Source organism: Bubalus kerabau, chromosome 4 (assembly GCF_029407905.1).
Source record: "Bubalus kerabau isolate K-KA32 ecotype Philippines breed swamp buffalo chromosome 4, PCC_UOA_SB_1v2, whole genome shotgun sequence".
Classification (NCBI taxonomy): domain Eukaryota; kingdom Metazoa; phylum Chordata; class Mammalia; order Artiodactyla; family Bovidae; genus Bubalus; species Bubalus kerabau.
The window spans coordinates 56,752,826-56,824,363 of NC_073627.1; the positions used below are offsets into that span (position 1 = coordinate 56,752,826).

The following is a 71,538-nucleotide window of genomic DNA, read 5'->3' on the forward strand; positions in this document are numbered from 1 at the left end:
AAAACTAGCATCAAATTGCAGAGAAGGCAATGGCACCCCACTCCAGTACTCTTGCCTGGAAAATCCCATGGACGGAGGAGCCTGGTAGGCTGCAGTCCATGGGGTCGCTAAGAGTCGGACATGACTGAGCGACTTCACTTTCACTTTTCACTTTCATGCATTGGAGAAGGAAACGACAACCCACTCCAGTGTTCTTGCCTGGAGAGTCCCAGGGACGGGGGAGCTGATGGGCTGCCATCTATGGGGTTGCACAGAGTCGGACACGACTGAAGTGACTTAGCGGCAGCAGCAGCATCAAATTGTATATACTTTTTGCAAGCTGCTTTGTCTTAAAAATGTTATCATGGTGTAAGCTATTACGTATAGGAAGGATGAACAATAAGGTCCTACTGTTGTTATATATAGCACAGGGAACTATATTCAATAACTGATAAGCCACAATGGAAAAGAGTATTAAAAAGGAATGTATATGTATGTGTGTGTGTATATTCAGTTCAGTTCAGTCACTCAGTCGTGTCCGACTCTTTGTGACCCCATGAACCGCAGCATGCCAGGCCTCCTTGTCCATCACCAACTCCCAGAGTTTACCCAAACTCATGTCCATTGAGTCGGTGATGCCATCCAGCCATCTCATCCTCTGTCACCCCCTTCTCCTCCTGTCTTCAATCTTTCCCAGCATCAGGGTCTTTTCAAATGAGTCAGCTCTTCTCATCAGGTGGCCAAAGTATTGGAGTTTCAGCTTCAACATCAGTCCCTCCAATGAACACTCAGGACTGATCTCCTTTAGGATGGACTGGTTGGATCTTCTTGCAGTCCAAGGGACTCTGTATATATCAGATCAGATCAGATCAGTCGCTCAGTTGTTTCCGACTCTTTGCGACCCCATGAATTGCAGCATGCCAGGCCTCCCTGTCCATTACCAACTCCCGGAGTTCACTGAGACTCACGTCCATCGAGTCAGTGATGCCATCCAGCCATCTCATCCTCTGTCTGTGTGTATATATATATATATATAGTCACTGCTGTACAGTAGAAATTAACACATTGTAAATCAACTGTATTGCAAAAAAGAAAGAAAAACATTAGTATCTAGAAATATAAAATCACTATGTACAAATAGCTGTTTAACCAATATTCCCAAATGATGTTGCTATATAATGGCTAAAAACTTCTAGAACAATGGATAGAACACAAAAAAGAATATAAGAAAATATAACAGAAATAAAATAATGGTGTGTCTTTGATGTTCCTCAACAGAAAAAAAAAAAAAAAGATGGGGAAACAAGGTTAAAAATATGTTTTCACCAAATGTTTTATAATTTTTAATAAAACATTTTAGTAAACTGTTTTCCTAAAGGAATTAAAGCTATAATAAAACACAATCATCTCAAAAAACAAACAAAAAATGTTATTTTGAAAGTATTAATCTTATTCTCCCATGTCCTTAAATATTTTACATCTTTATGAAGATCTGTAAACTATCACATCACTTGGATGTATTAATTTACTTAATTAAGCAGTCCTCTATAGACATTTTGTTTCTAAGTCCACAATGAATGGCTAACTAGATGTTAAGATGGTTTCCAAGGACACAATGAATATCCTTGGAAGTAAAATACATAGAAATACCACTGATTTTTTTTCAGGCAAGGCTTCATTGGGGCTCCTGCTGCAGCAGGAGAGAGTGAGAACAAGTCACAGGTTCCCTTGCTCGCTCCCCAAGCAGGGCTGAGCTGGTTCTATGCATGGGGTGAGGGTAGGGATGTATCCAGGCTGAAGGGGTGACTGGTCATATTGTGTGCAGAGGGCAAGAGCAGTACCCTGCTTTTACTCCAGGCACCGTGCTTTTGCTCCCAGCTCTTCAGAAGTGGAGTTGCGCCTTTGGCCTTTTTGTATTTTGTAGTCCATAATTTCCTCCAACTGCACACGCACACCGTTATTTTTAGTCCCTTATGAAAGTGAAAGTGTTAGTCACTCAGTCATGTCCAAATCTTTGTGACTCTGTGGACTGTAGCCTGTGGAATTCTCCTGGAAAGAAAACTGGAGTGGGTTGCCGTTCCCTTCTCCAGGGGATCTTTCCGACCCAGGGATCGAACCCGGGTCTCCTGCATTGCAGGCAGATTATTCACCATCTGAGTTACCAGGGAAACCCTTACAGAGTTTCTTTGTTTTCTGTTATTCTTACAGTTTCTTTGCATTCTGTTGCTCAAGAAGGGGATTTTTTCCAGGTACAAGCACTGCAGCAAAGGGTTGCCAGGTCCCAGCCTGTCTCATTTCTCCCCCAGAGGCGATCCACCTGACTTTCAAGAACAAAGGCTCCAGGCAAAAGGCAGTGAGTCTCAAAGCCCCACGTCCTGACTCTGGAGGAAAGTCATGGTCCTACAGAGGTCAACAGAGCAGATCTTTAGAGTTTGGGGGAAGTTCCATTTTCTTCCAGGCCCCAGAGGCTCCCAGGCTCTGACGGCCGGGGCTGGAATCCAGAACATATACAGGAAAGTCTCAGGGAGACTGGAACAGAGGTAGGGGGAGAGGACGCTGCCTCTTACAGCCCAGCTAGAGAGGAAGCCACCAGTAAACGACCCCTCTCAGCCTCAGGCCTGACTCCATTGGCCAAGTCACCCCCTTTCCTCTTGGATCCTACAGAGAAGAGGCCAAACCACTGGGGTGACCAACTCAACCGTTTGCCTGGGACTACTCCAGTGTTAGCAACAAGAGCCCTGTGACCTGGCTAGCCTGGGTGAGCTAGGATGGCTAATCAGCCTCCATAAATCCAAGTCACGGCAAATGCCTATGGCGCCCTGGATGCAAGGGCTCAGGTATTCCTGTGGGCAGGGGTCCCCCAAGACTCATTGGCTAAGTTCCCACAATCTGGTGCAGCAGGTTTCACTGCCTGTGAGTGCATTTTTCCTCCACGTTCACCAGGATTTTCCATCATTCACAGTCAGATCCAGTAAGCACGGCTAACTAATAGCTGTGGCTGTGGCCAGTGATCGGTAGAAACTGCTTTGGGTTTTTCTACCTGAAACGTCCTCATGCTCTGGGCAGTGGTCCCCATCTTTGGGGATACATTAGAATCCCCTGGGGGACTGGATTTCTGTGTTGTTCAAAGCTCCAAGGACATTCTGGTGCACAGCTAGGGTTAAAGACCCACAGCACTAAGACACAGAACACCAGGCACTTGATTTCCCCTTTATCTGAAACTGTTTTTCAGGAAAACTCCGCTCTGCTCAGGATCTCCAGCTCACCTTTCTGTAGCTGTGAACCGGCCTCCACTCAGGCATAAGTCCTGGTTAAAGCAATTTTCTTAAAACCAAAAAGATCAGCCCTAGATTACATTTTCTTTCTTTTTTAAAATTAATTTATTTCTGGCTGCGTTGCTGTACGCAGGATTTCCCTAGCTGCGGAAGGTGGGGGCTTCTCTAGATGCGGTGCACAGGCCTCGCATTATGGTGGCTTCTCTTGTTGTGGCTCGTGAAATACAACTAATTTATAAAATTAGTTTCAGGCAGACTACTGAGGATGATAAACCCCTGGCCTCCAAAATGGCCATCGTGTTTGTTTGTTGTTAAGCAATTATTTGAGGTTTTGAATTCTTAGAACCATTACTTCCTCTGAGAGTCCAATTAAGAGAATGCGCTAATGTGCTAGGTATATACAAGCTGTCTAGTTTTAGATAATCAATGCAAACCGCACACTCTACTGAAAGTTCCCCTAAGCCTGTTACAATTCCTTTAGTTGGCTTTCCCTCTCAGTTCAGTTCAGTTCAGTCACTCAGTCGTGTCCGACTCTTTGCGACCCCATGGACTGCAACACACCAGGCTCCCCTGTCTATCACCAACTCCCAGAACTTGCTCAAACTCATGTCCATCGACTCTGTGATGCCATCCAACCATCTCATCCTCTGTTGTCCCCTTCTCCTCCTGCCTTCAATCTTTCCCAGCATCAGGGTCTTTTCCAAGGAGTCAGTTCTTTGCATCAGGTGGCCAAAGTATTGGAGTTTCAGCTTCAACATCAGTCCTTCCAATGAATATTCAGGTATGATTTCCTTTAGGATTGACTGATTTGATCTCCTTGCAGTCCAAGGGACTCTCAAGTCTTTTCCAACACCATAGTTCAAAAGCATCAATTCTTTGGCACTCAGCTTTCTTTATGGTCCAACTCTCACATCCATACATGACTACTGGAAAAACCGTAGCTTTGACTACATGGACCTTTGTTGGCAAAGTAATGTCTCTGCTTTTTAATAAGCTGTCTAGGCTAGTCATCACTTTTCTTCCAAGAAGCAAGTGTCTTTTAATTTTATGTCTGTAGTCATCATCTGCAGTGATTTTAGAGCCTAGGAAAATAAAATCTGTCACTTTTTCCATTGTTTCCCCATCTATTCGCCATGAAGTGATGGGACCAGATGCCACGATCTTAGTATTTTGAATGTTGAGTTTTAAGCCAGGTTTTTCACTCTCCTCTTTCACTTTCATCAAGAGGCTCTTTAGTTCTTCTTCACTTTCTGCAATAAGGGTGGTGTCATCTGCATATCTGAGGTTATTGATATTTCTCCCGGCAATCTTGATTCCAGCTTGTGCTTCATCCAACCCAGCATTTCGCATGATGCACTCTGCGTATAAGTTAAATAAGCAGGGTGACAGAATACAGCCTTGATGTACTCCTCTCGCATTTGCTTAATCCAGCACCATTTTGACTCCTAATTAATTTATCAAAATAGACCATTAATGGTATCACAGACTAGTTTTGAAATATGAGAGAAGAGGGTAGGACATAACATTTGAAAGAATGAGATAGCCTTAGGACACATCATAAACTGATTAGAATCAAATGGGTCCAAGATGGCAGACAAGTCCACTTGACTAGCCCTTGATCTTCAGTATATGCTCACTGTAACACAGCAGCGAGCTACGTGACACACCCACAGGTACTGTGACTCTTCCAAGGCCGACTATCAAAGATCAAAAAAGTGGGTGGGGGCCCAATTCCTGGTAATCTCTGCTGCTGCTAAGTCTAAGTCACTTCAGTTGTGTCCGACTCTGTGCGACCCCACAGACGGCAGCCCACTAGGCTCCTCCATCCCTGGGATTCTCCAGGCAAGAACACTGGAGTGGGTTGCCATTTCCTTCTCCAATGCATGAAAGTGAAAGTGATGTCACTTAGTCGTGTCCGACTCTTAGTGACCCCATGGACCGCAGCTTACCAGGCTCCTCTGTCTATGGGATTTTCCAGGCAAGAGTACTAGAGTAGGGTGCCATTGCCCTCTCCAGGTAATCTTTACCCTTTCCCCAAAATAGTTGGAATAATTTTTCCACTTATTAGCCTATGAAATTACCCATCCCATAGAAACAAACCACACCACATTTCGAGGCCACTCTGATCTTCTGACATGGCCTACATTGTTTGGAGTGTGTTTCTTGCTAAATAAATCCACTTCTTACCGATCACTTTGTCTCTCACTGGATTCTTTCTGTGATGAGACATCAAGAACCTGAGCTTTGGACTAGCCATGTAGTACAGTGGACAGGAGTCTGCCTGCCAATGCAGAGGACATGAGTCCAATCCCCGGTCTGGGATGATTCTACATGCCACAGAGCAACTAACGCTCATGGGCCACAACTACTGAAGTCCAGCTCACAGACCGCCACTACTGTGAGCGGCCCTACTGAAGCTCGTGTGCCTAGAGCCTGTGCTCCACCAACAAGAGGATCCACTGCCACAGAAGCCTGCACACAGCAACAAAGAGTAGCCTGCTCAATGCAACTAGAGAATGCTCGCATTCGGCAATGGGTACCCTGCACAATCAGAACAAAAAAAGAACCTGAGTTTCATTAGGTCTTGAAACCAGGTGTATGATCTCAACTGGAAAACTATGGCTTTTGGCCAGGTTCAAGTCCCAGTCACATGGGTAAGAGTCCCAAACTGGGTTTTGGCTGGGTTTGAGTCCCAGCACATGGGTTTAAGTCCCAATATGAGGTGAACGGTTTCCATTTCACTGCCTTAAAAATCTTCTGGAAACCACTGATCTTGTTACTGTCTCCATATATTTGCCTGATCCAGAATGTCATGACACCAGGGACATATCCAGAATGTCCTTGGTAGCTCAGCTTGTAAAGAATCTGCCTGCAATGCAGGAGACCCTGGTTCGATTCCTGGGGCAAGAAGATCTGTTGAAGAAGGGATAGGCTACCCATTCCAGTATTCTTGGGGACTTCTCTGGTGGCTCAGCTGGTAAAGAATCTGCCTGCAATGTGGGAGACCTGAGTTCGGTCCCTGGCTTGGGAAGATCCCATGGAGAAGGGAATGGCTAACAACTCCAGTATTCTGGCCTAGAGAATTCCATGGACTGTATAGTCCATAGGGTCTCAAAGAGTCAGATATGACTGAGTGACTTTCACTTTCAGAATGTCATATAGTTGGAATCAAACAGTATTTAGCCTTTTCAGATTAACTTCTTTCATTTAATAATGTACATTTACGTTTCCTCCATGTCTTGACTTGACAGCTCATTTCTTTTTAGTACTGAATAATATTCCATAGTCTGGATGCACCAATGTTTATTTACCCATTTACCTACTGAAGGACATCTTGACCGTTTCCAAGTTGTGGCAATTATGAATAAAGTTGCCATAAATATCTGCATCCAGGTTTTTGTGTGGACACCGATTTTCAACCCCTTTGGGCAAATACCAATGAGCATGATTGCTGAATTGTGTACTGAGTATGTCACTTCTGTAAGAAACTGTCAAACCGATTTCTAAAATAGCTGTTCCATTTTTGTATTCCCATCAGCAATGACTGAGAGTTCCTGGAGGGTGTTGTGTTGTCAAAGTTTTAGATTTTGGCCTTTCTGATTGATGTAAACCAGTATCTCGTTGCTTTAATTTGCATTTCCTTGATGACATATCACGTGGAGCATCTTTTCATATACTTATTTGCCATCTATATATCTTCTTTGATAAAGTTCTTGTTCAGGTCTTTGGTCCATTTTTTAATTTGGGTTGTTTGTTTTCTTACTGTTGAGTTTTGTGAGTTCTTTGTATATTTTGAAAAATAGTCTTTCATCAGGTACATGTATTTTCTCACATCCTGTGGCTGTCTCCTTATTCTCTTGATCCTAATCCATTTTTAGGATTAGAAGATAGAGTGGGAAAAAAACAGGAGACAGGGTGGTGCTGGATTACTGAAATGGTGGACTAGGACTAAGCTTACGGCCCCAGTAGAAAACAGCATCAAAAACATCAGAAACAAAATGTTCTGAAAGAACCTGTTATTGAAAAAGACATAAGAAATGTCCACCTCTGGCTCCCTCCCACCTCCTCTTAGTCACGCAGTGGTGTCTGATTCTTTGCAGCCCCATTGACTGTAGCCCACCAGGCTCCTCTGTCCATGGAGTTTTCCAGGCAAGAGTACTGGAGTGGGGTGCCATTTCCTACTGCAGGGGATTGAACCCACATCCCATGTGTCTCCTGCATTGGCAAGCAAATTTGTTACCACCCGCACCACCTGGGACAGCAAGTCAAAGACTTCAGAGGAAAGGATTGGTAAACCCTGAAATCAGGTCAATAGAAACAATACTAGGTAAAGAAGAGGAAGAAAATGAGACTTACAATGAGTAACAAAGCCTCAGTAACCTATGGGACAATATCAAGCAAGCTAACATGTATTTAACTGCAGAGAGGAAATGAGGCCAAAAACTGGAAGAAACAGAAATTGAAAAAATTGCCCAAATTTGGAAGAAAAAAACAAGTTACAAATCCAAGAAGCCTGATGAGAGAGTCAATGCTTATGTAGGTTGATAAGGAGTCCAGGGCCCTCGAGGAGGAGAAAGTGATCTTGGGCCCTCAAGGAGAAAAGGGATAAACTTTTTTTCTACATTCCTTGTCTTAGTTTCATAAGACTTTTTTTTTTTTTAAAGCTCTGAGTTATTAGTTGCAACAATCTATTTCTTCTAAGACTAACTTTCTTTAAGCCCAGAGCTAATGATTATACAACAAAACAATTCATCTTGCACAAGGGCATGTTTTTCCTTAAATTTTGTACTAATGATTATAAAACAACAATTTTATCTTGCTCGAGGACATATTTCTCCTTCTTAACAAGAACCTTCTAACTAATCCTATTATCTTAAAATGTATGTTGTGGGAGTGGGTCTGGCAAGACCTTTCTTTTGTTAGTAACCAACTGAAAAAAGTATATAAGGTCTTGATAAGACTAGTGAGTGGGGCGCTCTCTGCCCCTTTCTGAATTCTATGGCAGAAGCTTTCTCTCTTTTTCACTGTAATAAAACTTTTTCCGAAGTTCTGAGTGCCTGAAGCTGTGTCTCTGGTCCCAAAGCTAAATTCTCTACTTCAGAGATGACGAATCTGACATCATTCACCAGAAGCTATAAATAGCAAACCCCAAGCAAGATATTTTTTAAAAAAGACACTTAGGCACATCATCATTAAAACGCTGAAAATCATAAAGAGATAATCTCAAAACTCACCAGAGGAAGTAAAAAACATTCAACAAACTGTGGAAAATTCTTAAAGAGGTTTGAATACCAGACCACCTTATCTGCCTCCTGAGCAACCAGTATGCAGGTCAAAAAGCAACAGTTAGAACTGGACATGGAACAACAGACTGGTTCAAAATTGGGAAAGGAGTACATCAAGGCTGTATATTGTCACCCTCCTTATTTAACTTCTATGCAGAGTACATCATGAGAAACACTGGGCTGGAAGAAGCACAGGCTGGAATCTAGATTGCTGGGAGAAATATCAATAACTTCAGATATGCAGATGACACCACCCTTATGGCAGAAAGTGAAGAGGAACTAAGAAGCCTCTTGATGAAAGTGAAAGAGGAGAGTGAAAAAGTTGGCTTAAAATTCAACACTCAAAAAAATAAGATCATGGCATCCAGTCTCATCACTTCATGGCAAATAGATGAGGGGAAAATGAAAACAGTGACAAGTTTAATTTTCTTGGGCTCCAAACCCACTGTGGACAGTGACTGCAGCCATGAAATTGAAAGACGCTTGCTCCTTGGAAGAAAAGCTATGTCAAACCTAGAGAGCATATTAAAAAGCAGAGACTTCATTTTGATGACAAAAGCCTGTCTAGTCAAAGCCATGGTTTTTCCAGTAGTCATGTATGGATGTGAGAGTTGGACTATAAAGAAAGCTGAGTGCCGAAGAATTGATGCTTTTGAACTGTGGTGTTGGAGAAGACTCTTGAGAGTCCCTTGGACTGCAAGGAGATCCAACCAGTCTATCCTAAAGGAAATCAGTCCTGCACATTCATTGGAAGGACTGATGCTGAAGCTGAAACTCCAATACTTTGGCCACCTGATGCAAAGAGCAGACTCACTGGAAAAGACCTTAAGGCGGGAGGAGAAGGGGGTGACAGAGAATGAGTTGGTTGGATGGCATCACTGACTCAATGGACATGAGCCTAAGCAAACTCCGGGAGACAGTGAAGGACAGGGAAGCCTGGTGTGCTGCAGTCCATTGGGTCACAAAGAGTCAGACATAAGTCAGCAACTGAACAAGAACAGCATGGAAGCCCCAGTACAAATGAACGTTGATGTCTCATCAGAAACAACAGAGGCCGAAGAGAACAGGATGACATCTTTAAAGCGTTGAAAGGAAAGTCAACCAACAATTATATATTCTGTGAAACGACCCATTAAAAATGAAGATGAAAAAAAGACACTTTCAGATCAATAAAAGATGAAAGAATTGCCAGCAGTTCTGCACTACAGGATATGCAGCAGTAAACTTGCCATCGGAAGGAGGAAGAGTATGGAAATAGTGAATTTGTGGAGAATAGATCTATCTTTTATGTATAACTGTATTTTCCTTTGAGAGGTGATTGCTTAAAGTAAATGTAATAATATAATACTGTTAAAAGATTAACTGAGGAACATTAAACTTGTGAAGAGTTCGTTGGAGAAAACGATTTAAATCAGGCAGTGCCAAACTGAAAGTGGTTAGAGGGCACGCACTCTACCAGCAGGGACGAAGGGAAAGGCTCCCACAGGGCAGACACAGGAGCAAAGCAAGGGGGTCGCTTAACTGGTTTTAGTTTGGGCAGTTGCATTATTTGGGAAAAGTCTAGTTAGTGGAGTTTGTGATTGGTTGCTTTCAAGTGTTGATTTCTTAACCTTGAGGTATTTACAGAAATTGACTCTGGCTTAGGTTGTGGCTTGCTTACGTTGGCTGCCAAAGCATGGGAGTCACCCTAGTCTAATGACTTCCTTGTTTAATGACTTTCACAGTACTGTGCAGTTATTAGGTATGTATATGTAAAATGCATGTGTACTCGGTCGATAAGTCATGTCAGGCTCTTACATGACAATAGCATAAGAAGTGGTAAATAAAATTTTAATGTAATAAGACTGTAACATTTTATATATTTATTCATTTTAATATATTCATTATAAACAGACTGTGATAAATTAGGGCTGCATATTAAAATCCTTAGAATAACCATGAGAAATATAATAAAAAGAAGGGATAGTTAGGGAGTCTGGGATTGACATGTACACACTGTTATATTTAAAATGGATAACCAACAAGGACCTACAGTATATAGCACAGGGAATGTGCTATGTTATGTCTGGTCAATGTTATGCAACAACCTAAATGGGAAAATAACTTGAAAAATGATAGATACATGTATAAATGAATCACTTTGCTGTACACTGAAACTAACACAACTGTCAACCAGTTATACTTGAATATAAAATAAAAAGTACAAAAAAAAAGTATAAGCAAAAGGCCAAAAGAGAAACGAAAAAGAAATGTACAGCATCTTTGATTAGTCCAAAAGAAGACTAGAAAAGAGGAAAAACAGAGAAAACCCAAAGAAACAACCAAATACAAGTAACATTTTGGTACATTTCAAGTCAATAAGCACGTTAAATTCAAATGGACTAAACACTCTAATTAAAAGGCTGAGATTGTCAGACTCGATGTAAAAGGAAGACTCAACTATGTTCAATCTACAGGACATACTTGAAACATAAAGACAGAGAGAAACAGAAATTAACAGGTTAGAAATCTATACCACGCAGGTAGGAAGATAAGAAAACTATTTGCCTATACTGACATTGGACAAAGTGGACTTTTTTTGTTTTTTAAATGATGTATCATCTATTTATTTATTTGGTTGCACTGGGTCTTCGTTGTGGCATGCAAGATCTTGGTTGCATCATGCAGATCTTCTGTTGTGGCGCATGGATGCTCCAGCGGTGGCGTGTGGACTGGAGTTGTGGTGCCTGGGCTTAGTTGCTCTACCGTATGTGGGATCTAAATTTCCCGACCAGGAATTGAACCCACATCCCCAGCAGAGAAGTCCCAATAAAGTAGATTTTAAGAGAAAGATTATTATGAGACATAAATGTGGACTTTCAAGGGGTTAAATACCACGAAACATATAAAAACCTTAATGTGTATGTACTCGTATTAATTTCCTAGGGTTGCCATTACAAAGTACCACAAACTAGGAGACTTAGAACAAAAATTTATTCACTCACAGTTCTGGACGCTGAACGTCTGAAATCAAGGAATCAGAGGGCCATGCTTCCTCCGGAATCTGTAAGAGAGGCTCCCTTCTTGCCTCTTCCCAGCTTATGATGATTTTCCAGCGATCTTTGGTGTCCCTTGGCTTTCGGCTACAGCAGTTGTCTCTGTCCTCAGTGTCATCTGAGTTTGTCTTCACATGGCATTTTCCTACCTTATGCCAAATTAGGGCCACCCTAATGACCCCATCTTAATTGATTACATCTGCAAAACCCTATTTCCAAATAAGGTCATATGTATAGACACCAAGGGTTAGGACTTCAACATATATTTTGTAAGGACACAACTCAATGCATAACAGTACCTAATAACAAAGTTTCAGAATACATGGGGGGAGGGGCAAATACAAAGTAAGAAACAGACAAGTTTATCATCACATAGACGAAATTAACATCGTGTCTGTCTCAACATATTTCAAAAGACAAACATCTTAATAGAGCTGACTAAAATGGAATTAAATTAGAAATTAATGACAAGATATCCAGGAAAGCACTAGATATTCGGAAATGAAGCCATATCCTTATAAGTAATTACAAAGAAATTACAATAACAAAGGAGAAATTACAAAGGAAATTAGAAAATATTTTGAATGAAATAACAATGAAAATACACATATCAAAACTTGTGGACTATAACTAAAACAATGCATAGAGGGAGATTTATAAACATTTATATTAGAAAAGAAAGTTAAACAATAATGATCTGATGTTCCAACTTCATAAACTTGAAAAAGAAGAGCAAACTAAACCAAAAGTAAATAGAAGGAAATAATAGCTATGAGAAGAAATCAATGAAAAAAACAGCAAGTAGAGAAAATTAAAGCCAAAAGCTGGTTCTTTGAAAAAATTAATAAATTAATAATCTAGTAGATGGAGTAACCAAGAAAAAAGAAAGAAAACACAGATTACTTATATCAGGAATGAAAGAGGGGTTACTGCTACAGATTCTGCTGCTGCTGCTGCTGCTAAGTCGCTTCAGTCATGTCCAATTCTGTGCGACCCCATAGACCAGCCCACCAGGCTCCCCCGTCCCTGGGATTCTCCAGGCAAGAACACTGGAGGGGATTGCCATTTCCTTCTCCAATGCATGAAAGTGAAAAGTGAAAATGAAGGCGCTCAGTTGTGTCTGATCCTCAGCGACCCCATGGACTGCAGCCTTCCAGGCTCGTCCGTCCATGGGATTTTCCAGGCAGGAGTACTGGAGTGGGGTGCCATTGCCTTCTCCGCCAGATTCTACTGACATTAAAAGAGTTATATGGTAGAAATAAAGACCTCTGAAAATTCTGCCTCTATAAAAGAAAACTAGCAAAAATTCTCAGGATAAACGTTTTTAGCACTATAAATTAGCAAAAAGCTTGCAACAATTCAGAAAAATGCTTACTCAAAGAAAGTGGCTGAATCTTGGTAAGAACAGCAAGTTTTGTGGGGTTTTAACTTGACCTTTTCCCAATATCCCCACCCTAGTTCCATGGTAGTCTAAAAAAGTAATGGTCTGCAGGTAACTCCTTAGAAAACACTGGGACTGGTTTTAGACACTTAAGGAAATTCATATCTAATTGTTAGCTGATTACGAAGCTAAACAAGCAGAGTTTAGAGCCACACATGACAAAGAATACAGACTTTACAGAATTAATTCAGAAAAAGTCACTAAACAAATAACAACAAATGGCCACAGCAACAAACCCCGGGAATGGGGGAATCTGGTGTCCACAGTGCCACACTGTATTATTTTAAATGTCCATGTCCAGTTTTGAACAAAAAATTGATGACACATACAAAGAAGAAGTCACGGCCCATACAAGGAAAAAGAAACAGAAACTGTCCCCGAGTAAGCACAGATGTTGCACTTTCTAGATAAAGTCTTTAAATCAGTTATGCAAAATATGTTCCAAGAACATTAGGAAATCATGTCTAAAGAAATAAAGCATGAGAGTGATGTCTCTTTACTATATCAGTATGGAAACAGAAATTATTATTATTTCTTAAAAAGAACCAGATCAAAATTCTGGTTTTGGAAAGTACAATAACTGCAATGAAAAATTCACTAGAGGGACTCAACATCAGACTTGAGCAGGCAGAAGAAAGAATTCATGAATCTGGACATAGATTAATTGAGACAATCCAGTTGGTGAAGCAGAAAAGAAAAAGAATAATGAATACAGGCTCAAAGACCTGTGAGATATCAACAAGCTCTTCAACATACACATGATGGAAATTCCTCAAGGAGAGGAGAGAGAAGGAGGGAGGAAAGAATACTGGAAGAAATAACAAAAGAATAAGACAGTTTACTTGAAAATATTTAACACAGTAATTGGGAAGTTGTTTAGTTGCTGAGTCACGTCCAACTCTTTTGTGACTCATGGATTGTAGCTCACCAGGCTTATCTGTCCATGGAATTTCCTAGGCAGGAATACTGGAGTGGGTTGCCATTTCCTTTTCTAGGGGATCTTCCCAACCCAGGGATCCAACCCGTATTTCCTGCACTGGCAGGCGGGTTCTTTGTGGCTGAGCCACCAGGGAAACCCAGTAATGGAGATACTGAAGTGCAAACGATATATGACATAAAAATAGGTAGTGAATGGCAGATATGAATGGCAGATATAAATCCTATTTCTTAGGAATTTAGAGACTTCCCTGGTGGCTCAGACCGTAAAGTGTCTGTCTACAATGCGGGAGACCTGGGTTTGATCCCTGAGTGGGAAAGATCTCCTGGAGAAGGAAATGGCAACCCACTCCAGTATTCTTGCCTGGAAAATCCCGTGGACGGAGGAGCCTGGTGGGCTACAGTCCACGGGGTCCCAAAGAGTCGGACACGACTGAGTGACTTCACTTTCTTAGGAATTTAATGTAAATGGGTCAGATGCTCCAATTAAAAGGCAGAGATTGAAAGGATCACAAAAAAACATGATCTGACCATATACAGTCCACAAGAACCATACTTTCGATTCAAGGACACATATAGGTTGAAAATAAAAGGACACAAAAAGAGAAACTATGCAAATAGCAACCAATAACAAGATAGACCACATTTGGGTCTCAATAAACTTAAAGGACTGAAATAATACAAAGTATATTCTCTCTCCATAATGGAATGTATTTAGGTAGGTCTTAGTAAATAGCCACTGCATGGAATTTGTTAATAACGCCATGTCCCTCCTAATGTTATTCACTGACTAATCAGCCTTTCTAAACTTCTCTTCCTGGAAGGCGAGTTCTACATGCATTCTGGCATGAGTCAGGTCACCTCACCCACAAGAGCTAGGTCAGAGGGAATTTGATAATGTTTATTTCCTGGAAAATGCTCCCCATGGGGGACAACAGTTTATAGTAGGACATGCTTGGTTTTTGGAATCATAGTCTGGATACCAATAATCATTACCTTAGACAAGTTATTTCTCTCCCTAAGCCTCAGCTTTCTCGTCTGTACCATAAGGTATTTATACCTCAAGGATTTAGATGCTAAATAAATAAATCTTAATTTCCTACCCTCTTCAGTCTTCTTTTTCTCAGGCAAATAACATCGTAATATGCAAGAGAAGAAATGGGGTAAATTGTCCTGGAGCAATAGAGTTAAAGAAAGCTGGAATTAGGATGTTGAATAAAGCAATCTTGAGCTAGTACCCCAGTCCTCTTTTGTATGAAACACGTGACCCTCATCTATAAAATGGACATAATGACGTCCCTCCTGTAGTGCTAACAAGGATTATGGGCGATTATAAGGATATCTATGACTCGCCTAGCACCCAGAGGTACTGATAAATGGTAGTGATCAGAATTAGAAGCTGCCTTTCCTCCCTTTTTGGTGCCCACCCTGTCCCCAAAGTAAACTCCAGTTCACTCCTCCCAAAGCATTACCTTTCCTTTCGCTCCGCATCTCCTCTCTTGAACACGTCTCCCCTAATGTACACACACTTGTCCTGCACCGAGGCTAGAGCAGCCAGGGAAACAAAGCTACAATTAGAAGAAAATAACTAAATAAACAATTTTGAGAACAATGTCTCAAAATTATATTTGTGTGCGTGCACAGGCGCGCGTGAAAGTGGGTATGTATGAGACAGGAGATTTTTGTTGAGACTGGGGAATCTCCAAACTCCAGGAAACTAGAAGGCGGGGTGGGGCGTAGAGGGGAAAGCGTGTTACATCGTCCGGCTGGGAAAGAAATCGTTAAGTTGAAGCCTCAGTGTGTGATCACGAGTTCCAGCCTGCGGAGATCGTGTTGCCCAAACGCCAGGGCCCAGAACCAGGGAACAGAAAGGAAGGATGAAATAAATAAAAATTTAAAAATGCAGAGAGTCGCGGGCCACCCCGGAAGCCCTTGCTGTAGCTTTTTTCACAGGTCCGTCCGATAAACCCGCCTGGCTCGCGGGGGCGGCTGGCGTCCGGCCGGGCTCCCCGAGGGCAGGGACCCGCGCAGGCGCGTCCCCCCGGGGGCCCCGGCGCGCCCGGGACCTGGGGTTCATTCCTCGCGACGCGCCCGCTTCCTCCTCCGCCGCGCGGCCACGGGAACGGCCCGGGGGCCGAGAGGCCGGCCTGAACGCCCGGGGTCCGGCACTGCGCGCCCCGCGCCCACCCAGCGCCCGTCGCCGGGGCCCGAGCGCGGCGGGCGGGACCTCGGGGACCCCGGGACGCCCCCGCCCGGGGCGCCCCGCCTGCCCCACGTGACTTCCTGGAAGCCGGGGCCCCGCCTCGCCTCTTGGTTTCGTTTCCTCGGCGGCCTCGGGGCCACTGCGCCGCCGCATCCCCGCACGTCCCGTCGGGCGCCCGCGACACACCATGGCGGAGCTGTGCCCGCTGGCCGAGGAGCTGTCGTGCTCCATCTGCCTGGAGCCCTTCAAGGACCCGGTCACCACGCCGTGCGGCCACAACTTCTGCGGCGCGTGCCTGGACGAGACTTGGGCCGTCCAGGGCGCGCCGTATCTCTGCCCGCAATGCCGCACCGGCTTCGCCGCGCGGCCGCAGCTGCGCAAGAACACGGTGCTGTGCGCGGTGGTGGAGCAGTTCCTGCAGGCCGAGCAGGCCCGGCCCGCGCTCGCCGCCGACGACTGGACGCCGCCCACCCGTGCCGCCGCCCCCAGCGCGGCCGGCCAGGTGGCCTGCGACCACTGCCTGCAGGCCACCGCCGTGAAGACGTGCCTGGTGTGCATGGCCTCCTTCTGCCAGGAGCACCTGCGGCCGCACCTGGACAGCCCCGCCTTCCAGGACCACCCGCTGCAGCCGCCTGTCCGCGACCTGATGCGCCGCAAGTGCGCCAGGCATAACCGCTTGCGGGACTTCTTCTGCCCCCAGCACAGCGAGTGTATCTGCCACGTCTGCCTGGTGGACCACAAGACCTGCTCGCCTGCGCCCCTCAACGAGGCCAGCACCGACCTGGAGGTAGGGGGCGGTGGGCGGCGGTGCCGAGAGGCAGCCTGGGCCGGCTGGGTGGCTCACAGGGCCCCGCTGTGGGCAGTGTGGCCGACCAGGCGGATTCCCGTGGGGGCGGTGGAGGGGCACCCTCAGGCCTTGCAGTGCCTGAGATGGGGGCAGGGGCACAGCCAGTGTCCTGGTAGAAGGGGTCATGAGAACATACAGTCCTCGTATTCGTGGCTCACCCCACTCACCCATTTTACAGAGGGAACTAACTACTTAAGACACAGTTGATATGTTGTTTGCATTAAGCCTAGCAGTTATCTGGGGGTCCCCTTGTGGCTCAGATGATAGAGAATCTGCCTGCCATGCTGGAGACTCAGCTTCTATCCCTGGGTTGGGAAGATCCCCTGGAGAAGGGAATGGCAACCCACTCCAGTGTTCTTGCCTGGAGAATTCCATGGACAGAGTAGCCTGGCGGGCCACAGTCCCTGACGTCTCAAAGAGTGGGACATGACTGAATGACTACACTTTTACTTTAGCAGTGGTCTGACATGTTTAGTAGAGGGTTTTGAACATCAAATATGAGGGCTAGAGGTTACCTCTGTTCTCTTAAGTTCCCCTGGCTCCCAGGTGGTGGGTATAATGAGTTGTTTACAGCTGAGGAAATAGGAAATGGACATTCAGAGAAGTTCCTTTCACTTGAGTTAACCCAAGTGGCCAAGTGGTCATTGGCCAGCTGGTCCGACATCATTGTTGCTGTTTCTCCTGGTGGATCAGCCTCAAAGCCAAGTCCTGGAATTCAGAGCACAGGACATTTCTGAGGTCATGTGAGATAAAGTCTTTGTGAGCCAGAGACTTCTGGTGACCAGGGAGGACCAACCACTATGAGGGGGAGGGTGGGCAGGGTCCCAGGAAGCCCTGGACAGGAGGCCCAGCCGCACACTTGCTGTGCCCTTTCTCCTGCCTGAGCCACTTTAAATCATGGGGCTGGTCCTCATCAGCAATGTGAGGAGGGGGATCAGGGCCCTTCTTGGTCTGAGATGGTTTCAGTGGTTGCCTGAGGTTGGCCCTCGTCAGCAATGTGAGGAGGGGGATCAGGTGGATTCCTCAGGGCCCTTCTTGGTCTGAGATGTTTTCAGTGGTTCGTGGACCCTGATGTCCCGTCTGGAATGGAGGCAGAGGCTGAACAGGTGTAGTCCCACTCCCTTTCCTTGCTTCAGTCAAACTTCAGGGTGAGGCCTGGGTTCTTTTCTCTCTCCCAGGCTCTCAGGGAAAACCGGGACTGTCCTTGTTTTGTCTAAGGAGATGGGAAGCCTGGGGACCTTTGCAGTGGCTCCACGGCTCGGGGGCAGGTGCTGTTCTGGCCTGGGCAGGACCCTCCCTGCCTCGTCTGCCTGTCCAGGCTGAGCTGGGTTCCTGCGGCCTGCTTCCCTGAGTCCCTCAGGCCTTGCCTGGCGTTGACCTGGGAGGTACAACTGTCTCAGGCCCAGCCCACTTGGGTCTCCACCTGTTATAGGAAAGAACCTGCCTGGCCTTCAGAGCCTGGAGGCCTGCTCTGCGTACATCAGCTGTGGTTCAGGGCAAGTCTTTGCATTTCTCTTGAGGGTCAGCTTCTTCATCCCTAAAATGGAATTAATAGCATTCCCTCTGCACATCCAAGAGTGGCCAGGAGGCTCCATGGGGCTGAGCTGTTTGGGAAGTGCTTCTTAGGCAGGCCCCAGGGCCCAGCTGGTTGACTCGGACTCTGACCAGAGCTGAATGTTGAGACCTGGGTTTGAATTCTGGCTCTACTTCCTGGCTGGGAACCCATCAAAGGGCCCAATAATGATGCCTATCTGAGGAGGTTGTTGGGAGGATTAATGAGGTGATCCATAAATGGCGGGTTTTGTTTATTTGTTTTAAACATAGCTGTCAATCCGCCTTCAGTGTAGGAGACTCAGGTTCAATCCCGGGGTCGGGAAGATCCCCTGGAGAAGGGAATGGCTACCCAGTCCAGTATTCTGGCCTGGAGAATTCCAAGGACAGAGGAGCCTGGCAAGCTACAGTCCATGGGGTTGCAAAGAATCAGACACGACTGAGCAACTAACACTTCACTTCTTAGCTTTTAGGCTGTGTATTTTTTTTTTTTTTTTTCTTTTCAGTTGACAGAGATCAGAGTTGCTTTTTAAAAAAAAATAGTCATTTTAAGTTTTGGCTCTGACGGTCTTAGTTGCAGAGCACAGCCTCTCAGGATTAGTTGCTTCTTGGCATATGGGATCTTAGTTCCCTGAGCAGGGATTGAACCTGTGTCTCTTGCATTGGAAGGTGGATTCTTAGCCACTGGACCACCAGGGAATTCCCCATGCGTGGCATTTTTATAGCTCGCTAGCAGCTCCTGCTAACATTTCTGTTACTCAGAAACTCCCCGAGGAGAGTTTGCTGCATGGAGGGTGTTAGACTGCTCAGATTTTCTTCTTCTCAGAACGTGTGGGCCTGAGGACTTGGGAGGCCTAGATCTGCTCAGAAGGCCTGCTAGCAGTTCTTATCCAGGAGGCAGAAGGCAGGGAGGGGCAGAAGGACCCGTTGTAGTCTGGTCTGGAGCCACAGCTTCTACTCGACCTCCAGGGCCTGGAGCTGAAATCTGCGCCCAGATTATCTGTATGCCATGCACACTCAGCTTTTTAATCTTTTTAACAAGCCTTGCCTGCCCTCCATCTCTTGGCCTGCTGCGTCCTTTAACCCGGCGGCCCCCCACCTTTTTGGCAGGCAGCAGGAAATGGTTTCGTGAAAGACAGGGAGAGGTGGTTCAGGCAGTGTGGGGAGCGGCAGATGAAGCCTCGCTTGCTCGCCTACTGCTCACCTCCTGCTCTGCGGCCCGGTTCGTGGCAGGCCTTGGACCAGTACCAGCCTACAGCCCAGGGTTGGGAACTCCTGCTTTAACCCGTCTCCTTTTCCAGCCCTGCTGCTGGTCAGTACTGGCGGCAGAGCCAGCCCAGCTGGGTTTGATCACTGGTGTAGGGTGGACTCAGGACTCTGGTGCCTACTTGGAGGACCGAAGTCCCCAGCCTGTAAAGGGATGCTTAGAACTTTGAAAAGTTCCCTGTCCTTGATTAGCTGCTCTCAAAGGCCTTGGGTGGCTTTCCTTTGGTCTATAGCCATGTGGGCCCCTGTGTACCAACAGGGACTGTTGCATGCTTTTGATTAATTTGTGTAAAATCTTTCAAGATATGGTGAGGGACAGGGAGGCCTGATGTGTTGCAGTCCATGGGGTTGTAAAGAGTCAGACACGACTAGGAGACTGAACAGCTACAAGAATGACCACTGAGAGTGGGTCTTGGAAACAGTTGGCAGCCCCCAGGAGTCCTGAGGTCTCTCCAGGTCTGAGACCCGTGAGGCTGGATGTGCCCAGGGCTGGCCTTCTGCCTTTGGCCGCAGTTTATCTTGGCCACTGCTAGAGGCTGGGTCAGAGGTTATTGTCACAGAAGTCATATCTGAAACACCATGAGTGACTTGGGCTTTCGAGGTTGAGTTAGTGTGGCCTTGGTTTGTGCTTCCAGCCTTTCCATGTGACTGTCACTGGGTTATTCAAATCCAGAGTGAAGGTCAGTGACCTGGGAGAGCCAGAGGAGAGGAAGGGAAGGCCAGAGTATTGTTGAGCCAGCTAGTTAAGGGACGTGCATTTTTTTCCCCTAGAAATTTCCTGTGTGCTCAGTTTGGACGTAAGTCTGTTATTGTAATACCAGCATCTTGTACACTAGTTAATAGTGATGTGGCCTAGGTAAGCCCCTTAATTATTCTGCTTCAGTGACGTCATCTGTTAGGGCGGATAATCCCCTACCTCCTAGTGTTGTTTTTAGCTTTACAAAGTTAATATGTGAAAAGTACTAGAACAGTGTCTGACTTGGAGTAAGTTCATGACCAACACCAGCTGCCGTTATTACGGTGGAGGTGGTGGTGATTTTCCTACCCATTTCTACACTGCAGCATTTTGCCTGAGTTGGGTGCAAGTCGGCTGGTGATTATGAAAATTTACGAAAATACTCGGGGGCTTCGGGTGGCATTAGCTGCCTTGGTGCATCGAAACGTGACCTGGGGCATAGCGATTCTGAATCACCCTAGTTCAGTTTCAGGGACTGAGCTGGTTTGCCGCCGGTTCATCCTTATTCCAGGGTGTCTCCCTTGGAGGGCTTGGTCTGTGGGGCTTATCAGGTGAACCTTGGACTTTGGTTTTTGTCTCCCTGCCTCTCTGAGGCGCACAGAGGCTCTCCCAGCTGTGTTCTGGAACTGGCAGATGGCCCTGGGAGAACCCCAGATGCCAGGCTTATCTCTTTGGGTTTCCTTCTCCTGGATCTTAACTGTGTGATCCTCCCTTTCTTTGTTAATCCCCCATTGGTTTTCAGTAGGTCCCTCCTCCCCCAGTATTTTGTCTGCTTGCTGGTTGTTTGTAGTGGGAGGGTTGGTGTGAACAACTCCATTTGCCACTTACTGAAGCGGCTGTCTCAGCTCATTCTGTCTGGGTGAGCTTGGCCCCCTTGCTTTCCTCTCTGCCTCAGTTTCATCATCTGTAAAATGGGTTCTAGTGAAGAAGCTTGTAATAATCCAAGCTGACGTTTACTAAGGACGTTTGTCCTTGCTAAGATCCAGGCACTAGACTGAGGACTGACACTGCTTCAGTTAATTGTCCTTCTAGCCCTGCAGGGTAGGAACAGCTGCATCTATTTCCTGACCAGAGAAACAGGTGCGAGACAGTTGGACAGCTGAGAACTGAGTCTGCTCTGTCTAGCTCCAAGTCCTATCCTATAACTTCTTCACTGCGCTGTCCCCCTGAAAGGATGGAGGCAGTAAATACGAGAATGCATCAGAAAGCTGCAAGCAGGCGAGACTCGGGTGGTGGAAACAGCTGTGGGTCCCTGGTATTGGGCACTTCTGGGGGGCTGGGACAAGGTGTGTTCTTACCCGGTTCATTTTCTCTGCAGAACAAGTTGAGGCAAAAACTGACTGTCATGTACGGCCAGATCAATGGGGCGTCAAGAGCGCTGGAGGACGTGAGAGCCAGGCAGCAGGAGGCGCAGGTGGGTGACGGGGCACCCCGCCCCTCCGGGGAGGCGGGCACAGCTCTGGCATCCGAACAGCTCCTGTTGGGTCCACTCACAGAGTCAGAATTCAACAAAACATGCAAAAATCTACATGCCCAGAGAGATTCTTAATAGACTACGAGTCCAACCTGGCTGGGAGGAATCACTGAAAATTAAGGTTAAAACATAAAAAGTAATTACGGTTTAAGTGGGAGAGAAACAGGAAGCCAAAGCTGCATCTATCTATTTAGTTAGTTTTTGGCTGCGCTGCATGCAGCATGGAGCAACTTTTGTTCCCCAGCCAGGGATTGAACCCATGTCCCCTGCATTTGAAGCAGAGTCTTAACCACCAGACCACCAGGGAAGTTCCTGCATCCATTTGTTTGTAAAAAGTGTATTTGTCTTCTAGGACTACTGTAACAGATTACCACACACTTGGGTTTCAAGAAATGCAGTCTCTCACAGTTCAGTTCTCTGGTTGTTTGCAGGCAGAGGCTTGGTTTGAACGACCACATCTGCCACTTACTGAAGCCGCTGTCTCAGCTCGTTCTATCTTTGTGAACTTGACCCCCGTGCTGTCCCCTCTGCCTCAGTTTTATCATCTGTAAAATGGCCTCCAGGAGGCCAGTAGTCCAAACCCAAAGTGTCGACAGGGCCACACTCCTTCCGAAGGTTCTGAGGAAGAGTCTGTCCCCACCTCTCCAGCTTCTGGTGGCTTCTGGCATTCCTTGACTTGGGCCTGCATCATTCCAGTCTCTGCCCCCATCTTCACATCGCCTCCTCCCTCTGTGTCTGCTCTTGGTCGCTAATAAGGACACTTGCTAGTGGATCTAGAACCACCTGGGTAAGCAGGATCATCTTGGCTCCAGATTTCTACCTTAGTTACATCTGCATAGACTCCTTTTCTCAGTAAGATCACATTTCCAGGTTCTGGAACACGGATGTAACTTTTAGGGAGCCACCATTAAACCCATTACAGAAAGTGTAGGAAAAAAGACTGGAAGGAAATATAGTCAAGGAGCAGTACTGCAAGTGTTGGAGTGGTAGAATTATAGAGGTTTTTTTCCTCCAGGTTCATAATTTTTATAAGGTTACAGTGCTTTTATATTGAGAGAAGGTTTGATTTTTAAGCATCCTTTCTGGGGTGGCAGCATCTGATTTCATCACCACAGCTGTGGTTAGATTAGATGAGCTCTAGATTAGAATACTAGCCTGTGATACTGTGGTCATGTTGGCAAATCTCTGAGCCTTAGTTTTTCCATCTACTTCCAGAACCTCTTTCCGAAGGTGAGTTTGAGGTTTAAGTGAAAGAATGCAGATGAGAATACCTGTATTGACTGGCGGGCAGAGGCTAAGTTCTTGTAGCAGAGATACCCCTCCGAATCAGAGGCTTAAATAAGATAGCTGTGTGAGTTCCTCACTGTGACGGCTCAGGGCTGGACCTGAGTAACCCAGGCAGGCTATGGGATGGTCTGCGGCCTGTGACCCATCAGGCTTCAGGACCTTGCCTTCTTCCTGCCCTTCCTCGTCTCTGGCTGCCACTGGGACACCATTAGATCTTAGCTGTAGCTTGTGAGAAGGAGTGACAAGGGGGGAGAGTGTTGTGCTTGTCACTTTTGTTCACGTTGTGTAGGCAGCAGCGTAGTCACGTGACCAGCTGCAGGGGATGCTGGGAGATGTAGTCTGTGGCTGGGCAGCCGTGTGCCCATCTGAACCCAGGGGTGTTTTCTTACTGACAGGGGAGAAGGAGGATGACTACTCAGGGACATTGATAGTCACATTGGAAGTGGCAGGGTCAGGTACTGGTTTAAGAAGTAAATTGAATTCTCAGGAATTCCTGGTGGTCCAGTGATTAAGACTCTGAGCTTCCACTGTAGGAGGCTTGGGTTTAAATCCCTGGTAGGAAAACTAAGATCCTGAGTGTCGCATGGTGTGGCCCAAAAAAAAAAAAAAGTTGAATTCCAGTCTCCCTGGCCCTCTTGTGTGTGTTTCTCTTTGTCACGTTCGATTCTGATGAGGTGACCCAACCTGTAAAGGGAAACGGCAGCTTCTAGAGCAGTGCCGTCCAGTAGAAATATAAAGCGAACCTTATACATAACTTTAATCTGAATAATGCACGAGACTAGTTCTGTTAGTACATTTTGTTTAACTCAGTATATCCAAAGTGTTATTTTAATCAATATAAGGTATTAATGAGATGTTTCATACTCTTCTTATTTTATACTATCTCACATCTTAACTTGGACTGGCCGTAATTCAAGGGCACTTCAGCTGCATGTAGTGTAGCTCTAGAGGAAATTGTCTAGGGCAGCTTCATACCCTTTAAAAAAATTACTCATGAACCGCTTTCTAGCTTAAGAAGTAAAATATTGCCAAGGAGAATATAGGCCTGGCTTTGTCTTTCCCTTTTTGTATCCCTCGTCCTCTCGTCCAGAAGTCGCAGAGAGTCCATGGGGTCGCAAAGAGTTGGGCACAACGGAAGTGACTGAGTGCGCACATGTGCCATTCTATTTGTTTCTAAGTCTTGTGTCCGGTGCCTCTTACTGTGTGTCTTCTATAAGTTGTTTTTCCCTTATCATAGTTTAATATTCCATCCCAGGGAATAATTTTCAGTCTTCTACTGACTGACATTCAGCTTGTTTCCTTGATTTTGCTATTCAAACAGTGCTGCTTAGAGCATTCTCGGGTGTCTCAGGAGCAGAGTCTTTTTCTAGGGTACCTTCTTTGGACTCAATTGCTGGGTCCTAAGGTGGTGGTGGTGATGGTGGTGTTCAGTTGCTTAGTCACGTCCAGCTCTTTACGACTCCATGGACTGCAGCATGCCAGGTCTCCCTGTCCTTCACTATCTCCCCGAGTCTGCTCAAACTCATGTCTGCTGAGTTGATGATGCCATCCAAGCATCTGTCGTCCCCTTCTCCTCCTGCCCTCAATCTTCCCCAGCATCAGGGTCTTTTCAAATGAGTCAGCTCTTTGCATCAGGAGGCCAAAGTATTTGAGCTTCAGCAACAGTCCCTCCAAGGAATATTTAGGGTTGATTTCCTCTAGGATTTAGGTCATAAGGTATGAAATTCACTGATCTTGTCAGATTGCTCTCCAAAGTGGTTGCACCTGTCTGAATTCCCGTGAAGTCCAGGTGAGAGCTTGTGGTACTCCGTGTGTCAGGCCCAGCCCTTTAGCCCGTCTGATGGATGCCCTTTTGTTCTGGCCTCTCAGGACGCTGCACATAGGAAGGTGGACCAGCTGAGACAGGAATACCTGGAGATGAAGGCTCTCATTGATGCCTCCGAGGCCAGCGCCACAAGGAAGATAAAGGAAGAGGAGAAGAGGGTCATCAGCAAGTTCGACAACATTTACCAGATCATCCTCAAGAAGAGGAGTGAGATCCAGACCCTAAAGGAGGAGGTTGAACTGGCCCTGACTAAGGGGGACGAGTTTGAATTTCTGGAGGTGGGTCATGATGAGCACGTTGTTGAATCCTCTTTCTGCCTTGAATTACAGTGTGGAGCGGGACTCTCAAGGGGTTGGGGCGGTAAGAGGTTTTGGGACGCATCCCCGAGACACACAGGCTGTATTAGTTTTCTACGTTTTGTGACCACTTACCGCAAACTGCGTGGCTTAGAAGAAAAGCTGTCCGTTACCTCACACTCTGTGTGGCTGAGGCTGTGGTCTCACTAGGCTGTATGTTCCTTTTGGAGCTCAGGGTTGTCTTCTAAGCTGACATGCTTTTTTTTTTTTTTCCCACTGTGTAATTTTTCTTTATTAAAAGAGATTTGTTTCTCTGAAATGATAGATCTACTGTTTGAATTCATAGCTGGGATGAGATTCAATCAATACAGCCAGCAGTTTGTATCTGTTCAGCCTCTTTTCCACTTTTATCCTTCTGGATTGCCCCAGAGTTCTTCTTCCTGTTATTCACATCTGTCAGAATCTTAGCGACAACGTTATTAATTCCTTTTCAGCTTAAGCTCTCTTCAGCCAGTGTCTGGTCAAATCACTTGGAATAAGCAAGGTCATTGTGAATATATCCAGTCCTGATTGAGCTCCATCTTTGTGTACGGCTTAAACTCTTCATTCAGAGGGCTTCATACTCCCAGAAATTCACAAACTTCAGGGGAGTTTTAGCTCAAGACCCATTTTTCAGTATTTTCTACTCTTTGATGTCTCTCTTTTGCCTGTCTGACAAACACAGACAGAATACCTGTGTCCCTTGGACATCTCCCCCAAGACATGCATTTCTCTCCCCCTTAGAAAAGAGCCTAATTCTCTTTTGTTGGGTTCCAGTGTGTTTGGTACTGGTGGGTTCTAATAACTCATAAATAGGAAGTCTGACTGTCCTGTTGAAGAAAGGAGCATATTCTGCTGTTGCTGTTTCTAGTCGCTAAGTTGTGTCTGACTCTCTGGCAACCCCGCGGACAGTAGCCCGCCAGGCCCTTCCCTCCATGGGATTTCCCAGAGAAGCATGCTGGAGGGGGTTGCCACTTCCTTCTGGGGAAGCTCACATGCTTGTTGGCAGAGTTCAGTCCCTCGCGGTGCAGGCTTGAGGGCCCTGTGTCCTTCAGGTTCCTAGAGGCTGCCATGATTCCTCAGCATGTGGTCCTCTTTCGACTGGGCAGCTGGTTTCCTCAGAACCAGCTGAGAATTTCTCCTTCCGGGAAGGCCCACTTTCTGTTTTAAGAGCTTTTACCTGATTTGGTGAGGCCCACCCCGAAGAATCATCTTTCTGAAGAACTCAAAATCAACAGATTTGGGATCTTACTTACATCCGCAGTACTCCTTCAGTGTTTCCATGTAATGTAACCTACTCATAGGAGTGATACCCTTTCATACTCACTCTCCTGCCCTTAATCTGGGGGTGAGGATGTGTAACATGTGCGCCCAGGGCAGTCAGGAGGCTCGGGGTCCATCTTGGGATGCTGCCTGCATTAGGCCTCCACCTTCTTCCTCCCATCCCGCCTCTGCATGGTCCCCGGAAGTATCTTTCTACAGCATGGACACCCTTTCTGACTTTGTGTTCCTCCGCGTGGCCCATAGGGCCCTTGGTGACCTGCCTGCCTTTGCCAGCAGTCTTATCTCTTGCGAGCCACCCCCAGCCCATGCCTGGGGCTCTGACCACAGCAGGGTGCTCCTCTGAGGCCCTGAGTGTGGGCAGGGAACTCTGAGACTGGCCTCTGCCTCGTAAACCCTGTCATTTGTCCAGGGCAGCCCCGGTTCCCCCATCTTCTTGGGATCCCATTGTTTTCCCACTGCTGGTGATCCAGAGCATGTGACCTGCCTCTGCTCTCTCCCTTGATGACCTCAGTCTAGATGTGCTTGTTTCCTTGTCTGTTTCGAAGGCTGTCTGTGCCTTTCAAGAGGGGCCTTTTACCCTCCCAGTGTGTCTAGTGTACAGCAGAGTGCCAGGTACTCAACGGGTGTCTCTGGGAGCCCAGGTGACTGGGTGGCATGCTGCTTTGACACCTCAAAGGCCCAGATTCCACGTTCAGGTCCTGGGGAGGCACAGGAGTGCCCAGGAACCTTCTCTCCTGTGTGCAGGGTCTTCTAGCCCGCCTGGGCAGGATGGCATTTTCTTCTCACATGCTCACTCCTGTTTGTTGATCCAGTTGCCTCGAGCTCTCCCAGAAGGATTCTGAGTCCACGTCTGGGCCTCTTGATACCATGTGATCTGATTTGGTCTCCAAGCTTGGGAGACCTTCCGTAAGATTCTTCTCCTTCATTGGATGTGTGGCTGAATCCTGCAGGCCTCAGGGCCTTCCTGTTCTGTTTTCAGAACATGCATTCAGAGCTGGTCTTTGAGGGGCAATGGTGGTGGAAAGAGCATTATCCATGGGTCAGGAGGCCTGGGTCCCAGCTGTGTCCTTGGTACTAATCGGCAGAGGTCCTGGCAGGACACCTGTCATTTCTTGACTGCAGTTTTTCCCTTTGTAAGGTGAGGGCTCTTCCACCTCCAGATGGCTGTGTCTTAAAGGGGCACTTCAACCCCCAGCCACTTTTGAGAGGCTGATTAGACTTAGTGCCCACGGGCATGGGGAAGCTCGTTCCAGGGTTCATGAGGCCTGAGCCCGGGCCCTAGCTTCACCAGACCTGCCTGAACTAACCCCCTGGCTCATTGCAGAAAGCGACAAAGCTGCAGGGAATCACCACGAAGCCAGTCTTCGTCCCCAAGGTGGAGCTGAACCACGAGCTGATTAAGGAAATCTATCAGGGCACCTCTGACCTGAAGAATGAGCTGAAGCGGTGCCTCAGACAGCCCCAGGACAAGAAGCCTGAGGAGGTCACCATCCCAGGTAACTGTCAGCAGCCTCTCAGGCTTTCCACTGGGGTTCTAGAAACGGAATGTGTCCCCTCTGCGGTTCGGGAAGGGAAGTCCTGCTCTGGAGCAGTGGGGCTTGAGCTTCAGTTGTTACAAGACCACTACCCTCATCTAGGAGGCAGTGGGCAGTCTTCACCTCATCCTGAGACTGTAGCCATCCTTCCTAAAATGTCTTTTGTGGCCAGGTGTTATGAAAGGCTTTTCTGGATAGGCTTTTATTTGGTCTGAGTCTGAGGCTGGCTCAGATGGGCTGAATGGATTCTGGGTTGTCAGTGTTGTTTGGTAAGGAAGCGGCTAGTTTGGAGGTCAGAGAAACATGAAATTCTTTCTTGATACCCCCTACCTTGGGGCCTCCCGGGTGGCTCAGTGGTAAAGAATCCACCTGCCAAGCAGGAGACGTGGGTTTGATCCCTGGGTTGGGAAGATCCCCTGAGAAGGAAATGGCAACGCTTCAGTACTCTTGCCTGGAGAATCCGATGGACAGAGGAGCCCGGCAGGCTACAGTCCATGGGGTTGCAAAAGAGCTGGACACGGCTTAGCAACTAAACAACCGCCACCCCGTGCCCTTCTGCTCATATCCAGCCCCTTGTCAGATTTCTTCTTAAATATCTCCGGACTCAGCTCGTTCCACCGCAGCCACCTCATGCCTGCTCTCGGTTGAATCACCTGCGGCAACTTCCTAACCAGCTCCTCTGCAGCCGCTCCTGTCGCAGCTGGAGAGAGCGCCTCAGGATGACAGTCTGCTCTCCTGGCACCCTCTCCCCTGCCTCCTCTTTGGAGAATTTCCTTTGTTTAGATTGCAGACCACACTCTTGAGTCTGGCTGTTAAGCCCCTGCCTGATCAGGCCCCGTCCACCTCTCCAGCCCTGAAGCGGCCCCTTCCCCCCAGTACATCCCTTTACGCTCAGTTCTTCGAATATGTTAACCTCCCTGCCACAGGGTCTTTGTGCATCCCCCCCCAGCCACCTAGAGGGCTCAGACTCCACCAAGTGACTCTTGTCTCCCTTGGAGATCAGTTAAAACATTGACATTTCTCAGCCAACCTTCCCTGTTGCCACTCTGGCTCCTCAGACAAGGTCCCAGGTCCTTATCCTTCCTTGGGGCCCTTTTTGCACCTGTCATTTAAAAAAAACTTATATATTTATGTAGCTGCTTGGGTCTTAGTTGCATCATGCGGGCTCCTGCATCGAGGCGCACGGACCCTCTAGCTGTGGCTTGCAGGCCCTGGAGTGCCCAGGCTCACGGGCTTAGTTGCCCTAAGGCCTGTGGGATCTTAGTTCCCCAACCAGGGCTTGAACCCTCGTCCCCTGCTTTGCAGGGTGGATGCACTGGACCACCTGGGAAGTTCCTTCACACCTGTCGTTTTACTCCTCCTTGCCATCGCCCTCTGTCTCCCCTGCCAGCTTGTGATCCGTGAAAGCAGGGGCTGGGTCTGTTTTTCTTCCAGTACTGTCTCCAGTGCCTGGCACAGAGCCCAGCACACGCTGGGTGTTTGGTCTATAATCCAGGGAGCAGGCCTGAGTCCCAGCCTGGCTGGCCGAATGGCCCTGCTGAAGAGCCTCTGCAACCCGTGTGCCGTGGCCGTGGCCAAGGGGAAAGCTAATTTTGAGCATTAGCCCCGTGTGTTTGTTTTCCTGCTACACCTGTGCTCGCTGGCCTGGAGACAGAGTGGTGAGAGACTCCCGGGGGAAAGGAACCTCCTGGGCACAGCAGGCGCCTTGGTCTTGCCCCCTGGGTGAAGAGTCTTCCCCGCGGTTCGGGCGAGCAAGCACAGCTCGCAGACAGGTCAGCGGTCGTGGAGCAGGGTGCTGGCAGAGAAAAGACTCCACCCCAGTTACATTTTAAGGCAGAGAAGAGAGGGAACACACCAAACTTGTGTTTCTGTTGCCTCGTTTCTAGTGCTTGTAAGTGATCAGAGGGAAGGCTGGTGGGAATCACCTTTGTAAGCTCCCTGCAGCTGGCTGCCCTTCCACCGTGAGGCTGGCTCCTTGGCTGGGTGTGGAAGAGCCGCCTAAACTAACCTCTCCTTCTTTGGCCCAGGGGACGCTGGAGGACCCTGCGCACCACACACACCGAAGGCCCACCGGCCTGTGAAGAAGGCTGTGAGTAAGTAGTCGCACCTCCATCCCCGTGGGCGGCGGCAGCTGTGGGCATCAGTGCTCAGGCTGAGGCACCAGAGGGTGTCATGGCTCCTCCCGGGGGGCCCAGCCCACCCCGGGTTCTGGGTGGCCTGGAAGCATCTGGGGGCAAGTACCGACCGACCTGATGCGGGGAGGTTGCAGGGCTCCTGGGAGGACCAGCCATCAGCGCTGGATATTCCCACTGCTTGGGATGGCAAGGTGACCAAAGCTGGTTCGTCTTGAGAAATACTTAACGTGACGCCAAGTTCTGGCCTGGGGGGCAGCACCCCGAGCAGAGGCTGTCTCTCTTCAGTCCCGGGTGTGACGTGAGTCAGCCCTCACAGAGCTTCTCAGCCTTTTCTCCATTATTACCCTCTGCTTTTACCCCTCAAGCCCTTTTAGACAGAATTTTCATAATCACCCCATACATGAAGTTTAATACCCCACATATGGTGTGTCTATTTACATATGGTGCTTTGATCCAAAAAAGAAGATTTTTCCTTTCTTACCTCTCCCTGAGTCCCTAAAGATCAACTTTTGTCCTCCACTTTGGGGGTAATGGGCTGATGACTCAGATGGCACCTAACCTGCCTGCCATGCAGGAGACCTAGGTTCGACTCCTGAGTTGGGGAGATCCCTTGGAAAAGGGCATGGTAACCCACTCCAGTATTCCTGCTTGGAGAATTCCATGGACAGAGGAGCCTGGGGGGCTACAGTCCGTGGGGTCTCAAAGAGTCGGACATGACTGAGTGACCGTCATTTTCACTTTCACTTGGGGATTTTGGAACCCTTGTTGAGATGGGGGCTGGGTGCAGAATGGTCCTCAGGTTCCTCATCTGTCAAACGTAGAGCATAACGGCGTTGACCTCACAGGACTGTTGTGTGAGGTTTATGTGGGACACTGATGGTGAGAGCTCTTTAAAGGCCAGGCGTATGTCCCTGATGCTGAAGCTGAGACTCCAGCACTCTGGCCGCATGAAGTGAAAAGCCGACTCACTGGAAAAGACCCTGATGTTGGGGAAGATTGAGGGCAGGAGGAGAAGGGGGCAGCAGAGGATGAGATGGTTAGAAAGCATCACCGACTCAATGGACATGAATCTGAGCAAACCCCGAGAGACAGTGAAGGACAGAGGAGCCTGGTGTGCTGCAGCCCATGGGGTCACAGAGTGGGACAGAACTGAGCGACTGGACAGCAGCAATAAATGTCATCAAACTGTTGACCGAAAGAGTCGGTGAGGACGGAGGAGGGCTGCTCGCCGCCATGGGGTGGTGAGGGGCTGAGAGAACTCTGGGCTAGTTTTTGTTGTTGTTTGCTTGTCATTAGTATTTAGTGCTTGTCTTTGGCAGACAAGTGTGTGCTTTCGGAGTGGAGTGTAGCCCGGGGCTGGCATGCCTGGGACAGGGGAGGAGGGGGCCGTCAGGGGAGCCTGACACGTGCAGAGCACCCGATGTGAAGACGAGGTGACGCGCACTGCCAACCTGTGTCCTTCTCAAGGCTCGGGCCCAGAGAGCCTCCCTCCCACTGCCCGCCCCACCCCCCCCCCAAGCCTGCTCTGCATGCGCGAGCCGAGGATGCTGGCATCAGGCTGGCTCGTGGGTGGACTCGTCACAGTGTGGGTGAGGCTCCCGTGGTCACTGGGAGGGAGCCCTGTGCCCACAGCCGAGGTCACAGCCTGGAGTCCTCCCAAGATGCTGGTCCAGTGGGAGTCGCGGGGAGACGCAGGTGGGGAGATGGGGAGAGTGAAAATGACCCCTGAGACAGGGCTCTGAGTGAGAGGAAGGGGCGGCCAGGGGCCAGGTGGGGCCATGGGCGGGTCTGGTGGGGCTGGTCTGGAATGTGCAGGGTCCTCAGGCCGGCAGGGATGAGATCCAGGACTCCCCTTTTCATTTCAGTCGTGGTAGTGAAGAGTGGACCCGAAATCTTCCGGCCCTCCAAACTTGAGCAGGCATCAGAGTCCAGTGGCTCGTAACCCAGATTGTTAGTTTCAGCTGGTCTGAGGGGCCCGGGCCTTTGCATTCCTTACAGCTGCCCGGGTGATGCTGGCACTGCTAGCTTGGGGCACGTGCTTTGAGGATAGTTGTTTTAGCTAAACTCAGTCCCCATAGATACACACTGCAGGTACTTTATAAAGACTATTGTGATATCTGGCAAGCACATTTTTTTTTCTTTTTGGCTGGTTTTCTATGTGGGTTTTTTGTGTGTGTTTGTATTTGCATTTTTTCTTTTGTGGAGATATGATTTACCTACAGTAAAATGTCCAGATCTTAAAAGTAAAGTTAGATTAACAAACGCATGCATCTGTGTTGCTGCTGCTGCTAAGTTGCTTCAGTCGTGTCCAACTCTGTGCGACCCCATAGAGGGTAGCCCACCAGGCTCCCCTGTCCCTGAGATTCTCCAGGCAAGAATACTGGAGTGGGTTGCCATTTCCTTCTCCAGTGCATGAAAGCAAAAAGTGAAAGTGAAATTGCTCAGTTGTGTCTGACTCTTAGCAACCCCATGGACTGTAGCCCACCAAGCTCCATCCATGGGATTTTCCAGGCAAGAGTACTGGAGTGGGGTGCCATTGCCTTCTCCGATACATCTGTGTTACCATTACGCAAATCAGGATAAAGATTTCCATTTCACCAGGAAATCCATTCATGCTCCTTATAAGCCCCTCCCCACCAAAACCATGATATAGGACCGTAGATTAATTTGCCTGTTGACCCCCTTATATTTTTCAACTTAAAACATACTAGCTCTATTTGTATGGGTCACCTTCACATAGCGATTATTATTATGGTGTTTGAAAGTATGGTTGTGTCTGCTTTGAAACATCTTAATTCTGAAAATTTTGTTTTTCAGAAGAAGAGAAGAAGCCCAGGAAACCTGGTAAGTTATGCATTTCTGCATCTTTTAGTTCCTTGAGTGCCCGAGTGCAGAACTAAATGCCAGCAAGGAAAGCTGAGCTGTGGGCTGGTGTGTGTTGGGGGAGGGTCTGAGATGGGCATGGGCTCCATGACTTTGACTTGTGCTGGCCGCCGGGTCTGGGCTTGGGGGTGAGGGTAAGTGGACATGCATGAGATCAGTATGATGCATGTTGCCCTGTCTGGACTCTTGTGTCACCCTGGTGGTCCAGGTGTGTGTTTGTGGAGGCAGCTCTTGAGAAATAGTGTGGGAGGGATTCCAGGCCATCAGGTCACTCTGTTGTTTCCCCAACTCATACCTCTCTTCCCTTATCCCAGGCTCTGCCTTACTCAACAAGCCTCTCAGCTTTGGATCCTTGGAACACTTAGTGAATCCCAAACTAACTGTCCAGGACGGTGAGTTCTGGTGGGCCGTGGACAGTGGAATGCCTGCTCTGAATTTGTTTAGCAAATGGTTTTCTGTTCTTCCTCCAGGTGCAGCCAAAGCCCCTGCCGTGCCGCCGACCTCAGCATCTCTCAACGCCAAGGTGCTGGAGAACTTCCTAACCAAGTCCAGGCAGGAGCTCCTGGAGTGTGAGTATCTGCTGCCTTGCTTGTCCTTGCCTCTGTCTGGCGTGGTCAGCCTGTCCCCTGGAGGGTGTCCTTACTGCTCCTCTGTGGCTTCCAGCCTGCAAGTGGTGGCAGTTCCTTCCTCCAGGCCAGGCCTCGGGCCACCCATAGCTTCACCCACGGAGCACTCTCCGCTAATGCTTTCTTGCAGAAATCTCTCTCTGCAAAGTACGCTCTGGCCCTCCTTTCCCCACAGCCGCTGTGGGCGTGGTTCACCCCTTGCTGGTGCTGTGGGCGTGGTTCTGGCTCAGTAGGCGTGGTTCACCCATTGCTGGAGCTGTGGGCGTGGTTCTGGTGCAGTGGGCGTGGTTCACCCGTTGCTGGAACAGTGGTACCTGGTTATCAGGGCCGGCCTCCCTGGAGCTTCCTGGCTGGGAAAGGCCTCCCCTGCCCCCAACCCCCATGACTGATGCCGTGCTGCTGGGGGCGGTGCTGAGCCACATGTCTGTGGAGCCCCCTGCACTCTGCAGTACAGCTGTTTAAGCAGGGGAAAGGAGTTCTAGGGACTTAGGACATTCAGAGGACATTTTCCCAGGCCATTCATTTTGCCCTGGGGGAGGCCCAGGGCCAGGTGCAAAGTATCTTTCCCTGAGCCAGGGGGTGGCAGAGAGTCCTGGTCTCTAGCTTCCCAAATTCTCAAGCGCAGGGTTTTCCCTGTCTGCCCCGCTCTCTATCATTGGTCCAGGGTCCTCCGTGAGTGGAAGGGCAGGGAGGGCTTGTCCTAGGGAGGAGGTGGAGGCCAGGCTTGTGTCCTAATCAAGGATTCTATTCAGGTCATTGCTGTGCTTGGCAGACCTCAGTTGGCTGCCCGCTGCCCCCAGTTAAAGTCGAGACCCTTTGGCTCGCCACTCGTGGCTTCAGGGGTCCCTCTTCTCTTGCTGTGGCCTCTGTGTTCCCAGCTGCCCGGCCTTCCCTGTTCCCAGCACATGCCCGTCATCCTTGTGACTCCATGCTTGCCTTCACTGTCTCCTCTGTCCAGCGTAGCCTTTCTCCCTCCTCTGCTCTCCTGTTTAATTCTTCTCATCTCCCTTTTGCTTGGCTCAGATTCCAGTCCACCCGTGAAGTAAGTGTTCCTCTGTGCTCTCCCCTCCCTTGGCCCATTACCCCCATGGCTGTGTCCCTCCCCCAGGGTGCCTGCCCTTTAGTGGAGCATGGAGTCTTCACTGTTGTCATTACTGATGCGCTTGCCTTACTTCTGGGAGTGGGAACTCCACGAGGCCAGGCACCATCTGGTTCATGGTTGTGCATCCTGTATAGAGCCTGGCATAAGCCAGGGGCTCAGTAAATGGTTTTGGGTGGAGGAATAGACAGACAGATGGGTGACTGATAGACACACAGATGGCTTGATTGGTGGTTAGAGAGATGGACAAATGTCTGACGAGCTGGACAGAATGAATGGACTGGAAGGGTGGTTGAATGGATGGGTAGAACAAATGAATAAATACTACCAGCTATGGAGAAGGCAATGGCACCCCACTCCAGTACTGTTGCCCGGAAAATCCCATGGACGGAGGAGCCTGGTAGGCTGCAGTCCATGGGGTCGCTAAGAGTCAGACACGACTGAGCGACTTCACTTTCACTTTCCACTTTCATGCATTGGAGAAGAAAATGGCAACCCACTCCAGTGTTCTTGCCTGGAGAATCCCATGGACGGAGAAGCCTAGTAGGCTGCAGTCCATGGGGTCGCACAGAGTCGGACACGACTAAAGTGACTTAGCAGCAGAGAAAGGATGAAAGGTGAGAGCGCTTGGAGCTCCTCGTGATTGACTCCTTGATGCTTCCTTAGATGTGGTTAAAGTCGTCCTGGACTACAACACCGCCCACAGCAAGGTGGCCCTGTCCGAGAACTACACCGTGGCGTCCGTGGCTGACACGTCCCTGAACTACCGGCCGCATCCCCAGAGGTTCACATACTGCTCGCAGGTGCTGGGGCTGCACTGCTACAAGAAGGGGATTCATTACTGGGAGGTGGAGCTGCAGAAGAACAACTTCTGCGGGGTGGGTGTCTGCTACGGCAGCATGGAGCGGCAGGGCCCCGATAGCCGGCTTGGCCGCAACAACGCGTCCTGGTGTGTGGAGTGGTTCAACACCAAGATCTCCGCCTGGCACAACAATGTGGAGAAAACCCTGCCCTCCACCAAGGCCACGCGGGTTGGGGTGCTTCTCAACTGCGATCACGGCTTCGTCCTCTTCTTCGCCGCGGCTGACAAGGTCCACTTGTTGTACAAGTACAAGGTGGACTTCACTGAGGCCGTGTACCCCGCCTTCTGGCTCTTCTCCACGGGTGCCACGCTCTCCATCTGCTCCTCCAAGTAGGCCGGCCACGGATGCTCGGCCGGACCGCCTGCGCGCTTCCCCTGGTCCCCCCCGGGAGGGTGCTGCAGGTGGGACCCCCGGGAAGTTGCCCTAGGTCCCCCAGGGCCAAAGGGATGGGAGAGGAGCTGCGGAGGGTGGGAGGCTGGGCAGATGGGATGAGAGGTCAGGGTTGGCCAGGGATGGGCTGGGTGTTTCCTTGTGGGTGAGGAAGGCTCCCACTTCCTGGTGCCTCTCTGGCCGGATGCCCCACCTCGGTTCTGGTAGATCTCCAGGCAGCTGGGCAGGTCTCCGGGGAGGCAAAGTCACAAGCGTCCCTTTTCTGCTGGACATAATCTGTAGCCACTGTGGGTTATTCCTCAGGCCTCTGGTGCCTGCTTCTTTCTTCTCCGAAGTAGCCTTCAAATCTTGGAGTTCTGATGACTCTTTGTAGAGCTATTCGGGTCTGTAGATTAAAAAAAAAAAAGCCAAAGTCAGTGAATTTCATTCCCTTCCACTGCCTCCACGTGGGAGTTGGGATGAATGCTTAGACTTCGGATTATTTTCTGTGCTCGAGGGAAGCGACCCACAGCAGGTCTCCACCCAGACTGGAGTTTCCCAAAGAAGTATGTCCTTTTCGCCCTCTGTTGTCTCTTTCTGTCCTGTACCTCATCACCCCATCCACGGTTTTAAAATGTTGAGTCCCAACAGGAACACTTTTGGTCTAAGGTTTCAAACCATAATCTGAATCAGCCTGTGTTGACTTTGTGATTCCGGGTCAGCATGACCCGGTCCCCATGTGGCCAGAAGCCCCACCCACTCCTGTGTATTATGAAAGGCCGCAGATGCCTTGGCTTTGACTGCGGCCCCAGAACCTTCCGGTCACGCAGGCTGTGGAGCAGCAGTCCCCTTAGGCAAGAGGGCGTTAGCAGTCGGCAGTTTTGCTCTCATCAGAGCGTCTCGGCTACTGACTGGCTCTCCTCAGTGCTCGCCTCCTTCCTCCAGGACCGTGAGACCCTGCCCTAGCTGGTGGAGACCCCACCGTGGCCAGCAGAGCTGATCGGTTAGCTAAGCCTGCTGCCACGAAGACAGGCCCGGTGCGGCTGCCTCCAGGACCACCCTAGTCATCTGCTGGGGTGCCTACCTGTGGCCAGAAGGGCCTGCTAGCAGATGCACGGGAAGCAGCAACATTCCTGTTCAACCCAGCGCTGGTCCTCTTGTGAGTCAGAGAGGCCCGAACCCTTTATACTCTCTTCCTCGCTTGAGCCAAATGCAGATGTAGGAATTGACCAGGAGAAGGGTCAGAAAGACTGAAACCAGGGAGGAAACCAGCTGCCAGGCTCAAGTACAAGGGGCTATTTTTCCTGCAGTGTTTCTGTGCAACAGAAATAGCCTCAGTCCACTGAGGGCTGGAGGGAGTCGATGGCTGGAATTTTCCGAGCTCCTTACATCCTGACATTGTCAGGATATAAGTTTTCATCCCCAAAGTGGGAGAAATGTAACGGCTTGTGAGGAAATGAGTCCTGCTCTGGACTTTCCCAGCAGGTGAGCTGAAGTCAGGCTCCTTAATCCTTATGGTCTGAAAAGGACCATACCACTGGAGACACGCACCTCAGGCCTTTCCATATAGATGTTTGATATTATGTCAGGTCATCTCTGGTTTTGTGCTGGATCCCCAGGGCATTCTAGTTAGGCCCAGAGCACTTGATGTTCCTGATGGAAGTGTTGATCTGTGTCACCTTCCAACACGAACTTTTACTTCCTTGGGAGAGAATTCATCTTTGTAGGGAAGATCCCCTGCAATAGCTGAACTGTGGGTGTTTGAAGATTTTCTTCCTTTGCTACTAGGAAGAAAAGTTCTTTGGTGATTCTTCTCTGCTTTTGGAGATGGTTCAAAGCACCTTCATTGATCTCCTGAAACAAAAGCCTTGTTCAGAGCCAGTTCATGCTTGGGGAACAGCTGGGTTGAAGAGGGTGCCCAAGATTAAACCACAGGTCTTGCTTGGGCTCTCCTCTAGAAATGAAGGCAGTGGGGGCGGGGAGGGGGGAGCTTCCCTGATAGTGCATCGTCCAGCTCAGGACAGAGGAGCCTGAGCCCCTCTTATGATGAAAGGCAAGCAGGTAACCCAAGTTGAGGCTTATGCGGGTGCCTTGGAGACGTGAATTGAGGAGCACACCCTCGCTGTCTCAAACCATACTGTATCCAGTGGTGAGACTTCATGTCCCCTCTCGCCTTGCGGGGCTGGTACCCAGTGCTCAAGTCCTAGACTTGGGGGAACTTTGCATTCATTTGACTTCCCATTTTGCAGAGTAAGTCAGATGGGCAGGTGTTGGATGGATCCACTCACTGCTCCTGCCATCCCGTCTTGGAGGAGGTACCTTGTAGATGCCCCCTGGTACCCTGGGGGAGGGTCAGAACTTCACAGATAAACATACAAATGTTCTCCCAACCTAGGTAGCAGGGACTGTCTCCACCACTCTGACAATGATAAATCAAAGATCGGGGTCAAGTTTTTGTTGTTCAAAGACTGGTTGATTGGTTTGCCTGTTTTAATTATTCTGAGATGGGTCTGTGATCTATAAAATAATACTGATACATTATTTCTTACCTTATTCTGTCCGACCCTGCATTGATTTTAATTAGGAGTATTTAAGCCTGTGTTCTTGAGCTTGTATTTTTATGCGTTGATTCTTCAGGACATTATCAGTGTTGTAGACACTATTCCTTTGAAAGGCATGAGAAATACCGGGACCAAGGCTGGCTTGCGTGCCTTAGAAGCTTTGAATGCAATACAGCGGTGTTGGGTGTTCTTGCACACATTACAGTGTGTGTAGAAAGTGTTCCTTAACTGTCATGCAGGAGTCAGCAAATGAGGTGCCCAAGGGCCTCTGGGTGCCCCCCACTCAGCTGCCTGCTAGGTTTCAGCAGAGCTGGAGCCTGCTAGATTTCAGCAGAGCTGGAGCCTAGTTGAGGCTGCTTGGGTGGGGCAGCCTCTCAGGAAGCTTGCTGTGAATTCTCAGCCAAATGTCCTTCTGGGCTTTGCTTCAGGATGATCTGAGGATGAGGGTAGGGAGGCAGGGGAGGGCTATGAGTGAAAAGATAAATAAACCACAGTTGAATAATCAAGGAAACAGTGGTGGAAATATGAGTGTTTACTATATTATTCCTTCTACTGTTGTCTCTGTTTGAAAATCCCTATAATAAAAACTTAAAAACAATGAAACAAAACTAGCCAGCAGTGGGCCCAGATTTTATCTTTGTTTGAAGAGGGGAGGGAGTTGTTTGAGGTGTGGATTTGAGGTTGTTGTATAATAACTTGACTGGCTGTTGTCTCTTGTTTCTGGTGGGGAGATTCTAAATCCTTGGAATTGCCCTCAGCAATAGGAATGTCCTTGTTATTCACCAGCCCCTTGGATCACATCTGAGGTTATGCTAAGAGGTGAGATGATCCAGGATCGGGGCTGGTCATCAGAGAGACCAGCCATGAGATTATAAATAAAATAACGTGTACACAGCAAAGGAAACCATAAAGAAAGCAAAACAAAGACACCTATGGAATGGGAGAAAATATTTGCAAATGATGCAACAGATAAGGGCTTAGTTTCCAAAACAGACCAACACCTCATACAAGAACAACAAAAATAAAAAACAATCCAATTTAAAAAGAGCAGAAGACCTAAATAAGTAGTTCTCCCAAGAAGACATACAGATGGTCGATATGCACATGAAAAGATGCTAGGCTCAACATCACTAATTATTAGAGAAATGCAAATCAAAACTACAATGAGGTAGCATCTCACACAAGTCAGAATGAGCATCTTTAAAAAGTCTATAAATAACAAATGCTTCAGTGGGTGTGGAGAAAAGGAAACCCTCCTGCACTGCTGGTGGGAATATAAGTTGGTGCAGTCACAATGAAAAACAGTTGGGTGGTTCCTGCTACTGCTGCTAAGTCGCTTCAGTCGTGTCCGACTCTGTGCGACCCCAGAGACAGCAGCCCACCAGGCTCCCCCATCCCTGGGATTCTCTAGGCAAGAACACTGGAGTGGCTTGCCATTTCCTTCTGCAATGCATGAAAGTGAAAAGTGAAAGTGAAGTCGCTCAGTCATCCCTGACTCTTAGCGACCCCATAGATGGCAGCCCACCAGGCTTCCCCATGCCTGGGATTCTCCAGGCAAGAACACTGGAGTGGGTTGCCATTTCCTTCTCTAGTACATCAAAGTGAAAAGTGAAAGTGAAGTCCCTCAGTCGTGTCCGACTCTTAGCGACCCCATGGACTGCAGCCTACCAGGCTCCTCCGTCCATGGGATTTTCCAGTACTGGAGTGGGGTGCCATTGCCTTCTCCCGGGGCGGTTCCTGGGAAAACTAAAAATACTATAGAATTACCGTATGACCCAGCAGTCCCACTCCTAGGCATGTGTCTGGATAAAACTATAAAAAGATACACATACCCCTGTGTTCATAGCAGCACTGCTCACAATAGCCAAGACATGGAAACAGCCTAAAAGTTCATCGGCAGAGAGATGGACAAGAACAGGTGGCGCGATGGGATACTACGCAGTCGTTACAAATGAAAAATGCGATTTGCAGCAACATGCGTTCAACTAGAGATGATCCCACTAAGTGAAGTAAAAAAGAGACAAATACCGTATGACATAATTTATATGTGTGATCTAAAATATGGCACAAATGAACCTGTCTGCAGAATAGAAACAGACTCACGGACACAGAGGACAGGCTTGTGGGGACGGGATGGGCTGGGAGTTTGGGGTTAGCACATGCACACTATGATAGAATGGATGGATGGACAACAAGGTCCTACTATATAGCACAGAGAACTATATTCAACATCCTGGGATAAACCTTAATAGAGAAGAATAAAAAAGAATGTTCATATGCTGTATAACTGAGTCGCTTTGCTTGCAGCAGAGATTGGCATAACATTGTAGATCAACTATACTTCAATAAATTTAAAAAAAAGAAAATACTGTGTATGCTGCTGTTGTTGGGTGGAGGGTTCTGTGTCAGTTGGTCAAGTTGGTTGATAAATGTTCAGGTCTTTTATACTCTTAAAAAATTTTATTTGGCTGTGCTGGGTCTTGGTTGTGGCGTGTGGGGTCTTTCAGTTGCAGCATGTGAGCTCTTACCTTAGTTGCGGCATGTGGGATCTAGTACCCTGACCAGGGATCGAACTCAGGCCCCCTGCATTGGGAGCATGAAATCTTAGGCATTGGATCACCAGGGAAATCCCAGGTCTTTTATGCTGCTGCTAAGTCACTTCAGTCGTGTCCAACTCTGTGCGACTCCATAGACGGCAGCCCACCAGGCTCCCCCGTCCTTGGGATTCTCCAGGCAAGAACACTGGAGTGGGTTGCCATTTCCTTCTCCAATGCATGAAAGTGAAAAGTGAAAGTGAAGTTGCTCAGTCATGTCTGACTCTTAGCGACCCCATGGACTGCAGCCCACCAGGTTCCTCCATCCATGGGATTTTCCAGGCAAGAGTACTGGAGTGGGGTGCCATCGCCTTCTCCAAGGTCTTTTGTATTCTTACTGATTTGTGTCTACTTGTATTAATCACTGGGAGAAGGGTGTTAAAATCTCTAAAACTTTGAATGTCTCTCTCTTTCCTTGAAGTCCTATCAGTCTTCATTCTGTGTAATTTGAAGTTGCCTTGTGCTTAATCACTCAGTCATGTCTGACTCTTGGAACCCCAGGAGGAGCCTGCCAGGCTCCTCTGTCTGTGGGATTCTCCAGGCAAGAATGCTGGAGTGGGTTGCCATTTCCGTCTCCAGGGGATCTTTCCAACCCAGGAATTGAACCTGGGTCTGCCTGAAGCTGCCTTACTAAGTGTATAAATACTTAGGATTTTGATGTCCTGTTGATGATTTGACCTCTCTATGAACTGACCCTTTTTACACTGCTACTATTTTTTGCTCTGAAAAGCCACTTTTTGTGATATTAATAGAGACAGTCTAATTTTCTTTTGATTAATGTTAATGTGACATATCTATTTTTCATTCTTTTGCTTTTAACCTGTGTCATCATATTTAAAGTGTATTTCTTATAGACAGCGTGTATTTTGGTCTTGCAGATCTGACAGTCTGTTTTTAATTGATATGCTTAGACCATTTACATTTAACGTAATTGAGCATGTAGAATGGGAAATAACGCTGTGGTCATCTCTGGGGAAAAAAATCTGTCATAATCCTCTGAGTCACTTCTTTCTTCTTGAAAACAAATGAAACCATGTGACTCATATTGGGACTTTAACCTGGCCAAAACCCAGGCTGGGACTTGAACCCATAGTCTTTTAACTGAGATCACACGAGGTCTCGGGGCTTAATGAATCTGAGGTTCTTGATGTCTCATCACAGAAAGAATTAAGTGAGGGACCAAGTGATCGGCAAGAAGTGGATTTATTTAGAGAGAAAAACACACCACAGTGTGCGGGCCATCTTAGAAGGTGAGAGAGAGCCTCAAAGTATGGCATGGTTAGTTTTTATGGGCTGGGTAATTTCATAGGCTAATAAGTGGGAGGATTATTCCAACTGTTTTGAGGAACGGGTGGGTATTTGCAGGAGTTGGGCCACCACCCACTTTTTGGTCTTTGATGGTTGGCCTCGAAACTGACAAGGTGCTGGTGAGAGTATCACTTAACACATGCTATTATGATGAACACATGAGGAGGCCCAAGGTCCACTGAAAGTGATATATTCTGCCAACCAGAACCTAGTTGGTTCTAACCAGTTTTCAGCACATACTCAATGGCTATGTCATTCTTTTAAAGGTTAGGCCATGCCCCCTTCCTTCCTGTTTCACTTACATTACTGGTTTCAGCTTGCCAACACCTGTAATAATTTAGTATTGTTCTATGAAAATATTGTTGTTGTTTTGAGTATAAGGGAACGTTTATATATATTTATAATTACTCAGTTTGCAACTTTACATTCATCTTTGTGTAAAAGATCCACATACAAATGGCATTTGACTTTTAATACCAATATCCATGAATAATATTAGATTATCAATCACCCTCTGATGCCACTGGGACTATCAGATACAATAACCCTTGAAGTTATAAAAAGAATAGTGTCACCTATTCAGAGCACAAAAACTAAATTCTTAAAATGCCATGCCAAATCAATGTTTTTTTTTTTTTTTAACAGAAACTACTTAAAAAAAAAAAAGCTCAAAAATTTCTTCCCACTTTATAAAACAGTCATTGCTTATCTGTAAGAAATGACATCTCTTTATACAACACTTAGAAAAGGCTGAATGCAATCTGTGCTGTGTTCCCTTTTTGGAAAGTTATTTTTTAAAACCTAAGTCTAAATTTTCTAATGGTGTAGGAAGTGCCAACTATCTTTGGTCAGAAATAGATGCCAGTAACGTCATCGCAAAACAATTCTATGAAGTGTAAACAAAAACGCTGCATTTATTTTCCTGTTGTGGGTTGCTGCACAATTTTGTGCTATTCTGTGAGCAGCCCTTTGGTCTATTAAATAGGAGCCCCACCTGTTAGGTGGAGTGGTTTCTGTTTTGTATTTCTAACCCTTAATGATTCATAATGACTCATTCTTTACGTCTAGCTGATGTGCCTCAAGTCAGATTCGCTTAGTGGATTCTAACAACGGCACACAGTGGCCTTTCCTTCGTCACCTTTCTGAAAGGTGGCCAATTATCAGAAACTGCAGTGGTATTGGGTACTCTTGAACACTTTTAGGAAATAGCAGTTGCTACCATGAGGAAAAGAAAGAGTCATAGAAGTGATGATTCCTAATTTTATGGCAAGATGGAGACTCAGAGAAATTGAAAAGTAGAGGTTGGAATTCTGTTCTACAGTCATCTTTACTCTTGTGTGTTTTTAATCGTTCCCTTTTCCCTCTGCCTCATGGCAACCCACTCCAGTCTTCTTGCCTGGAGAATCCCATGGACAGAGGAACCTGGCAGGCTACAGTCCATGGGGTTGCAGAGTTGGACACGACTGAAGCGACTCAGCATGCATGTATGCTGCCAATTATGCCATTACATTTCTTTCTTAAAAAAAATTATTTCTTTATTTTTGACTGTGCTGTGTCCTCATTGCTTTGCATAGGCCTTCTCTAGTTGCTGTGAGTGGTGGCTGCTCTTCGTTGCAGTGCATGGGCTGCGCGTTGCGGTGGCTTCTCGTGTTACGGAGCTTAATAGTTGCGGCTTGTAGAGCACAGGCTCAGTAGCTCTGGCACATGGGCTTAGTTGCTCCTTGGCATGCAGAATCTCCTTGGTTTAGAGATCTAACTTGTGCCCCTGCATTGGCAGGCAGATTCTTATCCACTGCACCACCAGGGAAGTCCTCTGCCACTACACTTTGTAACAAAGCACCAATATTTAATGAAAAATTGCCCTAACTTACTAAATCTGTTGTAGCCCAAGTGTTGCAGGAAGGGGGACTCCTTCCAGGGCCCGAAAGTGGGCTCTTATCTAACACTCGGAAATGAATTGTCTGAGGAGACACATGTGCTGACAAGGCAAGAGATTTTATTGGGAAAGGCACCTGGGTGGAGAGCAGTAGGGTAAGGGAAACCAGGAGAACTGTGGCTTGCAGTCTTGGGTTTTCTGGTGATGGGATTAGTTTTCGGGTTGTCTCTGACCAATCATTCTGACTCAGAGCCCTCCCTGGTGGTGCACGCATTGCTCAGTCAAGATGGATGCCAGCGAGGAGGATTCTGGGAGGTGGTCGGACACGTGGTGTCTCCTTTTGATCTTTCCCAAACTCTTCCCATAGGTGGTGGCCTATTAGTTCCGTGTTCCTCCTGTCGTAAAACAGCTCTCTCAGTGGTTACTCTGGTGCCTGGCCAGGGTGGGCGGTTTCACTCAGTGTGCTTCCCCTGACACAAGGCTCTGCCTCCCAGGTCACGGTTCATCTTCAGCTGCTCCATGTAGGACAGCTGCTCCTCTGTTACTGAACACAAGTACACGTGCCTGATGCAGTGATGTTACCGAGCCCAAGCTTGCTCTGCTCCCTGCACAACAGGCCAATAAATCATGAGATGAAGTGTTGAGGCAAGAAATACAACTGTATTTGGGAAGCTGGCAGACCAAGAAGAGGGAGGACTAGTGGTCCCCCAGGAACCATTTTATTGGGGTCTGGATGCCAGCTTCTTTTATAGAACAAAAAGGAAGACAAGAACGTAAAGTAAAATGGCAATTAATATTACAAAACATCTCCTGGCTTGACCAGCATCAGGGAGGGGATGTGTTAATTTATTCTTTTCTGTAGCTATTTCATGGGTGGGCAGGGTCAGATGGTCTGTCTCTGAGATAAACAAAGTCACTTTAGTTTAACATTCAGACAGAGGGGCACATTTCCTGGGGCAGGCCATCATGTGAGATTGTAATAACAAAAGCAATGAGAAAAAACTCAGAGAAACAGATCCAACACAGAGTCAGATTTTGCTCTTCCCTGTTACAGTGAAGCCAAATAAACCGAAACGTCAGTCTGGACCAGAGAAAGGTTTATGGCAGTGTCAAGAAAGGAGAATGGGTGGCTTGTGCTTGAAAACCTTGACGTCCCTGATGGTTTGGGAGAAGGTTTTCTTATAGGCAAATTTTGGGGTAAGGGCTGCAGGCGGTATGACTTTCTTCTGATTGGTTGATGGTAAGGTATCGAGAAGTTACTGTCCTCCACCTTGGTAGAGACCTTTGTTTCTGCAGAAGAACTCAAAGATACTGTTATGTGTATTCTTCAGGAGGAATCAGGACCCTGCCCTGAGGCTGTACTATTATTTATTGACTGCTCCTCCTTTGTTTCTATATTCCTTCCCTTCCCTGATTAGCAACTGTTTGAATCTGCCCTTTGGAACTCAGGGAAGGTTAAGGAGGCTGAACGAAACCTATTGCCTACCAATAAGAACAGTGGACACAGAGAGGACTTGCACCCAGGAGGGCCCCACAGGGTCGTGCTGTGTCACCTCCATATGGCCTGGCCTGTCCCCAACTGTCCCCCAGGTACGGCTCCGGTTCACTAGTGCGTCCTCACCTGGAACCCTGGCCCACCAGCCCCTTGAAACAATGCTCCTGTTGCCACAGTGGCCTCATGGACAGGTGACTTATTCCGTGAGCATTTTTTGAGTTCCTGTTATGTGCCAGGCATTGTTCGCATGCTGGGGACACAATGGAAAAAAACAAACAAACCCCAAACCCCTGCTTTCATGGATCCTACACTCTAGCAGAGTATACAGATAATACACAAAGTATTACCTAAGGAAAAACTACTATAAAGAAAGTAAGGTAAGGGGAGAGCAAAGCTCTATACAGTCAGCAAAAACAATATCTGGAGGTGACTGTGGCTCAGATAATGAACTCCTTATTGCCAAATTCAGACTTAAGTTGAAGAAAGTAGGAAAAACCGCTAGACCATTCAGTCAGTCTGTTCAGTCACTCAATCTTGTCTGACTCTTTGCGACCCCATGGACTGCAGCACGTCAGGCCTCCTTGTCCATCATCAACTCCTGGAGTTTACTCATATACATGTCCATTGAGTTGGTGATGCCATCCAACCATCTCATCCTCTGGTATCCCCTTCTCCTCCTGCCTTCAATCTTTCCCAGCATCAGGGTCTTTTGCAATGAGTCAGTTCTTTGCATCAGGTGGCCAAAGTATTGGAGGTCCAGCTTCAGCATCAGTCCCTCCAATGAATACCCAGGACTGATCTCCTTTAGGATGGACTGGTTGGATCTCCTTGCAGTCCAAGGGACTCTGAAGAATCTTCTTCAACACCACAGTTCAAAAGCATCAATTCTTTGGCACTCAGCATTGTCTATGGTCCAACTCTCACGTCCATACATGACCACTGGAAAAACCATAGCTTTGACTAGATGGACCTTTGTTGGCAAAGTAATGTCTCTGCTTTTTAATATGCTGTCTAAGTTTGTCCTAACTTTTCTTCCAAGGAGTAGGCATCTTTTAATTTCATGGCTGCAGTCACCATCTGCAGTGATTTTGGAGCCCCCAAAAATAAAGTCTGTCACTGTTTCCACTGTTTCCCCATCTATTTGCCATGAAGTGATGGGACCAGATGCCATGATCTTAGTTTTCTGAATGTTGAGCTTTAGGCCAACTTTTTCACTCTCCTCTTTCACTTTCATCAAGAGGCTCTTTAGTTCTTCTTCACTTTCTGCCTAAGGGTGGTGTCATCTGCATATCTGAGGTTATTGATATTTCTCCCGGCAATCTTGATTCCAGCTTGTGCTTCCTCCAGCCCAGCATTTCTCATGATGTACTCTAGGTGACAATATACAGCCTGTTGTTTCATGTCCAGTTCTAACCATTGCTTCCTGACCTGCATACAGGTTTCTCAAGAGGCAGGTCAGGTGGTCTGATATTCCTCTTTAAGAATTTTCCAGTTTGTTGTGATCCACGTAGTCAAAGGCTTTGGCATAGTCAATAAAGCAAAAGTAGATATTTTTCTGGAGCTCTCTTTTTCAATGATCCTGTAACAGATGTTGGCAATTTGATCTCTGCTTCCTCTGCCTTTTCTAAATCCAGCTTGAACATCTGGAAGTTCATGGTTCATGTACTGTTGAAAGGCCATTCAGGTATCACCTAATTCAATCCCTTATGATTATACAGTGGGATAGATTGAAGAGATTAGATCTGGTAGACTTAAGTGCCTGAAGAACCATGGACAGAGGTCTGTAATGAGGTAGGAATTGCTAGGCCATCAGTGTAGGGCTCTGAGACCTCAGTCTTGTTTTCAGTAAACATCTCACACCATTAACCTAAAGCTGTACCCCTTGTCCTGAATTCCTGGAATGTGTCCTTTGTCTGATAAATTATCAGCACTCAGATCCAGGGAAAGGCTGTGATTAACTTCTGTTCCATATGCCTGAGGGAAAAACAACTGGTGATCACTAATCTTTAGTCCATACCTCTGTTCCATTGTAAAATGGCCAGGGGGCATTTCTTCAATCCAAGGATTAAGAAAAGCCATAGAGATATTAAGTTGACCTTTAAACTGATTGGTTAAAAATGACCTGTTTTAAGGAAAGGAGCCAATCAAAGATGTACAGATTAATAGTGGTAAAGATATAAACTGTTGTAAGTCCCACCTTTGGGGGACTCTTTACCCCATCTCAGTGTCTATGCTGAGAGTTTTGTACTTTCCTTCTCTTTAATAAATCCTATTGGCTTGTTACGTTGAGTGTTTGTGTGTTCTTAAAGTTCATCCTTCAGCTTCATGAACAAGAACTTGGATTCCCATTTCATCAACATTGTACAAGAGGTGGTGATCAAAACCATCCCCCAAGAAACAGAATTGCAAAAAGGCAAAATGATTGACTGAGGAGGCCTTCCAAATAGCTGAGAAAAGAAGAGAAGCTAAAGGCAAAGGAGAAAAGGAAAGATATACCCATCTGAATGCAAAGTACCAAAGAGTAGCAAGGAGAGATAAGAAAGCCTGCTTAAGTGAATAATGCAAAGAAACAGAGGAAAATAATAGAATGGGAAAGACGAGAGATCTCTTCAAGAAAATTAGAGATACCAAGGGAACATTTCATGCAAAGATGGGCACAATAAAGGACAGAAACAGTATGGACCTAACAGAAGCAGAAGCTATTAAGAAGTAAGATTACACAGAACTATACAAAAAAGGTCTGAATCAACCGGACCCCCATGATGATATGGTTACTCACCTAGAGCCAGACATTCTAGAGTGAAGTCAAGTAGGCTTTAGAAAGCATTACTACAAACAAAGGTAGTAGAAGTGATGGAATTCCAGATGAGCTATTGCAAATCCTAAAAGATGATTCTGTTAAAATGCTGCAGTCAACATGCCAGCAAATTTGGAACACTCAGCAGTGGCCACGGCACTGGAAAAGGTCAGTTTCATTCCAATTCCAAAGAAAGGCAATGCCAAAGAATGTTCAAACTACTGCACAATTGCACTCATTTCACATGCTAGCAAGGTAATGCTCAAAATCCTTCAAGCTAGGCTTCAGCAGTATGTGAGCTGGGGAACATCTAGATCTACAAGCTGGGTTTAGAAAAGGCAGAGGAACCAGAGATCAAATTGCCAACATCCATCCATAGAAAAACCAAGGGAATGCCAGAAAAACATCTACTTCTGCTTCATTGATTATGCTAAAGTCTTTGTATGTGTGGATCACAATAAATTGTGGAAAATTCTTAAAGAGATGGGACTGCAGAACTACCTTACCTGCCTCCTGAGAAACCTGTATGCAGGTCAAGAAATAACAGAACTGACATGGGACAACAAACTGGTTCAAAATTGGGAAAGGAGTACATCAAGACTGTATATTGTCACCCTGCTTATTTAACTTATAGGCAGAGTACATCCTGAGAAATGCTGGGCTGGATGAAGCGCAAGCTGGAATCAAGATTGCAGGGAGAAATACCAGTAACCTTGGATATGCAGATGACATCATCCTAATGGCAGAAAGCGAAGAGGAAATAAAGAGCCTCTTGATGAAGGTGAAAGAGGAGAGTGAAAAAGCTGGTTTAAAACTCATCATTTAAAAAATGAAGATCATGGCATCTGCTCCCATCACTTCTTGGCAAATGGATGGGGGGAAAATGGAAACAGTGTTAGATTTTATTTTCTTGGGCTCCAAAATCACTGTGGAAGGTGACTGCAGTGATGAAATGGAAAGATGCTTACTCCTTGGAAGAAAAACTATGACAAACCTAGACAGCATATTAAAAAGCAAAGACATCCCTTTGCTAATAACAAAGATCTGTATAGTCAAAACTATGGTTTTTCCAGGAATCATGTATTGATGTGAGAGTTGGACCTTATAGAAGGCTGAGTGCTGAAGAATTGATGATTTTGAACTGTGGTGTTGGAGAAGCCTTTTGAGAGTCCCTTAGACTGCAAGGAGATCAACTCAGTAAATATTGAAGGAAATCAACCCTGAATATTCACTGGAAGGACTGATGCAGATGCTGAATCTCCATCTTTGACTAACTAATGCGAAGAGCCAACTCATTGGAAAAGACCCTGATGCTGGGAAAGATTGAGGGCCGGAGGAGAAGGAAGTGACAGAAGATGAGATAGTTGGATGGCATCATTGACTCAATGGACATGAATTCGAGCAAGCTCTGGGAGATAGTGAAGGACAGGGAAGTCTGGCGTGCTGCAGTCCATGGGGTCACAAAGAGACATGACTGAAAGACTGAACAGCAACAACAGATTCCTGGGCTCCATCTGTGAGTTTCTGACTTGAGAATTTATACTTCTAAGCAAGTTCATTGGTGTTGCTGATGTTGCTGATCTGGGAACTGTACTTTGAGAATCATCGATCTAAAAGAACAACTTAGGGGGCATCAGCACAGACATCCACCTGGGCTTTTGCATGTCATATTTATCCCCTTTGAGGTCTGCACTGATAAGACTGCAAGAGGATCTGCAGGATTTGTATGGTGGAATCATCCCTTGGCATTGATAGAGGTTTCCCCTGTATCTGAAAGTAGTTGTTGTTTGTTGTTCAGTCACTAAGTTGTGTCTGACTCTTTGTGACCCCATGGACTGCAGCACACCAGGCCTCCCTGTCCTTCACTGTCTCCCGGAGTTGCTCAAATCCATGTCCATTGAATCAGTGATGCCATCCAACCATCTCATCCTCCGTCATCACCTTCTCCTCCTTCCTTCAGTCTTTCCCAGCATCAGGGTCTTTTCCAATGAGTCAGTTCTTCACATCAGGTGGCCGAAGTATTGGAGCTTCAGCTTCAGCATCAGTCCTTCCAATGAATGTTCAGGATTGATTTCCTTTAGGATGGACTGGTTGGATCTCCTTGCAGTCCCAGGGACTCTTTAAGAGTCTTCTCCAGCAGCACAGTTCAAGAGCATCCATTCTTCAGCGCTCAGCCTTCTTTATGGTCCAACACTTAATATCTGTGAAAAGTAGAGCACACCTATTATGGCATAAAGTAAAGAGTATCCCCAGCTTTCAATTAGTTCCAGTTAAGATACAGACTCACAGGCTTAGATTTGGCAATGCTTATGGTTGCCATTGGAGAAGGATGGGCGGAAGGGATAGTTACAGAGTTTGGGATGGACATGTATACACTGCTATACATAAAATGGATAACCAACAAGGACTTACTGTATAGCACAAGGAACTCTGCTCGACGTTATGTGACAGCCTGGTTGAGAGGGTGGGGTGGGGAAGTTTAGGGGAGAATGGATACGTGTATATGTATTGCTGAGTCCCTTTGCTGTCCACCTGAAACTATTAAATATTGTTAATTGGTTATACTCTCATATAAAATAAAAAGTTAAAATAATAGTTCCAGTTAGATCACTTTGATTTTACAAAAGTCCTACATTAGTACATTAATATGGCAGTTACTTTTTTTGATAAGAACGAAGATTGTCTTCAGATGTCTCCAAGTTGTTGAAAACAGGGACTAAGGTGGGTGTTTTGTAAAAGCAAAATAGTGTAATGTGAACTTCCAGAAATTGAGAGATACCTGTAATATCGTCTCTTTGGCTTTCATTATGCTTCACTTCTTTCCATTCCTGGTATTTGTCACTTTGTCCATTGTTGACTCTCCCTAGCCACTCTCCCCTAAAGTAGAGTGTTCTCCTCAAAGTCCGTAGTTTTTGCTATTCTCACCTGAGTATTCTGATTTCCAAGAATTCACCCTCTTTCTTCATCATCGTCATCATCATCATTGCTGATATTTATTTCTGCTTACTGTGTTCTTATGTTCCTTATAATGCACCACACTTTATAAACATATTAGGATGTTGCTTTTGGAGGCAATGAGCAGAAAGTCCAACTTTTAAAAAATAAGGAAGATGGCAGAGGTGTAGGTGGACGTGGAGTACATTTCTCTCCACAGATACATCAGGAATACACCTTCAGATACAGAAGTGCATGGAGAACACCAGCTGAGAGTGGGCAGGAGTGCCTGACCAGTGGAAAATAATATATAGAATCAGGCAAAACTCGGTAGGATGAAGGAACTCGGGGGAAAAACAGGAGTGTTAGTAGGACTGGACTTGTCCCTTGAGGGTAGGGGAACGAAAGCAGGGGTCCCATCCCCACATCTGGGCGATTGTCTTGAGTCAGAGGAGAAACAGTTAAGATTGAGAGTGAAACAGCTGATCTGTGGTGGCCTAAATGGAATGAGATACAGAGAGTCCTTGCCACAGCCATACAGACCCCGGACAGGGACACAGGTCCCCTGGAAGGCGCAGTGGCTGGGAGCTGGAGTTTGGGGGGATTGTGGAGCAATCCGGGGATGAGCACTGCTGTTGACTGGAGAGATGGATCAAGGGGGTGTGAGGGAGGAGACTGTGGTGGGAAATGCCTGTGGAGGAAAGCCAGGGAGCCATGGAAGCAAGGCGATACTGCTGAGTCATGCGTAGGGAGCCAGGGAGCCATGGAAGCAAGGCGATACTGCTGAGTCATGCGTAGGGGGTGGAGCCTTCACCACAGCCTCTCTCTCCCCCAAGGCCAGCATGGGCAGCTGAACGATGGAGAGGCTGGCCCATCAATCGCCTGATGCACTGAACTACAGAGTAGGGCCGCACAGAGGGTGCCTCTTTAGTGCGTGATGCACTGATCTATGAGGACCCCAGCCAGGGGGGCCCCCTCTGTGTGCCTGATGCACCGAACAACAGAGAAGGACCCCAGGCAAGGGAGCCCTCTAAGAGCCTGAGTGGGTGGAGCTACAGAGAAAGAGTGGCCAAAGAGACCTTCTGATCCCCAGCTACAAGAGGCTCGAAAAAGACTCTGATAGGGCCGTAGCTCCTGGGGCGGAGGCAGTGTGTGTCCCTGCACACCTGGCACTCCAGGGTCCTCGCAAGCCAAGCAGATGCGCCACCTTCACACTCACCCTTACTGGGGTAGAGCTGCCACAGGCAAAATACGTCTTACGTTTACACGCACAGGGTCGCTTCAGTCGTGTCCGACTCTTTGCGACCCTGTAGACTGGCCTGCCAGGCTTCTCTGTCGGGGGGTTCTCCAGGCAAGAATACAGGAGCATGTGGGCCAATACTGGTTGCCATACCCTTCTAGAGCACTGTATTTCCTGCTGCCCTAGCAGCCAACACCCCTGAGTACCTGGTGCTGCCGGGACCCCTGTGACCCAAGCAGCTGCACCACCTCCACACCTGGCCTTCACAGGGGCAGACCCAAGCCCTCCAGGGCAGCCTCTGGAGCAAACCCCAGTGGACGACCCCCGTGCAGAGGTGGAAATAAAACCACAATTGAAGCCCAGAGGCAGTGTGACAAAGGATGAAGACCCAAAACCTTCCCACCAGCTGTACAAGCTGTAGATTAAATCCACATGATCAACTAGGCAGACTGTGTCTATGGAATATATAAAAGGACATTGAGAGCAGCCACCAAAGAAAACGCACTAGTTCTGACGCTGTGGACATTGGAGGCAAGAACACACAGGAGTAGGACCAGGTTAGGATCTGAGCTGCCGTCCCAGCGGGTCCAGAGATCAGCACAGTGCTAGAGGGCATCCTAGGGAGGTGAGGTGGCCTGTGACACCTAGTGAGGGAAAGGTCTCTTAAAACATTTATTATTCTTATGTTTTGACTTGTTCTGTAGATTCTTCTGGATTTTCCTCTCTCCACCACCCCCCACTCCTTTTTCTCCCTCTGTTGTAGTTGTTGATTTTATTGGCACTATGAAATCTAATTAAGCTTCTGAGGTTTTTTTTTTCCCTCAGTCACACTTTTTATTGTTGTTATAAACTCTGCCTCTATGTTGGGCTTTTGCAGTTCTGGGGAGTTTTCCTTTTTTTTTTTTCCTTCTTTCTTTATTTTCTCTTTTTTTAAATTTAAATTTTCAATTTTTTAAACTTATTATTACCTTTTCTACATTTATTCCTTTGCTTTTCCTACTGATCTTTTCCCCTTGCAGTTAATCTTTAATGTATATAAATCTTCTTCATCTACCTCTATTTAACTTTGCATATCTAGTCTGTCTTTCTTTTCTTTCTCTCCTTTCCTCTCAACATATTTGTTAGTTTTATTTTCATTTCTCCCCACTTGGCACCTTGCTTTAGTTTTGTTTTCCAATTTGTGGTTTAGTTAGTTTTGTTCTGGTAGACATACTTTTTGGTTTCCTTTTTTTTTTTTTTTTTTTGCTGGGTGAATCTACTGTACTTTATTTTTGTTGGGATGTTTTGATTTTTCTTGTGGGTGTATATGTGTATGTTCAGTCACACTTTTTATTGTTGTTATAAATCTCTGCCTCTATGTTGGGCTTTTTTTTTTCTCTCTTTTTTATACTTTTAATTTTTTAAACCTACATTTTTCCAACATTTGTTCCTTTGTTTGCTTTTCCTACTGATGTTTTCCCCTTGCAGTTAATCTTTAATGTATATAAATCTTCTTCATCTACCTCTTTTTAACTTTGCATATCTATTCTTTCTTTCTTTTCTTTCTCTCCTTTCCTCTCAACATATTTGTTAGTTTTATTTTCGTTGCTTTATTCCCCACCTGGCACCTTGCTTTAGTTTTGTTTTCCAGTTTGTGCTTAAGTTAGTTTTGTTCTGGTAGACATAATTTTTGGTTTCCTTTTTTTGCTGGGTCAGTCTATTGTACTTTATTTTTGTTGGGCTGTTTTTTCTTATGGGTATATATGTATATATGTACATTCAGTCACACTTTTTATTGTTATAAACCTCTGTATCTCATTGGGCTTTTGCAGTTCTATGGAATTTTCCTTATTTTCCCCTTTTTTCTTCTATTTTTTTTCTTTTCTCTTTTTTATAATTTTAACTTTTAATTTTTTAAACCTATCATATTTTTTCTACATTTATTCCTTTGTTTGCCTTTCCTACTGATCTTTGCCCCTTGCAGTTAATCTTTAATGTTTATAAATATTCATCTACCTCTATTTAACTTTGCATATGTATTCTTCCTTTCCTCTCAACATATTTGTTAGTTTTGTTTTCATTGCTTTATTCCCCACTTGGCACCTTGCTTTAGTTTTGTTTTTCACTTTGTTCTTTAGTTAGTTTTGATCTTAACTGGTAAATATGATTTTTTATTTCCTTTGTTCACCAGATCAATCGATTACACTTTATTTTTGTTGGGCTGTTTTAACTTTGCTCATGGGTGTATATGTATATGTGTATATTCCATTATTTTAATTATTATTTGCCTGGTTTTGTAACTGCCATTTTTCTGGGGTTCATCTTTGGTTTCTCATTTTTGGATATTTGTTTTAACCTCACTTAATGCCATAACAAACCACTTGTGGAATCTTCGTTTCTGACCAGAAATCAAGCCCTGAGCCTTTGGAGTGGGAGCACTGACTCCAAGACCCTAGACTACCAGAGAACCAACCCTAGGGAGTATCAGATAGTGAGGACTCACACAAGGTTAACCACTTGAATACAAGACCCGGCATTGCCCAAGCACCCTCTGCAGGACGCCTAATCTAAACAACAACAAAACTAAAATACAAACCAAATCATTAGCGGGCAGGACTACTACCTCACTCAGCCTTGCCCATCAGAGGAAAAACAAATAAAAACTCAGCACAAATCTCATCCTATAGGAAGCTTACACAAACCACTGAACCAACCTTAGGAGGGCAGAAACCCAAAGGAAGGAAAAATTCAACCTTAAAACCTGGAAAAAGGAGACCTCAGACACAATAAGTTAAAAAAAAATAATGTAAAAGTGCCGGGAGCTGGCGTGAGAAGCTCCACCCACGGCAAAGGTCATGAGGAAGGAGGCTCGGCATACGCAAAGGCAGGATCGAGCCTCAGGAGTCCCCCTGGAAATTCTTGAGCATCTACCCCCAAAACCAGAGTCTGCCTACTTTACTGCTTTGTGCTCTCACCTACACCTCTGACTTTACGGGGGGCTGTCCCCCACTACCTCTCTCTGAAAAAAGAGTTAAATTACAGCTCCAGTTAATAAAGTTCCTGGGCGTGACAAGAGAGTTTTAGTTCACAACTGTGAGAGGCATGAGATGTTCTAAACTGTCTAAATACAGATTCCTTTGAGCAGTTAAAAGATTGATTAGAAATTGTATTGGTGAAGGGTTTTTCACTTGTTGGGCCAATGTTTGCTGCTAAGTCTCCATATCCCTTACCTGCTGTGTCCCTGGCAGTGTATTGATTAATATAATTGGTGTAAGTAGTAGCTTTAATGTTTGTAACCTTGGACCCTTGAGTTAATTCTTTTTCTTGTTATAGCCCACCACACCGTTGCCCTGTAGGAATGCAACTTTATTTAATGCTTTTGGAGGATGGCGCCTGACTAATCACCTTTAGAGAAGAATAAGTTTTCTGAAGAAAGGGTCTTAAAATGTTAACAGGCCTGCGGGCCAGGAGATGATGCAAATCACCTAAACTTTTGCATATGATAAGTTTGCAGGAAGAAAGCCTGGCTTACTGCATGACTCTACCCCTTCCCCCATTATCCTCTATGCATAACTTAAGGTATAAAAACTACTTTGGAAAATAAAGTGCGGGCCTTGTTCACCGAAACTTGGTCTCCCCATGTCGTTCTTTCTCTCGCCTTCTGGCTGAATTATTCAGCCTCTTTTCTCCACTGGATTTTCTCACTGAGCTATCCTTATTTCAGCCTCTTTTCTCCACTGAATTTCCTCACTGAGCTATCCTTATTTCACCACTCTTTATATCCTTAATTAACGTTTAATTAAGCAATTGTTTCCTGATCCTCGCCGACGCAGTCCCCGCTTCGAATTCCCTGGATCCACCGGGGCTGGATCCCGGCAGAAAAGCAGAGAAATACTATGCAAATGAAGGATCAAACTAGAAACACAGAAGTCCAAATAAGAAGAGGAAATAAGCAAACTACCTGAAAAAGAATTCAGAATAATGATAATAAAGATGATCAAAAACCTTGAAAACAGAATGGAGAAAAGGCAAGAATCAATTAACATAGGCGTGGAGAATTAAAGAATAAACATAGAGACAACCAACACCATAACTGAAATTAAAAATACTCTAGAAGGAATCAATAGCAGAATATCTGAAGCAGAAGAACCAATCAGTGAGCTGGAGGATAAAATGCTGGGATTAACTTCTGAAGAGCAGAATAAAGTGAAAAAGAATGAAAAGAACTGAGCTGAGGATAGTCTTAGAGACCTCTGGTACGATATCAAACACACCAACATTCGAATTATAGGGGTCCCAGAAGAACAGAAAAAAAGGGTATGAGAAAATTTTTGAAGAGATTGTAGTTGAAAATTTCCCCAACATGGAAAAGGAAATAGTCAGGTCCAAGAGGCACAAACAGTCCCACACAGGATAAACCCAAGGAGAAACATACCAAGACACATACTAATCAAAGTAACAAAGACTAAGCACAAAGAAAGAATATTAAAGGCAGCAGGGGAGAAGCAACAAGTAACGTACAAGGGAAACCACAAACGCTTATCTTTCAGCAGAAACTCTGCAGGCCAGAAGGGAATGGCAGGATATATTTAAAGTACTGAAAGGGAAAAATCTACAACCAAGATTACTGTACCTGGCAAGGATCTCATTCAAAATTGATGGAGAAATAAAAAGCTTTTCAGACAAGCAAAAGTTAAGAGATTCAGCACCACCAAACCAGCTTTACAACAAATGTTAAATGGACTTATGTAGTCAAGAAATACAAGAGAAGAAAAAGAACTACAAAATCAACCCCAAACAATTAAGAAAATGGCAGTAGGAACATATATATCAATAATTACTTTAAATGTAAATGGATTAAATGCTCCAACCAAAAGACACAGACTGGCTGAATGGATACAGAAACAAGACACATATATATTCTGTCTACAAGAAACCTACTTCAGACCTAAAGACACATATAGACTGAGAGGATGGAAAAATATATTCCATGCAAATGGGAAGCAAAAGAAAGCTTGAGTAGCAGTCCTCATATCAGACAAAATAGACCTTAAGATAAAGAAGATTACAAGAGATAAGGAAGGACACTACATAATGATCAAGGGATCAATCCAAGAGGAAGACATAACATCATAAATTATCTATGCACCCAACATAGGAGCACCTCAATACATAAGACAAACACTAACAGACATAAAAGGAGAGATTGACAGTAACACAATAATAGTAGGAGACCCCACTCACACCAATGGACAGATCATCAAAACAAAATTAATAAGAAAACACAAGTCTTAAATGATACATTAAATGAGGTGGATTTCATTGATATCTTCAGGACATTCCATCCAAATGCAGAAGAGTACACCTTCTTATCAAGTGCACATGGAACATTCTCCAGGATAGACCACATCTTGGGTCACAAATCAAACCTCAGTAAATTTAAGAAAATTGAAATGGTATCAAGCATCTTCTCCAACCATAACACTATGAGACTAGATATTAATTACAAGTAAAAAGCTGTAAGAAACACAAACACATGTAGATTCAACAACATATTTCTAAATAACCAACAGGTTACTGAGGAAATAAAAAGGGAAATCAAAAAATTTCTAGGAAGAAATGACCATGAAAACATGACAACTCAAAACCTTGGGATGCAGCAAAAGTAGTTCTAAGAGGGAAGTTTACAGCAATACAATCCTACCTCAGGAAACAAGAAAAACATCAAATAGACGACCTAACTTTACACTGAAACAGCTGGAAAAAAAAGAACAACAACAACAACAACAAAACCCAAAATTAGTAGAAGGAAAGAAATCATAAATATCTGAGCAGAAATATTATGAAAAAGTGAAAGAAACAGTGGTAAAGATTAATAAAGCTAAAAACTGGTTCTTTGAGAAGATGAACAAATTGACAAACTTTTAGCCAGACTCACCAAGGAAAAAAGAAAAATCAAATCAACAAAATTAGAAATGAAAAAGGAGAGGTTACAACAGACAATGCAGAAATATGAAGAATTATAAGAGACTATTATGAACAAATACATGGCAATAAAATGGATAACCTGGAAGAAATGGGCAGATTCTTAGAAAAGTTCAATCTTCCGAGACTGAACCAGGAAGAAATAGAAATTATGAACAACCCAATTACAAGCACTGAAATTGAAGCTGTGATCAAAAATCTCCCTAAAAACAAAAGCCCAGGACCAGATGGCTTCACAGGAGAATTCTATCAAACATTTAGAGAAGAGCTAATGCCTGTCCTTCCAAAACTCTTTCAGAAAATTGCAGAAGAAGGAACACTTCCAAACTCATTCTACAAGACCACCATCATCCTGATACCAAAACCAAAGACACCACAAAAAATGAAAACTGCAGGCCAATATCACTGATGAACAGAGATGCAAAAAATCCTCAACAAAATGTTAGCAAACTGAATTCAGCTACACATCAAAAAGCTCATACACCATGATCAAGTTGGGTTTATTCCAGGAATGCAAGGATTCTTCAATATATACAAATTAATCAATGTGATACGTCATATTAACAAATTGAGAGATAAAAACCATATGATCATCTCAATAGATGCAGAAGAAACCTTTGACAAAATTCAGCACCCATTTATGATTAAAATTCTTAAAAAAAATGGGCATAGAAGGAACCTACCTCAACATAGTAAAGGCCATATATGATAAGCCTACAGCAAAGATTATTCTCAATGAAAAACTGAAAGCATTCCCCCTAAGATCAGGAACAAGGCAAAGAGTGTCCACTTTCACCAGTATTATTCAACATAGCTCTGGAAGTCCTAGCTCCAGCAATCAGAGAAGAAAAAGAAATAAAAGAAATCCAGATCAGAAAAGAAGAAGTAAAGCTCTCACTGTTTGAAGATGACATGACACTGTACATAGAAAACCATAAAGATAGTATCAAAACATTACTAGAGCTAATCAATGAATTTAGCAAAATTGCAGGATACAAAATCAATACACAGACGTCACTTGCATTTCTATATACTAACAATGAAAAATCAGAAAGAGAAATTAAGGAATCAATTCCATTCACCATTGCAACAAAAAGAATTAAATATCTAGGAATAAACTTACCTAAGGAGACAAAAAATTATAAGACACTGATGAAAGAAAAACGATTTAGAGAGATATACCATGTTCCTGGGTGGGAAGAATCAATATTGTGAAAATGACTATACTATCAAATGCAACCTACAGATTCAATGCAATTCCTATCAAATTACCAATGGCATTTTTCATGGAACTAGAACAAAAAATTTCACAATTCATATGGAAACACAAAAGACCCCAAATAGCCAAAGCAGTCTTGAGAAAGAAAAATGGAGCTGGAGGAATCAACCTTCCTGATTTCAGATCACACTACAGAGTGATAGTCATCAAGACAGTATGGTACTGGCACAGAAACAGGAATACAGACCAATGGAACAAGAAAGAAAGCCCAGAAATAAACCCATGTGCCTATGGGTACCTTATATTTTGACAACGGAGGAAAGAATATACAATGGGGCAAAGACAGCCTCTTCAATAAATGGTGCTGGGGAAACTGGACAGCTACATGTAAAAGAGTGAAATTAGAGCACTTCCTAACACCATACACAAAGATAAACTCAAAATGGATTAAAGACCTAAATGTAAGACCAGAGACTGTAAAACTCTTAGAGGAAAACATCGGCAGAACACTTAATGATGTAAATAAAAGCAAGATCCTCTATGACCTCTATGATCCTCCTAGAGTAACGGATATAAAAACAAAAGTAAATAAGTGGGACCTGATTAAACTTAAAAGCTTTTGCACAGCAAAGGAAACTGTAAACAAGGTGAAAAGACAGCCCTCAGGATGGGAGAAAATAATAGCAAATGAAACAACTGACAAAGGATTAATTTCCAAAATATACAAGCAGCTCATACAACTCAATGCCAGAAAAACAAACAACCCAATCAAAAAGTGGGAAAAAGACCTAAGCAGACATTTCTCCAAAGAAGACATACAGATGGCTAGCAAACACGTAAAAAGATGCTCAACATCACTCATTAGAGAAATGCAAATCAAAACCTCAATGAGATATCATCTCACACGGGTCAGAATGGCCATCATCAAAAAGTCTACAAACAATAAATGCTGGAGAGGGTGTGGAGAAAAGGGAACACTCTTGCACTGTTGATGGGAATGTAAATTGATACAGCCATATGAAAGATGGTATGGAGATTCCTTAAAAAACTAGGAATAAAACCACCATATGACCCAGCAATCCCACTTCTAGGCATACACCCTGAGGAAACCAAAATTGAAGAAGACACATGTATCCCATTGTTCATTGCAGCACTATTTACAATAGCTAGAACATGGAAGCAACCTAGATGTCCACTGACAGATGAATGGATAAAGAAGTGGTATTATGTATATACAACGGAATATTACTCAGCCATAAAAAGGAACACATTTGAGTCAGTTCTGATGAGGTGGATGAACCTAGAATCTATTATACAGAGTGAAGTGAGTCAGAAAGAGAAAGATAAATATCATATTCTAACGCACATATACGGAATCTAGAAAAATGGCACTGAAGAATTTACAGGGCAGCAATGGAGAAACAGACATAGAGAATAGACTTATGGACATGGAGAGAGAGGAGGAGAGGGTGAGATGTATGGAGAGAGTAACATGGAAACTTACATTACTGTATGTAAATAGATAGCCAACGAGAAGTTGCTGTATGGCTCAGGAAACAAACAGGGCTCTGTATCAACCTAGAGGGGTGGGATGGGGAGGGAGATGGGAGGGAGGTTCTAAAGAGAGGGGATATATATATATACCTATGGCTGATTCATGTTGAGGGTTGACAGGAAACAACAAAATTCTGTAAAGCAATTGTCCTTCAAAAAAAATAAAGGAAAAAAAAAAAAGAAACATTTTCATCTCACATACCAAGTTATCCCAAGGAAGGGAAATTCCAGAATTGGCTGACTTGGTGGGTTAACACTGTAGTCATTGGATCTTTCCACCTTCTCAGTGGTCTTGCCCTTCTTGCCCTGTTAGCTTTGTCCTCAGTTTTGCTAACTTCCTGGTTAGAAAATGAATGCAGTGATTGCAGGCATCCCACCATCTGTTTCTCTCTGTGTCTCTTTTTAAGAGCCGGGGAGTCTTTTCTAGAAGCAGAATCTCCCTCTTAAGATTGATTGGCCAGAACTGGGTCATATGTCCAGCTACAGCTGCCAAGAGAAGGGGATTCCATGTTGGTTATCCCTGAGTTGGGGTGGGATCACCTTCTCTGAGTACTTGGTTATTCTTTGGGGCACAAAGATGAAAAAGGGAAATGGGATCAACAGCTGTCAGCTGTTCATGTGTCCTGGCTATCTACTGCTATGTAAAAGCACAAAAACTTAGAGTTGAAAACAACACCAGTTTTGCTCTTGACTCTGTGACTTGCATGAGGTTTGGTTGAAACAGCTCATTTCTGCTTCACTTGGCAGATATCTGCGGTGGTGGCTTGAAGGCTGGGCTATATAATTGCCTTCAGGCTGACTCACTCACAACATCCGGCAGTTAATGCTAGGGGGCCTTTCCTGGCAGCAGGTGGATTTTCTCTGTCTAGGACTGAAAAAAGGGCTGAGTTCCAAGGACAAATGTCTCAGCAACCAGGCAAAAGTCATATCACCTTTTATGCTCCATTTCGGCTGCTTTCTCTTCAGTGGAAGCAGGTCACTAAGGTCAGACCATGTAAGTGGAATTTGATTTTGTTTTGTGATGGGAGGAGAAGCAAGGAGTATTGTACATCATACTGTGTATTATCTGATTAAACCTTTCAAGCAGCCCTGTGAAGTAGGTTCCATTCTCTATCTTTTTTATGGATGAGAATACAAGTTCATCTTAGAAACTTGAAAACATTATGCCAAGTAAAAACAAGCCAGCACCAAAGGACAAATGGTGTATGGATTCTGCTTCAATGAAGTGCTTAGAATAGGCACATTCATAGAGACAAAAAGCAGAAGAGAGTTGACCAGATACTGGAAGAAGTGAGAACTAGGGAGCTGTTGTTTCATGGGCTTGGAGTTTTTGTTTGGAATGATGAAAAGCTTCTGGAGATGAGTAGTGGCGATAGTTGCATAATGTTTGTGAGTATATTTTGTTGTTGCTCAGTCACTAAGTAGTGTCTGACTCTTTTCGACTCCATTGATTGCAGCACATCAGGCTTCCCTGTCCTTTGTTATCTCCTGGAGTTTGCTCAGATTCATGTCCATTGAGTCAGTGATGTTATCTAACTATCTCCTCCTCTGCCACCCTCGTCTTTTTCCTTCAATCTTTCCCAGCTTCAGGGTCTTTTCCAATGAGCTCTTTGCATTAGGTGCCAAAGTATTGGAGCTTCAGTTTCAGCATTAGTCCTTCCAATGAGTATTCAGGGTGGATTTCCTTTAATCAACTCTCAAGTTGATTTCCTTGAGAGTCCAGGGGACTCTCAAGAGTCTTCTCCAGCATCACATTTTGAAGGCATCAATTCTTTGGCATTCAGCCTTCGAAAAACCATAGCTTTGACTAGATGGACCTTGGTCAGCAAAGTGATATCTCTGGTTTTTAATACACTAAGTTTGTCATAGCTTTTCTCCCAAGGAGCTAGCCTCTTAATTTCATGGCTGCTGTCTCTGTTCACAGTGATTTTGAAGCCCAAGAAAATAAAATCAGTCACTGCTTTTACTTTTTCCCCATCTGTTTGCCATGACGTAATGGGATCAGATGCCGTGATCTCAGTTTTTTAAATGTTGAGTTTTAGGCCAGCTTTTTCACTCTTCTCCTTCGCCCTCATCCAGAGTCTCTTTAGATCCTCTTTACTTTCTGCTGTTAGAATGATATCATCTCCATATCTGAGGTTGTTGATATTTCTCCCTGCAATCTGATTCCAGCTTGTGCTTCATCCAGCCTGGCATTTTGCATGATGTGCTCTGCATATATGTTAAATAAATAGGGTGACAATACACAGCCTTGATGTACTCCTTTCTCAGTTTTGAACCAGTCCATTGTTCTATCTTTGGTTCTAACTGTTGCTTCCTGACCTGCATACAGGCTTCTCAGGAGGCAGGTAAGGTGGTCTGGTATTCTCATCTCTTTAAGAATTTTCCAGTTTGTTGTGATCCACACACTCAAAGGTTTTAGCATAGTCAGTGAAGCAAGTAGATGTTTTTCTGGAACTCTCTAGCTTTTACTATGATCCAACAGGTGTTGGCAATTTGATCTCTGGTTCCTCTTCCTCTTCTAAATCCAGCTTGTACATCTGGAATTCCCCGGTTCACATACTGCTAAAGCCTAACTTGAAGGATTTTGAACAGCTTACTCACTTAGAAAATTGAAATTATTATCTGCTCTGCCTTGTCAATTGGGTTTTGTGAGGAATAAAGAAAATACTTCATATAAAATTGCATTATAAATAATCAAATGCTCTACAAATGTAAGTTATTATGCTACTTAATTCCAGACCATATGGTTCCAGTTTACTTACTTTCTTACCACTCTTCAAATAACAGGTTCTTACTGGTCTTATCTCTTCCCCCTGTTGTCTGGGTGTTCCATTGGCCCAGAGTCTATTGCCATCACCTGAATCATGTTCACAAGCTTTGGTGTCAGGTCCTAAAGGTCACTGCTGCTTTTATGAAATTAAAGCAAGCCTCTTGCATTATGTTAGAGCTTATTTTTTTCCTAAGGAACAGGAACTGACTGCAGCTCGGCCCTTCCTTTCCCAAAAGAAGAAAGTGAGTTATTTAAAACAGTGCTTCTTAAACCACTTGTAGTGAAATAGCAGATGTTTTGTTTCTTTTTAAAAATTTCTAGGACACTGTAAAATATTAATAAAGAGAAACCCCAATTAAATAGAGTCAAGAGACAAGAAGGGAGAGGTCTGAGACCCTGCAATGATAGCAGAGCCCAAGAGGAAGAAGAAATGTCCCTCTTCTTTCGTGGCCAGGACTCAGCCTTTGAAAAGCCACGGAGTCTGTGTTGACTACAGCCCTCGCAACTTCCTCCCCACCCCCGCCAATAAAAGTGTGTTCCTTGCCTTCCTAATGGCTGTAGACCTTAAGTTGGAATTCTCTACCAATTGTGTATAAGTGTATCTTTGCTGGAGAACTAGCTGGTAGTCCAGTTTTAGATCAACAGCATCAGGTATCAATATTTTTATAAAATATAATAAGGAGAAAAATGACATAAAGAGACATACACAATAAAAAACACATTTTTATTAGGATTAGATCCAATAGCCAGCTATCAAGATAGCTATACAAATTCAAACTCTTAACTCTCAGTTTCTGCACTTATTTCCTGGTAGATTGAAAGAAAATAGTCTAAAATAGTCTGTGGGTCAAATCTTGAGGAGGACAGATTTTAAAGATGACAAAAGGGACTTCCCTGGTGGTGCAGTGGGTATGAATCTTCCTGTCAATGCAGGGGACATGGGTTTGATCCCTGGTCCAGGAAGGTTTCACATTAAGCTCAAGCACCACGACTACAGAGCCCATGTAGTATATCCACGCACCTAGAGCCTGTGCTCTGCATCGGGAGAAGCCAGAACAATGGGAGGCCTGAGCACCGCCACCCAGAGTAGCTCCTGCTTGCTGCAACTAGAGAAAGCCTGGGTGAAGCAATGAAGACCCAGTGCAGCCAAAGATAAGTAAATAAAATAAATTTATTTGAAAAATAAAGGTTACAAGAGCATTTTGTGAAAATGAAGCCCAGTAGAAAATCTGATTGCTTGCTGGTCGGTGGATGGGCTTTCTGGGTCCAGTCAACTGCAAGGGAGGAATTGTCACATGTCTAAATATGGCTGTAGCAGTGGGAACATTTTTCCCTCTTGACTCTTCAGCTGGTCTAATAACTAAATTGATAAAAGACAGATTAACAGAAAAACACACAAATTTATGTACATATGGGGCCTAGTAGAGATATGAAGTCCCAAAGGATGGTCAGGTAATTGAAGCTTCTGTAACATCCTGAGCTAAGGGAAGAGGCAGGGGTACAAAGGGGAGGAAGGCCATTGGTAGGAAGGCAGAGGAGATGCTTGAAAAACAAATGTCCTGTTATGCTGATGAGTTTCTTAGGTAATAAGGTATATCTGGTAATAGCTCTCTTTTTGGTACAGGCTCCTTTCCAACATAAATTTAGGCAACTGAGGGGGTTGTAAGGGCTTCCCAGGTGGCGCTAGTGGTAAAGAACCTGCCAGCAAAGGAGACACAAGAGATGTGAGTTTGATACCTGGGTTGGGAAGATCCCCTGGAGGAGGAAATGTCAACCCACTCCAGTATTTTTGCCTGAAAAAATATTGTGGACAGAGGAGCCTGGTGGGCTGCAGTCCATAGAGTCGTGAAGAGTTGGACATGACTGAAGTGACTTAGCACGCATGCACAGGAGAAGTAAAGAAATTTTCTTGCATCTACCGGCTTTTTGACTACTGTTAGCCCAAACTAAAACTCATGCCAAAGTGGCATATATGGGGTACCCACTCTGTTCCTGTTCATGGTCCTTGGCAGAGCTTCGGCTGGAGCATTTCCCAGAGAATGGAGCCTGAGATGTATGCAACCATGCTCCACAAGCACATGGGCTCTGCGAGCGCACACAGGCTCCAGGGGCAGATACAGGCTCCAGGAGCGCACACGGGCTCGGCAAGTACATACGGGCTCCGTGAGCACACAGCACTGCAGTTAGCCTGGGTTGCTGAGTGCAGCCCGTCAGTAACTTCATATGTTCAAATACTGCTGGGTACCCACCTGTGCTGGAAACTGGAGGCTGAGTAAGTATTCCATAATTCATAGAACTTTCACAAAGACATGCAAATACTCATCAGTTTTAATGCAAAGATGACCAGGGTGAGCAACCTGTCGTCAAGAAGCTCAGTGTACACAGATTTCTCATAGATGAATTTACCTCTGTCTCCTCGCAAGTAATACAAAATTTTTATTTTCTAGTTCCCACAAATTAAATTTCTATGTATAGGCAACATGAAGCCCTTTAATCTCCTTAAAAATCTTAATTCCTTCCATGTGTAGCATGCTTGTTTCTTTGTTTGGGGGAGTCCCTTTGAAGACTGTGCCCAGCACAATGGTGAAAGTGAAAGTCGCTCAGTGTCCGACTCTTTGTGACCCCATGGACTATACAGCCCATGGAATTCTCCAGGCCAGAATACTGGAGTGGGTAGCCATTCTCTTCTCCAGGGGATCTTCCCAACCTAGGGATCGAACCCAGGTCTCCCACCTTGCAGGTGGATTCTTTACAAGCTGAGCTACAGGGGAAGCCCAAGAATACTGGAGTGGGTAGCCTATCCCTTCTCTAGCGGATCTTCCCAACCCAGGAATCAAACCAGGGTCTCCCACATTGCAGGCAGATTCTTTACCAGTTGAGCCACAAGGGAAGCCCCAGCACAATGGTATATCTGCCTATACTCAACTTTATAAAAATAATTATATTTATTAATTGTTGGCTGTGCTGGGTCTCTGACGTTGTGTGAGGGCTTTCTCTACTTGCAGAGAGCAGGGGTCACTCTCTAGTTGTGGTGTGCGGGTTCCTCACTGCTGTGGCTTGTTGCAGAGCACAGGCTCTGGGCCCACGGGCTTCAGTAGTTGGCGCACGTGGGCTCGGTAGTTCTGGCTACTGGGCTCTAGAGCACAGGCTCGATAGTGGTGATGCGTGGGCTAAGCTGTTCTGTGGCATGTGGGATCTGCCTAGGTGGGGGATTGAACCCGTGTCTCCTGAATTGGCAGGCAGAGTTCCTTATAACCAAGCCAAAAGGGAAGCCCCTATATTCAACTTTTTTAATACTGTCGGCTGTGAGGTTGATGATGAAGAAGCAGCAGGGATGAGGGCCTGGGATTAACATCCAGCCCTGAGTTATCTGTCTGTAAAATGAAGTTCATAATATCCACCTCACAAAATTGTGGGTTATGAGATAAGGGTAAATAAAAGCCTGTGGCACAATACTCAAGTGCCCAAGCTGTAATTTCAGAAGTCAAAACGTGAGGAGTTCCCTGGCAGTCCAAGGGTTATGATAGGGTAGATTAATAGGATAGTTATAAAGACAGTTGTCAAAGTCCCAGTAGGGGACTACAGATAGAGAAACCCAGGAAGCTTTGGGAGACCATTCTATGTTAATGATCTCTCAAGAAAGCTATCAGAATGTCATGGAACAAAGCGGGCTTACTTAACTATAAAGCCATAAATAAAAGCACAAGATATGCCCCAGGACATTAGGTGAAAGAAAAATGTCACCACCCTTCTGATTTAATAAGCATTCAAGCTGGTTTTAGAAAAGGCAGAGGAACCAGAGATCAAATTGCCAACATCCGCTGGATCATGGAAAAAGCAAGAGAGTTCCAGAAAAACATCTATTTCTGCTTTATTGACTATGCCAAAGCCTTTGACTGTGTGGATCACAATAAACTGTGGAAAATTCTGAAAGAGATGGGAATACCAGACCACCTGATCTGCCTCTTGAGAAACCTGTATGCAGGTCAGGAAGCAACAGTTAGAACTGGACATGGAACAACAGACTGGTTCCAAATAGGAAAAGGAGTACGTCAAGACTGTATATTGTCACCCTGCTTATTTAACTTCTATGCAGAGTACATCATGAGAAATGCTGGGCTGGAAGAAGCACAAGCTGGAATCAAGATTGCCAGGAGAAATCTCAATAACCTCAGATATGCAGATGACACCACCCTTATGGCAGAAAGCGAAGAGGAACTAAAAAGCCTCTTGATGAAGGTGAAAGAGGAGAGTGAAAAAGTTGGCTTAAAACTCAACATTCAGAAAACGAAGATCATGGCATCTGGTCCCATCACTTCATGGGAAATGGGGAAACAGTGGAAACAGTGTCAGGCTTTATTTTTGGGGGCTCCAAAATCACTGCAGATGGTGGTTGCAGCCATGAAATTAAAAGACGCTTACTCCTTGGAAGGAAAGCTATGACCAACCTAGACAGCATATTAAAAAGCAGAGACATTACTTTGCCAACAAAGGTCTGTCTAGTCAAGGCTATGGTTTTTCCAGTGGTCATGTATGGATGTGAGAGTTGGACTGTGAAGAAGGCTGAGTGCTGAAGAATTGATGCTCTTGAACTGTGGTGTTGGAGAAGACTCTTGAGAGTCCCTTGGACTGCAAGGAGATCCAACCGGTCCATCCTAAAGGAGATCGGTCCTGGATGTTCATTGGAAGGACTGATGCTGAAGCTGAAACTCCAATACTTTGGCCACCTCATGTGAAGAGTTGACTCATTGGAAAAGATTCTGATGCTGGGAGGGATTGAGGGCAGGAGGAGAAGGGGACAACAGAGGATGAGATGGCTGGATGGCATCACTGACTCGATGGACATGAGTTTGAGTAAATTCTGGGAGTTGGTGATGCATAGGGAGGCCTGGCATGCTGCAATTCATGGGGTCACAAAGAGTTGGACATGACTGAGCTACTGAACTGATTGACTGACTGATGGCTGGGGCTTCCCAGGCGGTACAGCGGTAACGAATCCACTGGCCAAGGCAGGAGACGCAACAGACATGGGTTCAATCTCTGTGTTGGGAAGATCCCTTATAGTAGGAAATGGCAACCCACTCCAGTATTCTTGTCTGGGAAATTCCATGGACAGAGGAGCCTGGTGGGCTACAGTCCAGGGGGTCTCAAAGAGTCAGACATGACTGAGTACACACTCACCAACATGGTAATCCCAGTTTTGAGCTCATAGGGTCAGACACTTTTCTGCCCAATTCGAAGGAAGAGTTAGTGATGTAAGCCTGATGTCTCCTCAAAGAAGGTGGTCTTTCCCCCTCCCCTAATTTCCTTTGATTATAAAATTGTAGCCCACTTAATCCTTGGGGTAGAGCTCTGTCACCTGCCCACTTGATCTCTTTGAAACTGTTAGTCTTTGAAAACCTGAAAGGGTTAGTCTTTGTGACCCCATGGACTGTAGCCTGCCAGGCTCCTCTGTCCATGGAATTCTCCAGGCAAAAATACTGGAGTGGGTAGCCATTCCCTTCTCCAGGGGATTTTCCTGACCTGGAGACTGAATGCAGGTTTCCTGCATTGCAGGCAGCTCCTTTTCTGTCTGAGCCACCATGGAAGCCCTACTTCTTGCCTGTCACTTTGCCTCTAGCTGAATTCCTACTGCTCTGAGACACAAAAAACCTGGGCCTCAGTAAGTCCAGACACCAAGTCAGTCAGTTCAGTTGCTCAGTCATGTCCAACTCTTTTCGACCCCATGGACCGCAGCACACCAGGCTTCCCTGTCCATCACCAACTCCCAGAGCTTGCTCAAACTCACGTCCATTGAGTCGGTGATGCCATCCAACCGTCTCATCCTCTGTTGTCCCCTTCTCCTCCTGCCCTCAATCTTTCCCAGCATCAGAATCTTTTCCAATGAGTCAGTTCTTTGCATCAGATGGCCAAAGTATGGGCGCTTCAGCATCCAAGGGACTCTCAAGAGTCTTCTCCAACACCACAGTTCAAAAGCATCAATTCTTCGGCGCTCAGTTTTCTTTATAGTCCAACTCTCACATCCATACATGACTATTGGAAAAACTATAGCTTTGACTAGATGGACCTTTGTTGGTAAAGTAATGTCTCTGCTTTTGAATATGCTATCTAGGTTGGTCATAGCTTTTCTTTCAAGGAGCAAGCATCTTTTAATTTTATGGCTACAATCACCATCTGCAGTGCTTTTGGAGCCCCCCAAAATAAAGTCTCTCACTATTTCCATTGTTCTCCATCTATTTGTCATGAAGTGATGGGACTGGATGCCAAGATCTTTGTTTTTTGAATGTTGAGTTTTAAGTCATCTTTTTCCGCTCTCCTCTTCTACTTCAAGAGGGTTTGTAGTTCCTTTTTGCTTTCTGCCACAAAGGTGGTGTCATCTGCCTATCAGAGGTTATTGATATTTCTCCTGGCAGGCTTGATTCCAGCTTGTGCTTCATCCAGTTTGGAATTTCACAAGATGTACTCTGCAAATAAGTTAAATAAGCAGGATGACAATATACAGCCCTGACGTACTCTTCCCAATTTGGAACCAGTCTGTTGTTCTATCACACCAGGTATGTGATTCTAATTAAAAGACTGTAGGGGACTTCCCTGGTGGTCCAGTGGTTAAGAATTTGCCATCCAATGTAGGGGCCTGTGGGTTTGAACCCTGGTTGCAGAACTGAGATCCTTGGGGCAACTAAGCCTGTGAGTACTAGGCCATGACTACTGAGCCTGAGAGGCACACCCAGAGAGTCCAGATATCACAACCAAGGGCCCTCATGCTGCAACTAAGACTGGACACAGCTGGAAAAAGAAAAGACCGTGGGTTCCAGGCCTGAGCAGGGTTTTGGCTGGGTCCCAATCCTGGCCACATGGGCTCAAGTCCAAATCCGAGGTGCACGGTTTCAGTCTGGACTTGGTGCTTTCTCTGCCATGGCCTGGATTCAATCCCTGGTTGTGAAACTGAGATCC

At 45.6% G+C, this 71,538-nt stretch overlaps 1 protein-coding gene across 1 annotated transcript; it reads left to right on the forward strand.

The window, feature by feature from the left end:
- Positions 1–16,282: 16,282 nt before the first annotated feature.
- TRIM25 (tripartite motif containing 25) lies at positions 16,283–48,866 on the forward strand. The gene is made up of 9 exons (XM_055577561.1): positions 16,283–16,941; positions 21,873–21,968; positions 25,185–25,418; positions 28,084–28,255; positions 30,322–30,387; positions 33,247–33,273; positions 33,627–33,704; positions 33,783–33,881; positions 35,704–48,866. Exons 1-9 carry the CDS (start codon positions 16,342–16,344, stop codon positions 36,231–36,233), a joined length of 1,902 nt encoding a protein of 633 aa, XP_055433536.1. The 5' UTR covers positions 16,283–16,341; the 3' UTR covers positions 36,234–48,866.
- Positions 48,867–71,538: the final 22,672 nt, after the last annotated feature.

What these genes read in the sequence shown, in the direction of transcription:
- TRIM25 (XM_055577561.1), top strand. Translation starts at nt 16,342, where the DNA reads ATGGCGGAGCTGTGCCCGCTGGCCGAGGAGCTGTCGTGCTCCATCTGC. An exon ending in AGGCCAGCACCGACCTGGAG is followed by an intron (nt 16,942 to 21,872) that starts GTAGGGGGCGGT and finishes TTTTCTCTGCAG; the next exon opens with AACAAGTTGAGGCAAAAACT. An exon ending in CAAACTAACTGTCCAGGACG is followed by an intron (nt 33,705 to 33,782) that starts GTGAGTTCTGGT and finishes TTCTTCCTCCAG; the next exon opens with GTGCAGCCAAAGCCCCTGCC.